The sequence below is a fragment of the Typopeltis vanoorti genome, chromosome 15 (assembly GCF_054136105.1).
Source record: "Typopeltis vanoorti isolate ZY-2024b chromosome 15, IOZ_Tvanoo_1.0, whole genome shotgun sequence".
NCBI lineage: Eukaryota > Metazoa > Arthropoda > Arachnida > Uropygi > Thelyphonidae > Typopeltis > Typopeltis vanoorti.
The window spans coordinates 113,132,174-113,193,121 of record NC_143563.1 but is presented as its reverse complement, the minus strand read 5'-3'; the positions used below and the strand labels follow the sequence as shown (position 1 = coordinate 113,193,121).

The window sequence follows — 60,948 nt, the reverse complement described above, 5'->3', positions numbered from 1 at the left end:
GTTGATTTTGTTATTTCTTATTAATTAATCAGATTTTTTAAATGTTATCTATACACCAGAGACCACAAAAACTATAGCATAAACTGTCGTGCTTTAAAAAGCGGTTAAAGAGAAAGAAGAACCTATTGATGTGTTTCTTGATTATCTAGAGCAGTGGTCGCCAAAGTGGTCGATATCGACCCCCAGGGGTCGATATAACATTGTTAGGGGTCGATTCGGGCACAGGGATCGATTGGGGGGTCGATAGAAATATATAAGACATCATTGTACGGGAAATATTTAATTCGGTTAACTTGAATTATCTCCATCCTGAATGACAACGCAATTAAGAGTGAATCGTGGGAACAGCGACATGAATAGGACGTGTAAGATGGAGTAAGGTCATGAAAATAGTTACGGAGGCCAATCAAATAGGCCAAAATGACGTATTTACCAACAATCGTCTTTTTTGCTTATCCTATTATAATTATGTAATAGTAAAATAGAGGGGGTCGATAAAAAGTCAAGAAACTCTTGAAGGGGTCGACGGTCAAAGAAGTTTGGCGACCCCTGATCTAGAGTAGCATTATATCCCTTTAGAAAAAACAACCGCGAAGACGCTTGCAAAGAATACAAAGCACATGAAGTAAAGAGGAGGATGGGTAGTTGGTTCGGTAAGTCTCATTCTGAAAGATAAACGGAAGTTGGCTAGCAGCCGCTCTGTTTCATCAGATCACTAATACCTACAGAAAATACACATGAAAATATTTTTAGAAGTATAGTGGCAGAAATTATTGCCTGTGTCTAGGTGAGTGAGTTTGTGAGTGAAAGATTATTTTTTAGGGTGGTGGATTTTGGCGAATCATCACGGATGCGAGAACAGTATTCTAAGATGCGGATTTGTTCATGTTAGAAGTAATGTCTTGAACAAAACCGGATACCAGGTTTAAAAAAAAAAAAACTGCGGGAGCTGCTGTGTATGATGTGTTTGGCTAGCGGTATAACTGAGCCGGAGAAAATGTTTTGCTTAGAGATATGATATCAAAAATAAGAGAGAGTGGAATGCAGGCTTTCTTGCGAGAAATAAGACAGGACTGTGTTTTGCTGGCACTGAAGTTTTGAAGTTTAGAAGATGAAGTTTTTTGATCACACTTTGATTAAAACTTCATCGTCGGATCATGAAATTAGAGAATATATGAATAAAAAGTTCATCTTGATTGAAATGCATAATTATATTATTTACTGTAATTAATCGAATATTTCTATTATGAGAGTTGGGTTGACTGTCTAAACATATTCGCATCTTATAGTCAGTCGGGTAGACCTGTTTAGAAGTATCAGCATAATAACAGTTGATCATATGGAAGAGATTATGAATGAAAGTCATTTCCCTTGTGGTTTTAAAGCTTGTACAACCAGCTGGATGATTTCATCAGCGGCTCCCTTTTAAATTCCCTTGCAGCGAAAAGCGTAGGTTACCATTTAGGCTAAGGAACGTATTAAGGATCGCTATTGTGTGCCAATCACTTGTGAAGAAGGAATGTAATTAATGAAGCAAACATTATTCATGTCGTCAGTTATAAAGTATACTTCGTGTTTGTTACCCTCTGTGTCATTCGGTGTCTGAAATATTTGTAAGAGTTAATGAAATTTGTGAGTATTTATGATTCGTAATATTATAACGTGCTAGCCTTTGAAAGATTTCTCCCATTAAAGTAAAGGATATCGAGTATGTTAATACTATCCTACTTTTAGTTTAGAAGTGACGTAACATTCTTGCAGGACTGGACTCGTGTATCTACCTATCTCACTATTATATATTTAATGACTCAAAAGTACATGGGAGACAAAAAAAAAAGTACATGAGAGTAAAAGCATGGGAGTGTGTGTGGGGAGAAGAGAAATAGATGGTACAATCGTCCTCAGTTTTAAAAAAAATTTTAAAGCTATAGTACGTAATTGCAGTGGGTGGGCTAAGAAGTTTTCTTCTATTTTCATTACGTTTTTAAAAATATTTTTATCTGGCACAGATACCCTTCTCTAGAGATCAAACATTCGACTTTTTCAAGCCCCTTCATCCGTCTGATGTCCGGTATGACCGTTGTGTCATACCGGACATTCAGCTCCGTATAAAGTCACAAACATCTGTGCCTACCAAAGGGGAAGCTTGTTGGTTTGAGAGCGGATACGCTAACGACTTGGTCAACCAGGCCGGCATTCATTTGTTAGAAATGTCAAGTTTAAGATTTATTCCCCACAGTTATAAATTAATAAAAATGTATATAGCAGTAAAACAGGAAAATAGCTTTCCTTTTAATATCTCACTTGTGTCTTTCACTTCATTACTGAGATAAATGTTAATCTATCCCATTAATGTATGTACTAACATATTGAAATGATTGAAATAATAATAAAACATGGTTATGTGGCTAGAATATTAAAAGGAATGTAAAATATCGCTGTCTTCACTTCTGATCGAACCCTGTTGTCATTTGCTACTTTGCCAGCACTTAATAAAACTCCATAAGGCGTGTCTTGTCTCAAACTTATTTTGAAAAAAAATAATAATAAATAAATAAATAAAAAATAAGCGATTAGCAGAAAAGAAACATGCGATTTTTATCACAAAAATAACTATTAAGATACATTAAAAATGGTCTTCTGAAATAAGATACACCAGTTTTCATGTGCAAGTGGAATACCTTATCCGCGTTATTTTAGATTCAGATCTTCGGGATATTAATTTCCTCACCAACCAGTTGAAAACTTACCATCATGCTTATTCTGAAGATGCTTTGCTTTAGGAGAGATGAAGTACATACCATTTCATTCTATGTACTTCATCTAGTTAGTGATGAATAATTAGTGATATCATCAGCGTCTTAGCAAGATAATACCTGGTCATTTCGCTTTATTTTGTTGTTCTTTTAACTGCGATCAACAATATCTTGAAAATACGTTTGAAAATACAATTTCTGCGGTTGTCCAGCTTACCAATTTCCGAGAATATGCTATAGAGAACACAGATGGAGCCAGTAACATTATTTCATCTCTGCCTTTCTATTAGTACCATTAACATAAGAATGACTTATCCAATTTTGCAAATTAATTTTTTAATATTGTAAATTCTCTGAGAAAACAAGATGCAAGAGTGTGCAATAAAGTACTCTCTTGCTTCGTCTTTTCTTGCATATGAAACGTTTACAAACTAATGTGACTTTAGTCACCCACAGAAGTCAGCCAACGATGAGAAGCACACTGTTTCCAAAAGTACTAAGACAAATTAAGAAAAAAAGTAAATGATGACATACATAATTAGTTCTGGGGATTCTGAGTATAAAGGCATTATAATGACGGGCTTCTAGGTTTTCTATAATAAGTATAACGATTAATTTAATAACTATGACCTTATGTAGAATGTAACCTATGTCTTTTTAGGTTAAATTTAATGGATTAAAAACAAGAACTCCAGGAAAAAATTAAAACCAAGTTTTATGAAAAGTTACGTTACGAGGACTTTATTTTGCGATTAGCCCAAAATGACATAAACTCAAGACGTAAATGCAGAATATAGAATTTCAGTCCGGCCCACCAAAATAAATAAATAAAAATCTGCATAGATACAGGGACAGTTTTCTGATAGAATGAATATCTCAAAAGCAGTATTCAAAAGAAGAAAAGCGGGCACTCAAGTATAACTGTAACATATTAAAATAAGAGCAAAACACTATCGGGGTTCGAATCCCATTTATGACGTGAGGAACCTTTATCATGCCTTTTCATGATAAAGTGGTAAGTTATCCGGTCTCAAACGGAGTTGAAAGGATTTTTCGTCCTTCACACCGCGCAAACCGGCCACAACATTGCCATTACGGGATGCAGCAGAGAATTGACGTGCTGGCTGCATTAATCTGTGGTGAAGTTTGATCAGGGGACTCCACCCATCGTGACGTTGGATGGATTGAAGAAGAATCCTATACGCGTAAGACTGCAACAGAATAATCGAGAAACTACTAGGGCCCTATAAAATGCTTTCGGAAATCGATTCGAATAATCTTACCATAAATAAATAAATTCACAAGACGAATGAAGACGGCCGAAACACAAATTAGTGTTTCTCATCTGGGGATTCGCGACATTCCACCACCATCCACCAATCCAGGATCTGCGAGTTGATCTGTGTTAAAAGGTGGTTAGGTTAAGAGTTGTATGATGAACTTATATCTTTGGTAACCGGTAAATGATGAACATGTACCTCTGGTAAATGGTGGCGTTCCATTGAATGTTTACGACTAAGATGAATTGCAGATGATCAGGATTAGTTTGTATCAAATGAAAACTGACTTCTGAAAATGTTGAACTCTGCATATTGCTAGTTCACCCATTCAGAAACTCTTTGGTCCTCACTGTGACCTTTCTTTGAACTCTGCATATTGCTGAGTTCATCTTATTCAGAAACCTCTTCGGACCTCAATGTGAGGCCCAAAGAGGTTTCTTTCTTCTTTTCTGTCTACTTCATCTAAGTCATCTTTAATCTGCTATTCCAGAGTGATTAGTAATGTAATTTTTGTCAAAGAATTGCTTATGACATTTCAATTTAATTGTTGCTTCTGTAACTTTCTGGACTATATCCAACAGTTTGAAAAGTATAAATAAGAAATAAATTAGCATGTTTAGAAGACTTGGCGACTTGTGTGAAAAGGTTGAGAACTCTAACGGTAGGCATCATACAGAGAGTAAATGTAACATTTACTATCTATTTCGTATGAAAAATAATCAGTTTTTTCTTAAAAATGGAATAAGTGTAATTACTGATTATCCTTACCCTACAGACGAGTAAGCTATGGGAATTTCTTATCTTAATCGGCTTATATGTCGTTTCTTATTCTAGCAGAAGCGTAAAATCTGTAAAATGCAACTTTTCACCGCTTGATTCGACACTGTTGGCGTCGAATCGTGCGTTCTTTAATCACGTTGTCTTCGTTGCATTTGCAACATAACTGGAAGCTCCTTTCTTCTCTATCACAGATAAAGTGGAAGAACTATAACAAGCTCATTCGTGTAAAGAAGTCATTTATTGCTAGCAATTGTCTTTGTTAGTAGACGCATGAAAACCCTACTTCCATTAATGCGACGAATTTATTTGCGTTTTATCACGTTCTAAATGCCAGCTGAGCCCAAAGCCATCATTTGTATTTTCTTATAGAGACGCCCTTGGAGTTGTAAAATATTAGGGAAATTTTTCTCCTTTTTGGCGTTATTTTTTGGTCGTTTACTTGTTTTCGATTCGCCAAATCAGTGTAGGCTGAGGCGAGCGTATTATGTCTGTAAATTGTTCACTGATTGGTTTGTATGTTTTGGAATGAAAAACACGAAGTCACGCAAAAGGAAAAATCTTCTATGAGTGTACGAGAGTGGTTGATTCACCTCATTTGAAATGCCATTATGCCATATTTTTCTCCTACTGTAGTAATAGTAGCAGTAGGGTTTTTCCCTTCCGGAAACTAGGGTACTTTATTTCGCAGAACAGGCAAACTAACTGTAAATCCAAAACGATGTCGACCTACTACAATGGGATTCGGATCCAGATCTCTCATCCAAAGGGCGTTGTCTGCCAACCACTGTACTGAAGGGCTGATTTTTTTTGTGGCTTAACTGAATTGGTGTACGCCGATATGCTAATATAACATGCGCAAATCGGCCAGAAATAATTGTGGTGGGCTTTTTTGATATGGGCTAATGTAACTAGTCTCACACAAGCCTGACAGTTTTCCTTGTTAGCGTTAATAGGTGAAGAACATATCCGACTTAAATACCCAATTTTTACCTTATAGGACTTTCGTACTGGGGAATCAAAAAGTAGTGATAGATATATTGAATTTTAGCAAAACAACTGTCCACTAAGGTTTCGAATATATTGGGACCCTTGAATATCGGAATGGATTTATTGTTTCATGAATGTTAACTATGTTAACAATACCCACCGAAGCTCAAAGAAGTCTTAAAAAAAAAATTCTCTCTCCCACATCACTGTCACAATCATTCTCAAACGTCCGAAACTCTTCCTAATTAAGAACAAAGACTTTTGTTGAAATTTGATGTTCACTTCTGCTTATTTGGCTAAGCAATAGAAACAGACTTTTTTTTTTTTAATAATTCAAATGTAATAATTGTAGTTATTGAAAATTGTGAAATATAAGCAAATTCCAGTTATTTCACGCCACTTTACTCCTATGAAATACTCGTATTTTAAGCCTTCTTAAATGCTTTTTTCTCTCTTTTCTTGTGTGTAGGAAATCGGCTCTTTATTAAAACTAATTTGGTTCGTGTGTGTGTGTGTGTGTATGTGTGTGTGTGTGTGTGTGTGTGCGTGTGCGTGTGTGCGTGCGTGCGTGCTGCTGAATTCAAGTAGCACTTTTGGCATTCGTCTTGATGTATAGGGAGTTCTCGAAGTAAATAATTACGGGATAAACATTGAAAATGTTATGAATTTGATTTAATCAATGCTTAATGAATGAATCCTGATGAATTGGAATACAACATTACTTTAAGCTGTTGTCTGGAAGTTCGAGTGAAGCCCAGTTGTGTTTTTTATTTTATTTTAATGAATGATTTATTATTATTATTATTATTATTATTATTATTATTATTATTATTATTATTATTATTCTGACACCTCCAGGGAGTCCAAGGACTCATCGAGGGAGGTTACCTGCTCTACAACTCCGTCTCCACCATTCAATCACCAACTGACCGTAACTACACCAACGGCATCTACCGTCGACCACCACTGATATTTCCACAGACAATCACAAAAATCCATGCCCATGGCGGGATGATTTAATTTTTTAATTTTTATTTTATTTTATTGAGAATCTGAAACCATACATTTTAAAGTTTAATTTCCTGAAAGTCTACTATTAGTACAAAAACACTCAAATTCAGTGTTATAAAAATACAAAGATAACATAAAAGTTAAAACTAAAAGTCACATGTGTATATACAGTCAGTGTATTTTATTTTTACCATAAACGGTTGGTCATGTTTGCTATTATACCCTTAAAACCTTCAGACTAGAAACGGGGAGAACATTTTATTATACAGGATAATATCGACAACAGGCACATAAAAAGGTATTTACGTTATAGGGGAACTTTAGATAATAAGGAATTCCGTATATTACCCAAAAGTCTTCTAAATAGTAGTTTCAAGCAACTAAGCATGAGTCATCCGCTAATACTAAATCTTAGTACTGTCAACACTAAAAACTAAAATAAAGTTTTAGTGATTGATTTTAGTTTAATAAATAAAAGAAAGGAATTATAAAATGCAATTATATTGTTTGTACGCACTTCCTTACCAAGATGTTCATTCTTGTTATTATAATAGCAACTCTAACTGGAGCCATATATATATATATATATTTTTTTTTTTTTTTTTTTTTTTTTGAACGTAAGTCTGGCACGAGAGGTTCTTAAAATGTCCAACTTTTTCGAATACGGTAAACTTTTGTTTGTCCTACGAGACTTGAATTGCCTGATAATAATAAAAAAAAAATTGATATTTGAGGGTTATACATGTGCTCAATTTGTCTTCATCCAAGCATAGCATAAGTATTTATTATAAACATAGATCTGCTTCTCTCTAAGTAGGAAGTAGTATTTATACTAAAAACAACCGAAGTTTCTTAACGTGGGTACAGTATAATAACATCTTATAGCTCTTGGTCCACCCTTTGCCATATCTTGAAGCCGCACTGCTTAAATGAAGCTATCCCGAAGAACCATTTTTGCTTTTTTATATGTTTAATAATAATAATACTAATAAACATATTAAACGTTTAATGACCCCAAATTACAGTAACTTGAAAAATAAAAGAAGGATTACCAATAAAAATGCTAAACAAGGCCCAGCCATTGTACGTAAATTTCTTGCATTTCTACTCGCATTATATTTATTCACATTTTATTTTATTATGATTTTTATGTTGCCTCCAGTAACACTCCATAAAACATCGCAAAAACAATTTTTTTTTTTGTAATTTTTGAACTTGCTTGAATTAAGAATTCTTGAGTACAGAGATATAATGATATCACAAGTATCACAGGACGGTGTGTTTACAGTTATTTATGAAGTTTCTAATTTCTATTTGGTGGACATTTTCTTAAAATTCAGTTTTAAGTTCAGGTAGTATAACAAAACAAGGCAGTGCAGTAGTTACGGATTCTGTGAGCAGCGCACATATACATTTCAAGAATGTGTTTTATTTATCTGTGATAAAGTTATTATCTTAAAAAAAGTAGAGAGAGAGAGAGGTATTGAAATCACCGAAGGATACTCATGCAGTTTCTATACCGACGATCAGGCGAGAAAGAAAGTTTTTAGTTCTTTGACACCGGAGGTCACTGTGCAAAAGTTCAGTTTTCTCACAGTGTAAAACGCATTGTGTACACACCACTTCGCAGATATCTAAGTCGGCATTAAAAGGTTATTCACCAGAGGCCTTGCGCGCACGCACGCACGCACGCACGCACACACACACACACACACACACACACACACACACACACACACACACACACACACACACACACACACACACACACACACACACACACACACACACACACACACACACACACACACACAATAAAGTATCTATCGGTTTTCATGCTTCGAAAGTGTGTCGCCGAGGACATTTCTTCTTTGTCTGTGAAGCGGAACACCTGCATCTACACTGACCTACATGTGTTCCACCAGCGTTAGCAGACTCGAACCTCTCACGCTCGCTACGTACTGCCTTGAAGCAGCTCGTTGCTCCTCACGCTTTCGCCGGTCTTCTTTAGCCATGTACACTCCAACGGAACTGATGCCCATGAAGAAGAGGAACCCTCCGAATAGCAGGAGGACGATTCCGGTTATCCATAGGGCTTCTGGCTCGTGGGGCGACGACCCCAAGACAACTAGTATAATTCCGGCGGTGAACACGACACCTCCGATCGTACAAGAGAGAACTCCCAGGCTGAAGTAACGCTTGGGCGTCCGTGGATACCCTGAGTAGAAGCTAGACATCATCACTGCACGAGATAATGGTTTCTTTGAACTCTGCTTATGTGCAGTTGACTCCGACCTTCCTTGTCGAATATCTAGAAAGGGGAAAAAAAAAGTGCATTAGACTTAATGTCACATTAGAGGGGGAGAGTGTCAGGTGTCTTGACTATCTCCCAGTTTATTTGATGCACTGTCTATTCCAAGATATCAGAATTTAAGACTTCCAGAAATAGCATTGTAGGACTACTCGACCCAACTCATGAGGGGAAAAAAAGAAAAAAAAAAACCACATAGTTAAAAGTGTTTTCTGGTGTTCATGAGCCATTTATTATTGGCTAAAGGAATAACAGTTGAGGAATAATGCTTACACAATTAATATATATATCATTAACTATTAAAACGAATTCCGTGATTTTTTTTACCAGTTATTGTCTTGGTTGATAACATCTGGACACTTTTCGAAATCATGTTTCTTTTCCTTCCTTTTGTCGAGAATGGAGGAACCGGATGTTTACGTTTATTGAAGTTATGTTTAAAAGTCAACGTCATGCAATTTTAGTACAAAAAAAATTCAATTCATTACAGTAATGAAATTATTCATTTTTAATTCAGTTCTTTCTTTCTTTCTGTTGATCTTCATTTGGAGCAAATCCTTCCAGCCACTGTCTAACATGTTCACTTTATAGGTAACGACAGCTAAAGAACCTTTAAGAAATAATTTCAGTTTTTATTCTAGTGGGAGATAAAGAAAATGCGGAAATATCCCTTATTAGGCTTTTCCGAAGACATTTCATTATGAAATTAAATCGGTGACTTTGTTTCGCTGTCTTATATGCCGCCAGACCCTAAGTCATCAACTTTTGACTCCTTCCAACTGTTGAATTCCCATGACCGGGAAATTCTTGGGCGTCTCTGTCCTTGGGCAGCACAGGAAGTGTTATTTGGCAATCTCAAGTTGCGACATTTAAGTTTATCTGGAGGCTATGTATCCGTACACTTTCTACTCTTAAATAACACTTTTTTTTTTAAACCTTGATACTCATGTACTCTTGCATCTCGTAGTTTAAACATTATTCCCACAGAAATAATGAGGCAGGTGAGAAAACGAGATAGAGATATTTTTTTTAATTTTTTAATTTTTTAATTTTTTTTATTTAACTTGTTAAAATATACATTAGACGATAGGTAACAAGGACTATTTACATATTATAAGTATATAAGTATATATATTACAGAGAAAGAAACATTTTCCTTTCGGGTATATAATAGAGAATGCAATAAATGAATTCAAAATTTACAGTTCAGTTTCAGTCTGAGTTATCTTTCAGATGAAGCGCATTGTCGTCGTCAATCCAGAAGAGGGTGCCAGTTGGATTCCACTCCTCTATGAATTTCGCGACAGTTCTTGTTTCCTTGAAGTACTCAAGTTCCAGTGAAAGACTGCTTTTTAGTTTCCGACGGAGGATATACATGAGGGTTTTTGCAGTTTCAGTGATGGATGGGTGCTGGTTATTTCTTGTCTGTTTTCGGTAGAAGCTGTAGATGACGCGCTGTAACGAATTGTCTTAACGCAGATGAAGAGGAAATTGATTGCATGTTCTGTGTCTGTTTTCTTCTGTGTGGACTAAAGTAGTATTCTTGGCTGTGTGCGTAGTTACAGGTGCTAGAGGCAGTATTTAGGGCATAGGTGATGATCATTTTATTTGCGAGACAGGTTAGATACGTGTGTTCCAAGGTACCTGCAACGTCATAGAAGAATAGACACAGATCCGTTTCTCTTAGCTGAAATTTGTAGAGCTTAGAAGGAGTTGGTAAGATGTTATGCCATAGTCTCCATTGTATGTCGGAATCTGGTTTGGCACACTTCGATTTATATGGCAGATCCCACTGAAAACTGAGTGGTATATGCAGCCTTGTAGATGAGAGGGTTAAGGATGAATATAAGGGCGAGGTTGGAGACACTGACATGAGGAAGTGGTATATTTTCTCGTAGTTGGGAGGAAGAATTGGAAGTGAGGCTTCAGATTGTACATGATGAAATATCGGCCCCGAGCAGTTTCTAGAAGGAATACGGATTTCCTGAGGTGTAGCGATGTCTGGAAAGGTTTTATAATGGAGGCTTGCAACTGTTGATATTGCTTTTCAGTTTTTGGGTACTTCATTGGTAGGCTTGTGAATGCTTTTCACTTTAGGGTCTGGGTTAGGAGGTCCCCTATGACTCTTATTCCTGCCCAGTTCCATGTAGGGAAAAGAAAGGGCTGGCCAGTTGTGAGACTTGTTATGTTTCTGTTCGAAAATAGTGGTTCTGTAAGTACAGTTGACTCTGTTGATCCTGTAAGTGTGTGATGAAGTCCTGTGTTTTTCCACCGCTGTAGAGCATCTTTGTAAAGAGAGAGAGAGAGAGAGAGAGAGAGAGAGAGAGGAGCTTCTACATTTAAAAAAATACAAGAAAATGTTTTATGCATAATGAATTACTAATCATGATTCACAACATTTTTTTAAAGTGCTCCGCCATTCTCCCATTTTATAAAACTGATTTCAACTACTTTCACATAAAGAAAGTGTGCACTTAAGAAAAAAAAATGTAGACTTTATTTAAAATGTTAACTGTGTTTTCATTTGATTCACAAAGCTAAGTAGCATAACATCACAGATGTTATGCTGCTTAAAGAGGTAGATGTACAATTATCAAAGATAACATCCGCAAAGAGGCAAACCAGCCAGAAGAACACACGTAATTTACAGAGATAGTAGACAATGCAGATAGGTTTAACCTCCCTGTTATAAGCAGGTTTTTAAGATAAGTTACTTGGTATGACTGGACATTGAACTTAATACGAAAAATGATGGGATGAGATTTTCTTAATATATATATCCAGAAATTACGGCTAATGAATTTTAAACAGAATCCCTAGGAATGGCAATTCCTAAATGAAACAAAGAAGTTCATTTTTATGAAAGGAGAAGACTGTTTTTTTCCCGGATGATTCTCTCTCTCTCTCTCTCTCTCTCTCTCTCTCTCTCTCTCTCTCTCTCTCTCTCACACACACACACACACACACAAAATTTCTTTCGCTAATATTGAGTTCTTTATAAAATATCAAAAAAAATCTTTCTTATTAAATTCATCACGCCTTTATACCTGAAGAAATAAATATATTTGCATAAAAAAACTAAACTGATTTTAGCAGAGTTTTGGATATCTGCCTGAACATTATTTTGCATGCCAGATCCATTACCCATTGAACTATGGTACCATACAAGAAAAAGGCCATCATCGTTTAAAAAGGATTTGGTTCACTAAGCAATCTCGTTGCCGAGATGTGGAAAGAGGGATAGTAATAGTATCGGAGTGGAAAATTATGTGCTCAGTAACCTGAACAGATCACTATCCTGAGTACTCTACTGACATTATCACAAATTTTTCTCATAATGTGCATCCAGCCGATTCAATAGGGATGGCCACATCCACATTGCACTCTTTCATCCAGGGCACCGTGTGACTTGAGTGGTTATCAATATCCTCTCTGGAAAATGTACAGGAAAGAATATATTCCATTTTAGACTGTAGAAGATAATATAGTGGCATTCCTCCTCCTTTTCTCATTAAGATTAGGTATTTACGTTCCGACTTCACTAGTCTTTCCGTATTGTAGCTGGTCTCCCTCTCTCTTTCCTTTTGGTCTATATTTATCCACTTCTTTTGAGAGTCGACATCTTCCCATTCTATATAAATCGTCTTTCATTTCTCTCTGTATTCCTTGATCTTTTCATTTAAGTTATACATACCTAACTCTCCTTCGTCTTCATTTTTATATGGTCTAGTTTTGTGCATCCTTTAATTGTTCTTAAAAATGTCATTTCTGCTACCTGTATTTTAATTTGATCTCGCTTTTTCACAGTCCATATTTGTGAATCATATAATAGAATGGAGTAGCATTATTTTGTACAATTTTAGTGGGATTTCTTTTTTCTTGTTTTTAATTTTCAGCGTCCTTGTAACTGTTCAACATATTTTTTGAAATTGGTTTTTTTCCCATCTATACCTTTATCGTTTGGATATATTAATGTGGAAACCAGATAATTAAACTGCGTCATATCATGCCATGTCACCCATCCTGTATTTTATCTTCTGTGACTATTTTTGATCTAATATGATCTCGACCTTTAAATATGATAACCATGATATTGATTTCTTTTGTGCAATCCTTAAATTGTATTGTGGATTACTTTATTTAATTCATAAACTGGTTATTGAAGGTTGTCTTCATTGTTTTGTAATACTATAATTTGATCATCTGCAATGCATCATCGTATTGATAGCAGTTCTGGTTAATTGGATGCCTTATTTTGGTTGTTGTTTTCCATATTTTAAGTTTATATATATATATATATATATATATTGAATATATATTGAATAGAATTGAACACAGGCTATCTCCTTGTTTTATACCCTGATTAATTTCAATCTCTTCTGTTGATTTATTACCTAATTGTACACTCAATATATAACGGATATCCATTTATATCAATATTATATACATTGGACATCTTTGTTTCTTCATTATACTTCATAATTTTTCTCTGTATATTTTATCAAAAGCTTTATCATAATCTATATAAGTTCTGCAAATTGATTCGGAAGAAATAGTAGCTCAATATTATTATTTTTAAAATAGATTAGCTTAAAATGTAAGTTTCAATTTCAAATAAAAACATATCAGTTTTTTGCATAAATGAAAACCTAAATCTCTGAATAAAGTATAACTATTATGCCGCCGACTAGTAAAAAAATCAAGAAAAAAAAACGAAACCTATTTAAGATACTGGTCAAAAGCTCTCTTGGAAAGATCCCTTATAATTATACAATCTAGGAATCTTTCTTACTCTATATAGGTGATTCAAGAATATCTTCTTTAGCATACAGGTAGAGCCAATGGTAGTATATTCAACAGCACCTCCTTATGTTAATCAAGCGCATGCTATCCGATACTCCTCTAATTCCTGTGCGCTGACTCCTCCAACTGCACTGTGAGTCTGCAGCAGGGGTTAAAGAGGACACCGTAGAAAGGAGGTCATTCCAATTTAGTCCAGGTATTTCAAAACCGTTGTTTTGTTGCACGTAGGAGATAATGAACTGGGTTACGATGTGGAGTCTCGTGAGCTTGCAGCGTTGCAGAAGGTCACGAGTGCGTGATGGTTAAAATAATTGAGTCGTTTCGAGCATTAACCCTGACAAGTATTAATTGTGGAGCGTGACTTCAAGTGCCAATTAGTTGTTGGAATGGGCCACGTGGCTGGTATGCCGCTATTTTTGGAAAGCACATCTGCTATGGCTTGAATGGAGACAGGAATTGTGTTATGTTTGTTAACGTCATGTGAAAGGATTTGTTTAGGTCTTCGTGGCGTTGAGTCTTCATATGTCCTTTACAGCCCTAAGATGAGCTAAATAGAAGTGCAGAAGTGTAAACTTCTAAGAGTAAACTAGTGTTTCATGCATGATCTTTTAGGATTAGTGAGTTAATCTTCGAATCTGCGCGTTTAATATAAATGATAATACTTGTAGGCTTATCTAGCTCTCAATCATATAAATGCCTTACCATTTTCCTGAAATTTTTCCATTACTGACAACAAGGAAAAATCAGATTCCAATGATCCATGCTTGATGGTTTAAAAACAGCGAAGACCTTCAGTTAATTTAGATAATAAATTTACTTTGAAGGTTGTTTGAAAAATGGCTTTATAAAAGTAAGGTGATGAAATGTTTTGTTCTTGTTATGCCACAGGAATGAAGGCTCCCGTGGAATCTACGCAGAAATTTATCTGCAGCGAAATCCATGCTAATCAATTTGGTCTTTAGTAACGCTGATTCACCATCAGCACAAGTTCTATTGAAGCGTGAGCTGATGCGGAGTTTTCTTTCAGAGAAGGAGAGTAAAGATATCGTTCAGTATTTGCTGTTGTCATTTTCGTGGAATACATTATTTAATAATTGAGTGAAGCAACTTGCATCTAAAGGGTGTCCCAAAATTCACGCAAGATTTAAATTTAGCGCCATTTGTGCTGTAAAGTGTTGCCAACGAGAAAAAAAAAAAACAGCGTGACAGCTGACAGTTCAGGGTTATTAAAAATGGAGCGCTACACGAAAGAACAACGCATTTTCATTGTTGAGCAATATTTTAAAAATAATGAAGGTTTGGCAGCTACAGTTCGCAATTTTCGTACAAAATATGGTCGGAATAGTGATTTAACTTCATCAACTGTGGAAAGATTAATTAAAAAATTCAAGGAAACTGGATCAATTAGTGATCTTATACACTCTGGCCGTCCTTCAACAAGTCGTACAACAGAAAACATCGAAGCAGTTCGTGAGAGTGTTGCTGAGAGTCCAGGAACATCAATTCGGCACCGTGGTCTTAAATTGGGCATTTCGAGAAGCTCTCTACAGCGTATTCTCACGAAAGATTTGCATCTTTATGCTTACAAAGTTCAATTGACTCAAGAACTGAAGCCTACTGACCACACACAGCGAAGAGAGTTCGTTGAATGGATTATGGAACAACAACAAGTGGATGCTTATTTTTCGAACAAAATCATCTTCAGCGATGAGGCTCATTTTCATCTTGATGGCTTCATTAATCGACGAAATTGCCACATTTGGGGCTCAAAAAATCCACGAGTGATTGTTGAGAAACAAATGCATCCACAACGTGTCACTGTTTGGTGCGGATTTTGGGCTGGAGGTATCATCGGTCCATTCTTCTTCGAAAATGCGGCTGGTAAGGCAATAACAGTTAATGGTGCTCGCTATCGCGACATGATAATCCAGTTTTTTGTGCCTAAATTGCAAGATATGGATGTGGACGACATGTGGTTTCAACAAGACGGTGCCACATGCCATACAGCCCGAGAAACAATTCAATTATTGCATGAGTCATTTCCTCGTCGTGTAATTTCCCGTTTTGGTGATCAGAATTGGCCGCCCAGATCATGTGATTTAACGCCGTCGGACTTTTTTTTTTTTTTTTCTTGGGGGTTTTTTGAAGTCTGAGATTTATGCCAACAAGCCCACGACCACCCACGCCTTGAAGGAGGAAATTGAGCGCTGTATCAACGAAATTCAGCCACATTTATGCAAAACGGTCATGGAAAATTTCGACAAAAGAGTGCATATGTGCCAGCAAAGCCGTGGAGGCCATTTACCCGATATGCTATTCCATGCATAACACTATACTGTATACTTTATGAATCAATAAGAAATTACAATTTTTAATTAAAAACCTGTGTCTTCTATCAAAATTACTTCTTGCGTGAATTTTGGGACACCCTGTATTTGTTGAATTGCTATAAAATAAGCTAATCGATGATCATTCCCAGATTCGGGACCTCTTCCCTCCGGCCTCTCCATTATCTTCTTTTCTACTTTACAGACAAATTGACCGTGCTATTTTTTCTGTGTCTATATTAGGTGCTTTAGAATTAAGGTCGTTTGACTATGTTTCCTTCCAATCAGAGATCGGAACTAAATCTGAATGCATTAGAACATTTTTTTGCATTTGTGATATTACCAGGACATCATTAATAAACAGAAAGACAATTTTCAAATAATGCATTTCAAAATGTCTATCTAGAATTCAAAAATCCAGGGTGTTTTTCCCTCAGTTTTCTTAGAATAATGGCCAGAAGTTTGTTATTATGAACTTTGATTTTAAAAATCGCTTTAATGATTTAATAAAACAGCTTCATACGTTTACAACAGGAGTTAGCACTACCAAACTTATATTAACGATTGGTTAAATCTTAAAAAATCAAATAGATTTTTATCAGAATTCTGTATTTTGAAAAAAAATATTTTTGAATGTATTGGAAGTAATCTTTCAAATCGTAATACTGTATGAAGTTAAATGTGGGTCACCAAGGGACCGATTAAGCACAATATAAGGCTCCACGGTCACTGGTCAACCTGTTCCGCTTATTTCCATCAAAAGGACTCTGACATATCCAGGAAATATTCCCGCTGTAAAGGGTTACTTTCCTAGTTGGAGGAAATGCCAGGTAGACCCACTGGGTGGTAGACGACTTTCATGTCCGGTGAAACACCATTTTACTTGAAGCTTGAAGTGGCTGATGTATTTTTTTGGTCTCTAGAGCAGAGATTTCCGCTTCTGTTTAGCACGTGTGAAGGGAGGTGGAGAAGAAGTTGGAATCCAGACCAGAGATTACAGCTTCAATCCCACCTCCCTTCAAACATGTAGTGTAACAGATGCCCCTCAAGGGCTCAAGTAAAGGGGTTTTGGTAGGCCACCTGTAAGATAATTCACGTGATCGAACCTGAGGTTAACCCACCAGGAAGCTTCGCGATCAGTTAGTGTCTAATCTTATCTCGTATATATTGCTAGATTTTTCTCCGATAATGCTAGTTTTTTCCCGATGGAAATTTAATAATATGGTAATGCTTGTGACTTTGACAGGGTTATAATATGAAAGGAAGAACGGATGCCCTCGGAATGAGCGACATGTACTATGTTTCCTTTTTATTTGACCTCTAAAACATCGCCATGATAGTAAAATCAAATTAGTGTGGTTGCACTGCTGCTAAACGTCTTCCTCAAAAAATCATATTAAAACTCACAGAAAATTAAAAAAAAACAATTTCTTTCACAGCTACTTCATCAGTCTTCGCGGCAGAAATCTAAATGGTATACATCTCCAACTTAGAGACATATATGCCTGACATCTGTGTTTGACCGAATCCCAAATTACAGCTACAAAACCACAGTCCACCTTAACTGTCCACTGTCCAAATTACACCAAATGCTTCCTTCTGCCACTAGGTTGGCACATGTGCTTTTGTCGAGAATCTTGAATCCCCCCCCCCTTCTTCTTCTCAACATTCGCTTAATGCTTCATTTTCCCATTTCATCAGCTGCCTCTCCCATAATTCTGTATCATATGGCCAACTTTTTTTTTTTCGTTATCTCTGACCGTTTAACTTCTTATCTTTGACGCTTAATTTCTTGGTCTATCTACCCAAGCAGTGATAATCTTCCTCAGTGACCTGATTTAATGCCCCAAAAAGTGATATTTAATACTATCAAAAGACAAAAGCGCTGGTATTTTTCTGTTTCGCGAAAATACACTGCAGTAAAGGTTTAATAGCATTACAAGTTAAAAAAAATAATAATTCTCCAAGACGATAAATGGCTGAGTCTTTTTCCTGTTCAAGATTAGCTAAATTGCAAATACCAATGTTCTTTAGCTTATTCAATTCAGTTGCTTTAAGAATATGACTCCCACTGGGTGAAGAGTTACCCTTGACATTTTCTTAACTTTGTTTTTATTGAATTAGCAAGATAAAGATATTATAGCTTCTGTAGACGAGACGTTAAATATTTCTGAAGTTTCAGATAAAGTATTTCATTAAACTTCTACACTTGAAAACTTTTTTTCGTCCACAGTAAAAAATAATCAGCACTTTTGGTCTTTTTTTTCACTTTTCAAGTTGGTGTACTTATGGAGAAATCCCATCTATTCAAGAATAAAGCGTTTTAATGATATTCAATAATTACAAGAGCTAGTCTTGTGATATGCTACTCAACAAAACTTCAAACTGAAGAAACTCAAATTATAAATATTTCTACGGAACTCATGAAATCTTCAGCTGGTATTAAGTTTTCTTTTTTTCTTTTTTTCTTTCTTCTCAAAAACAAATATGAAATATACGGCGGCGTTAGAAAATTCCATTATCACCTGGAAGAAGATGTAATATATGTTTATTGCAAATGATCTTTACACGTTGAAATGTATTGCTTAAAAATACCTGGGAAACTTACCGAAGTGAAATTTCCCGCATTAAGAACACATTTCACAGTTTCTAGTACATTCAGATGATGCTGACTACTGGTTGGAAGCCATTAGTCTAGACTTTCCATTTACTTTTGATATTTGCAATTAATGGAGAATTATGTCCATTGCGTTCAGTAGCCGAACAGACCGTGGACGTTCGTCAGGCATTTCTCAGAAGCCCTAGAAAGTTAATAGTTTCCCGAATTAGAGAATTGATTATTTCTCAGGCGATTGGAAAATCGTACGAAAGAGAATGAAAATGAACAACCACCGATCCAAAAAATCAAATCTAACAATAAGACGATCCGATTCATCTACTGTTGTGAAGTGAAAAAATAATTTGATATTTTAAATATCATTTGATTACCTTTTTTCTAATGAAGTTTCCTTTCATTTGTCGAGAATAATTATTGAGTATAATCCGGAGTTTTTGAGAACAGCATGGAGTATACCAGGAACAACAGAAAAAGTAACAGGAATCTAGGTGACCAAATCTGCACGCAGTAATCCATATGTGGCCTGATCAAAGCCTTATAGAAGGGAATCATAACGTGATATGACCGATATTCCTAGTTACTGCTATGTGGCTAATTTCCTATCAATGGACTGAAAGAAAGATGGAAGGGCCTAGCTATTGATTGACTGATGTGTAAATATTGCATAAGTTGTGGTAAAAATCACCATTGCTTTAGGTGATCAACAGTGCTTGCAAATAAAATATGAGAGTCATTCTGCGCCTGTAAACTTCCAGTTTTTTTTAACTGTTGTAAGTGCAGTGTTTGTTATATACTGTAATCTGTCAAAATTATCAAGGGATAATGAATAATTTCCACTTGACTTATTTACAGATTTCAGTTTAAGTTTTGTATTTAGTACTAACAAATACAAGTGAAGAAACTAATTATGTACTGCTCTGTGCTAGAATTACCCGCCATGTTGTTGCTGTGAAGTGACAATGCTGTCCCACAGAAAGAGTGATCTTATACATAAATCGCACTAAGATCAAAACTTTAAAAAAGACAATTTTTTTCAGATGTTTATTAAACAAAAAGGATGTAGTTATATCTATACAAAAGAAACACGTCTGTCTCTCATGTGCATTGGTTTCTAATCCACATGCTGTAAGGATATTAACTAGTGCTTAATATATTTAGTCATGCTATTAAGATTTTGATACAGCACGACGTATGGCTGTGTTTCAGCACTCCGTTATTAACCAAAACCTGGTTGTTTGCGCAGTTCCATAATTCATTATGTATAGAGTGTGAATAATAAAGCGACTGATTGGAATGCGTTTGCAAAATATCTGGCTTTCGTATCTAGATAAACAAGTTGAAACATTGTCTGCCAAACAATGAATAAATTGTAGTAGGATTCTCTTATGTTGATGTTAGCTTACCGTCACAAAAATAGGAGACTCTCATTATTCAGTTTTATCATGATCGAACTGACATGTCGATCTATTGAGAGAGAGAGAGAGAGAGAGAGAGAGAAAGATGCTCTCTTTATTCTAGATACGCCATCATAGTCGAAGGGAATGCAGTTGATCTTAACGGGAAACATGCGATGTTTACAGAATATAAGGATATTTAAGTTAAGCTGCCTCTTCCTCGAATTCTGAACCTTCTCTTACGAGTTCTCCAATTGGATTCCCTTTTTTTTGTAGTTTTCAGAAAATATTATATCAGTGTGTGTGTGTGTGTGTGTGTGTGTGTGTGTGTGTGTGTGTGTGTGTGTGGTTAGAAAGGGGAGGGAAAGATTCGAAGGCTGATATTTTTCCATTCAGTCATTTTCTATGTAACACATCTGTGACCCTGTAACGGAATGCGATGCTAAAGAAAACTGGTTACTCAACCTTGATAGTGTAGAACATATCTGGTGATTTCGTTTTCCCGTTCTTTACCTTTAATGTTACGAGTGTGTGCGTGTGTGTGTGTGTCGTGTGTGTGTGTGTGTGTGTGTGTGTGTGTGTGTGGCCTTGAATTTTTCTTTGCCTTAGCAGGGGTAAGGCAAAGAAAACGTGTGTGTGTGTTAGGAGAGCAAACTTTTGCTCTCCTAACACACACACACATATACATAAGCCATTTTATTATTCATAAATTCCTTACACTCTTGTTGATATCCCGATACTGCTGTAAGGAATTTTGAGCAAGAACCCCCCTCCTTTACCATTTGGTACTTTTAAGTCAAAAGATGATTTAAGTAGTGCAATCTGTACACCAAAGCGCTTACTGCTTTATGTTATCTTTCATTGTATGTTCTTTACTTCCCTAGAGCTGTCAGTCAGTGACGTCTTCTTCCGACTGAGAAATTGTGAAATTTCAAGTAGCATTTCATGGCACTTTCAGAGCAGATAACAATTCAGTTTCGAGCCCATTCGAATAACTTTATTGTAGTTTCGTATCAATATCCACAAAATATGCAAACTCTGAATTATTCGAGAAGAAGAATGAAGGGAGATTAAAATATGCGAAAGATTATGTATGTGTTTAACAGCATATAATAACGAACGAATTGGAAATTTATCTCGGTGGATGCACCTCATTTCGATCATGATTTTGATGTCAATTAGTTTACATGACTGACAAAAACTAGACAGGTGGCACAACTGATGTTTTTCTTGCTTTATTTCAGGAAAACCATTAACGTGAGGAAACAGTTTATTCAGGTTAAGCAAATACGAGGTCATATATACAGCAGAGTGTGATTAATTGCATGAACCAAATTCAGAATTGCTTCCACTAATAACAAGATCTTTTATCTTTTTCGAAACTGTGTATTATGCAAAATGCTGCGGGTTTAAATAGGCTGAATGATCTTTTACGTAACACGCAGTCCTCCATCGTAATGTTCGTTAAGTTATCAAGAGAAGTTTCTCCTCAGCACATTTACAGCAGTAGCTTTTGTAGTTCTCTTAGTGAAGCATATAAAGCTTAAGTTTTAGCTTAAGGAAGAACGTATTAAACATTCAGGTATCGAGAAAGAATGTGCAAGAACTTTACTTTTAGGAGGAAATCATTTATTCATAGAAGGAGGTGAAATAAGCTCTTCTTGTGTTCATTATACTGGTGGATTCGATTTGTCAGGTAGCAGTGTTATGCCATGAGGGCTCTGGACTCGCTACTGTCTCTCGCTCTGTTTTTAATTGCGCATATTCTTACTAACCAAATTCAGGTTTACAAATACATCAGCACACGATACTTCCGGTTTTTTTTTTTTTTTTGTATAATTATATGTATCTATAGTAGGCAATAGATCTTCAACGATCCCAGATTTTTACCAGATCCTAAGCGAACTGGTAAAATTTTTATATTATGGTATATGAAATGTCTGACCGCCAAAATGAGTCGATCGGGATGCGATCACAGCGCAGAACTGTGATAAAATATTTTATATTTCATTTTTTATATTATTATTAGTATGAATGATTTCTAATCACTGACGACTAATAGTCTGATAGCTGACGTTTAAGTTAGTGCATAAAAATAAACATCGTTTATTTTTATGCGATTATTGCATTTTATGTCACACATTATTTCATGTCTATTTGCGTTATAAAAACCATGACTGTGATTTGCTGTGCCTAAATCACTTCACAGGTGCAGTGTGCATGCCTGTGGTTAAAGCGAACTGTGGTAATTTGTTTCTTTTTTCATTTATTGTCAATTTACTTTTAAATTATTTGCATTACAGTACATATTTATGTCCCCAAACTATACGGACAGCGTAAACGTGAATTTCAGGATACGGAATCTTTAAAGACAGAAGCAGAAAGCATTAACTTTAGAAGAGAAGAGAAGCAAGAAACTTAGAAAATTGAATATGTAGACTTTGGGCCAATGAGTATAAATTATAAAAGAAAATACACTGGGTTTATTCGGTCATAAACACTATTAATACGTGTAGGTTTCTTCTGCATTAGAATGATATAAAAATAAAAGAAAGGCTAAACTACTTGTGGCCATAAACTACAGCATTATTAAATTATATATAAAGCATGTAGGAAACGTTACAATATAAGTTAAAAACGAAATCACGTGGGAGCCAGCACCAGTTAGCTATTATTCAGCATTGTGTGCAGATAGATGGCTGAAAAGTTGAAGTCCGCAGTGCCGAAATATGTGACGAGTGATTTCCAAATATCACACAAGATCAGTCCTTGTTTCTTATTGAATGTGCCTTGTAAACGGATAATCATGGTGAATTCTTTTATGCTATGAGTGGGATTGCGGTATATATCAGTTTAGATGTAGGCCTGTGGAAGGATGACAGGGACTTTCCTCCCGGAAATTTCTGGTCTCTCAGAGCAGGCTTACTGATTAAAATAACACATGCGATTAACAAACATGATACACTGGTCTGATAACCCTGGATGCTTAAGCTGTGATTCAAAAACAACTTAACCCAATCCTTCCCGTTCGCCACTAGCTAATAGGATGGTAGGTTAATGGAATTGTAGGCTACGATGAAGACGGGAATTTCCAAGTTCTTTTACTGAGCTATGCAGGCTTTGAATACGTCTGTAGATGAATATTTCCATCATGCACTATAAGTATCCTATAAAGAAACCTATGCTGCTGTACCGAGGATGTCTTCACATTTTGTTCTTTGATTTGGAAAACTGGATTCGAGTCCAGCTTATGAATCTTTATACGTTTCAATTGAAAGGGAGTTAGTCAGAACACATGCAAATAACAGACATAATATACTGCTTATTTATCCCGAGTAAGATGGAAAAATTCTACTCTTACATGACAAATGAAAAAAGAAGAAAAAAAGAAACAGTGCAAATAATGACTTACGCTCAAAGTTTGAGTTGTCTTGATAAGGGCCAGATAGTTTGAATCATGATTCATCATGAAAACTTGTTCTTCTTTTGTTAAATGCAGCAATCATTTAACTCTGACATTCGGTACGAATTTCATTAAACTATTTTCCTTTTTTCAGTATTTCAATTAAGCGAATTTAGTAGGTTAATGTTATAAACTAACCTATTAAATTTCCTTTGAACCAATTAAGCTCAACCTGTTAAACTTTCTGGTAGTCATTTACTATACTTGAATTGCTCTGTAATTTTTTTTATGTGTGTGTGTTTACAAGAAGAAATTCAACTGACAATGATTAGGGAAGTAGGAATAATATAATTTTACATCTGTGCATGTTTTTTAATGACCGTAATAACATTTAAAACAGCACTTTTTTTAAGAATCGAAATACGTGCAGAAAAGTGGACTCAAATACACTTTATTTAAGAATAAGGAATATTCTCCAAATACGCATTTAACGAATTCGCATAACAAGTGCACCAAACCAAGTCATCCTTTTAGATTGCAATGATATGACCTAAAATTCTTCGTTTCCAAAAATAAGCAACACCAACAAAACTCAGCAAATGTAGGATATAGCAAAACCCATAAAAATGTAACTGCTATACCCTGTAGAAAAAGTAAAACAGTCCTTACCTATAGACATTTGAAAATTGGGGACAAGTCTTGCAATAATCTCTAGTGAAGCAAGGAGTTTTATAATAAAAGACAGACAGCATATCAGGTTTGCTCAACCGGACTTTTTATTTATTTATTATTTTAAGCGGGTCACTTGATACGACAGCAAAATCATACATTAAATTCTATCTTCTGGTTGCACTTCAGAATAATAACAAACTACTAAGTGATTGTTCTAGGAACATATTAATTCTGTCTCAAGTAGAGCAGATCCTTGTTTAGAAGACGAACCTTGAATTCTGCATTACTTTTCCCATCGTATACAAGTACTGCTAGCTTTTGCGAATGCGATTAATGTGGTGCAGAAATCAAACAGGATGAGAAGATTGATTTCATTAAGTTTAATAAGGAACACAATTAAAAACTATAAGCTTAATACAATACTAATAACTTCTATGGAAGAAACTCAAGATGAGCCATTTGTCGCATGTAATGTCTTATTAAAACCTACACGTTCTCTACCAACAACAAACATCTATTAATTAATTACGATTTGGAGATTTTAATATCTTACACTTCAAAAATACTCATACGTCTCTGTTGAGACATTCCAACTATACTTTTTCTCACATAAATAGAAGGATTATCAGTGAAATTTATCATGATAAATTAGACAAGAGGTTCCAACTTTCAAAGTTGCACCTACATTGCAAATTTGTCATCACCATCTGAAAATTTGCTGATACCCCTTTAAATGCACATACTATCTGTTCTTTATATACTGATTTATGTATATCTTTTCGTTCATTCTAGGTATAATGTATACTTTTTATATTGTTAATTATTTTTATTCTAAATTGGATGCCCAAAGATTCCAACCTTCTGATATAATGAATCGCCTGATGAAGCATTGAAAAAACATGCGAATGGACTACAATCAAGAATCAACTCGAACATGCCATTTCTGATTCATTTCGAGACAAAACTAAATATAACGGATTTTATATATGTTGGGAATTTGTGATCCCCAGAAAGAATCTATTCAATGCGTTTGCTATGAGTTTATATTTAAACATAAGTTATGATCTTATGTTTGAATATAAATAAATGAATAGTTTAAATGCAGACTTGAAAATGCACCATTATTTGGTCTATATAAAAGAGTTCCATTAGCTTACGTTAGTTTCTTATCCCATCCTCAAAATGTTTACGGCTTCTTGTGAATAGCACTCTCATAAAAACATGAACAAAGGAACGAACAAATCACATATTATCAGCGTTATGTATGATGAAGGTAAAATAACAACGCATGAAAAACACTTTTAGAAGAGTCTGTTTTGCATATTTAAAATGCAACCTTTTCTTATTTTGATAAAGTTAAGTAATGTATATCATTATCAGTTCCTGTTATGCAATATACAAGGTTCTGTAATAGGCTGGTTGAAATTATGGTCTGTTAACTGAAAAAAAAAAAACAGAAGAAAGGTTAGTTTTCTTCTACTTTCGTGGAAGAAAACTAACCTTAAGACGAAAGCATTCTTATAAATAGTTCTTCGCGTCCTATACCGAAATTCGAACCCACGTCTTTTTAAACATCGCCAATATCTACTGAGCTGCTGAAGCTCGGATCCTATGATAGTATAAATAGATATTTTAGTTTTATGCTTATTTATGTACCGTTTGCATTTACTTAAATAGCATTTAACATCCGTGGGGACGAATGAGTTTTTTTTTTTTTCAAATAATTAGTGCAACTCACTGCTGTTTTTCCTTTCAGATAAAACGCACCTAAGTATAGAATACAGCTGTGGAATTAATGACATAACACAATAAAGTTCACTTATTTATAGCTATCTCTGCAAATGGGACTATGTCTACGTAAATGTAAATGCTGTTTTGTCCTCAGGAAAAAAGCGATTCGAATATTTTGAGGATAGATCCCTTTCCTATTTCGTCGATAAAAATTCCAGAGCAAACTTAAAGTGCAGGAATGATGGTGGCCAGTTCGGCAGAGCAGTAGCTATGCAAATAGCTATAGAAAAACACAAGGCCAAAACGTTTATGAGAAAGAGATTGGAGGGAAAATGTGTAAGAGAGAAATGGGATAGTTTCAAGCATTTTTACGGAGGTTTCTAGTTAGTGGACCATCTCAAATGAAAGAACAGTCTGTGCGGCCGAATGAAAATTTGAAATTTAGTCTTAGGAGTTACACAAGTGGGAAGTATTGTTTTTGATCAATACTTCTCACTTGTTGGCAAAAGTTCGATGTTTAAGATATTGCTCATAGAAAATCTTGAAACTTGAAATTCAGGATTGTGGAGTTCCTTGAAGGAAGAAGAAGAATAAGACGAAGAATGGGGTCTACTGTTATCAGCATAATTATGGATAGGATTTGAATTTCGTGATGTAAGGCCATCGATGTACCCTACCATTGATAGGGAAATCTGAACAGAGGAACCACCTTTGCATGTCATGAACGACAAGAGAAGCGGGTGGCGCCCAGTTTACAGCGAGGACAAGGCAGAGCATAAGGAGTTAGCTTGGTAAGGGATCTGTATGTCAGATCAAATACCCCAGTATGTTCTGTTTTTGCCTTATACTCGATCAAATACCCTAAAAATGTCACCAGAGATCTCCCGAGATTCTGCAACCCTTCCCACAGCTGACATCCAAAGGTTAGACAGGCGATCTGCTGTGGAACGAGACTGGCGAAATCCATATTGGTAATCGCTAATTAATTAGTGGGCATCAGGTAGTTAGGAAGTTGGCTGCAGATGAGCTTTTCCATTGTTCAAGAGAGATTTGAGGTCAAGGAATGGGAGAATAAATTGATGGCTGAATTTTATCTCTCTTTCTAGGGACTGGCTGGCTATAGTCTTTATTTTTATGCCGTAAGCTTGTTTAATTTTTAGGCATTGTTCTGACAGGTTAATACTAGATGTCTTTAAATTAACTTTAAGCCCAATGTTTCTCATTTGTTTTCGTTTTGATTAAATGTATTTTTTTCTGATTTTTTCCGCTCTGAATTTTGTAAGTTCTTCTAAATAAGGTATGCACGATACAGGAGGGTGCATGGTACAGTCAAAAATTCCATAGCTCTGTAATGGTGATCTGTTCTTAACACGTTGACAACGTTAAGATAATGAATTGGGAGTAAAGATTTAAGGTAATGAATTAGAGTAAACCAAAGCAGATGACAGTGCACCCACGTTGAGTTTCCCAGAGCTAATTTCGCTTTTCCTCTTCCAAAATTAGATAGCTTATATTTATCTAATTTTCTTCGCATCCATTGGAGTCTGCAGGTTTAGCTTCTTTTTATGGAATCTCATAATGATATATATACAGTATATATATATATATATATATATATATACAGGGTGTTCGGGATAAATTTGACAGTTTCGTAAGGAAAAAGAAAATCTTCTTTGTATCTATTAAATTTAATGAATTGACAAAAAAACATTACAGGCAGAGTTAATTACAATACTATCAACAAGATTTACTCAAAATAACCACCATTAGCATCGATCACAGCTTCAATTCTGCTTCGGAACCTCGAACAAGCTGATGCTACAGTCTCCCTGGGAAGGGCCGCAAAAACTGTTTTAATTTTATCCATTAACTGGGCTTTTGTATTACTGGAAGTGCGATTGGTGTCTTTTTCAACTGCGCCCCATACAAAATAATCCATGGGGTTAAGGTCTGGGGAGTTTGGAGGCCAAACATTTGGACTGGTGAAGTCGTAGAAATTTTCAGACAACCATTTTTGACTTTTCCCAGAGGTGTGGCAAGGGGCCGAATCCTGCTGCCATACATACGGCCTACCATTGGCTACCCTTGTTATCCAGGGCTTGACTACAGTTAGCAACTCCACGAACAAAGCCCGAATTCCAATGCCAGGGTTCTTCAACACCTGTTCCTGCAGATTTGCGAGGAATTCTGCTGTACGAACGCAATCAGATCGTCTGCTAGGGATCTTTCTTCTTGCTACATCCTCGTAGTCACCATTGCGAGTCTCTAGTTCATGCCTGATTGTTTTTACTGTATTCAGGGAGCATTGGGCAGCAGTCGTAATATCCTTATTTTGATGGCGGGCACGAATCATCATGATACAAGTTATTCTCTTCCATGATTCAGGTGGGTTCCAGCTATCCATCCTTTCTGACATCTTGTATATGAATGAAGAAGGGTCCAAACTTTTAAATGAAGAGAAGTGTGTGTTAATACATGTAACTTACGGAAAAATATAATTAATTATAAATATGTCAAATTTATCCCGAACACCCTGTATATATATTTTAACATCAGCAGATTTTTTTATTAGTTATAAAACTCCACATCACGTAAATGCCTTCCATTTTCTGCTTCACAAAGACGCGCCCTTTGTACGCATGTTCCAGGACTTACGGGTCGCCCTGTATTTCTGACGTCGGTGACTGTTCCCATATCACTTTTCAGGGAACCAGCGTCATCTGTCCTTCAGCTGGAAATACCTGGATTCGAAAATTCTTCGAAGACTTAAGAAATCTTTATAAGGACTTTTCAGATTAATGACTTTTGCATGTAATGAGCTTAACTTACTGCTGTTTTTCTTAAATAACAGTATAGAAAGTAGTAGTGGAGTTCAGTAAACTTCTTCATCTCTCTCTCTCTCTCTCTCTCTCTCTCTCTTATGGGGGGGGGGCTGCGCACAAACTGGTCAGAGAATACACACACTTAACAGACATAATACACTGGCCTCGTGGCATTAGTTGCTTCTGCCAGAATCTTAATCAGACCAAATATAAGTTTCGTTGTTCTTTCGACAGAAGATCGATTCATTCTATGACACTCACGCAATTATCACACCGAATGTGTTTGCTCTGTAATAATAGGGTGAGCTCTTGCCCATTCCCCATGCGCTGTTAAAAGCTCATCTTATCTTCTCAAATAAATGATCTTCTTTTCGCTGCGTTCTTCAAGAAACCGGCTTCAGCCAGCCAGCGTGATTACCTCATTGTTCTATCTGTTCGGCTTCCGGATTGCTAACTGGTAGTCCTAAAAGTTACAGTTCAGATGATGGCCTATCGTTGGGGGAGGAAGGTCATGCGAGCGAATTTACTTCCCTGCTGGCACTTAAAGATAGTGGGTACGTAATGCGTTGAACCGGAAGTATTATACACTCATGATCCAAATTGTTCACATCCTTCCTTCATATGTAATGACTGTTTCTCATGAACAACTTATACAAAGAAAACTTGGCAACTTAATCTGGCCCACAAAATCACTCCTCCTTCCTCTCTTTATACAATAGACACTTTCTTAGACTCTTCTAAAAAAAAGAAAAAGGACTTCGGAAAAATATATTCATTATAGAAATGTACAAATTCAGTAATTTCTCTTCACCAACTTTAATGAAAGTTTTAAACAAATCCCTTGTTTTGTTCATTAATAATCAATGATTTTATAATGCATTGCTATTCATAAAAAAGCTTCAACTGGATTAATATAAGAAGCGTTTCAACATTTTAAATAATAAAAAATAACATCTCAGCGCAATTCTTTCTTCTCTGTAACAGAAAATTATGGTTTAAAATATTCGCTGAAGTATATTCCTAAACGAAAAAGACTCATCTCTTGATTTCCAGTGCATTTCAACATTAATCGGCATTCTGTCTAAGTTCATTAAAATTCATCCAGCAAAGTCATACGCTTAAAGACCGACACACAAAACTCCATTAATTTTTTTTTTAATATTTGTGCAAAAAAGGTTGTTGATATATTTTCTTACTTGTGATCCCACAGGCTGTGCTTTCCTTCATCGCTTCTGATATGGTTAGCATCAAAGATTCTCATCTACCTTTCATATATTAGTCGCTTCTCTGAAAAATTGATGTCTTCCCATTCTAGTTATAGTCAAATATATGGCTAAGAAAGTAGGTGATTTGCATTGTCATTAACTTTTTTAAAAAAAATATTCAGAATATCAGTACATAATACCTATAGATATTTGCATGACTTTGAAAGGTTAAATTTAATCTTTTCGTATAATTTTTATTGAATATGTACTTTATTCATCGTTTATAGCTAGTAATGTATAAAGTACGACATATGTAATCCTGTAAAGGACTGTTGACTCTTCAGAGGATTATAAAACTGGTTTATTCAAGACTTTAGAAACTAGTGAGCGTGTAGTTTCTCAACCCGGTGTCTATGCACATCGCGTGCTCTGAAGTTTCTTTGCCCATTCTTGTAAGGTGAGGGAAAAAAGCAAACTCACTTTATCTGACATTAGTTCGGTTGTTTATACCTTCAGTGTATTATGTGCCGCCTAACAAGCGAAATATTCCGATCATAAACCGGAATGTTATTGTCATCCTTAATTAGAAGCCATTCTCCTCTAGTTATCCTGTGACACGCAGTTTCTTATCAAGATCATTTTTGTAGGTAATCGTGATTAATACAAATTTCTTACATCGACTGAATTGCCTATAAATTTGGGAAAATAAAATAATATAGTGATTAATTGCTTTCTTGAGAAATTCATTTTTATAATTAAATGTTTCATTAATAAGTCCAAATCGGTTTCATTCTGCGCCAGTGGAACGTTATTAACCAGTAGATATGAATAGTTAATAGTTATGGATTCCGGGTTTATTGTATGGTTATTAAATTTGAAGAGAGATAGTTCTTTGATTAATATTGTTCTGTTATGCTTTTCCCCTCTATTTTTTGCTTACTCTGCTTTACAGAAATTTATAATTTTTTACAAACGACTCGCGTTAGCTTCAGGGGAACGCTGCTAATTAGAATATGTAAATTGTCATGTGGCTTAAGAATCAGTTATTAACGCATGAAAATGAAAAGACACGGAAGTTGTCCGCATACTTATAATTACAAGATGCGACATTACAGTATAATCGCTCCTTAGTGTTTTTTTCATAAGCTACTACGGAGTGAAAATAGAAAGTCTGAATGCCTTTATCTCTCGTCTTTTTCTTATTTCTCTTCCTCTTTATAATAGAAAGGCTGCGTCTTGAAAGTGGGGACAATTTAATGTGGCAAAACACATACATAGTAACTGATGAATACAATTTCAGAATTATCTCCATATCCATCTAATGATAAATATCCGTGAAGGAAGAAGGTGTTTTTTATGTGTTTATCAGCTTCAGAAGCAGCTGGTTACACGATCGCTCTTTCTTCCTCATTCATATTACACCTTTTTGTTGATAACTTATGCCGAGGGACAAATATATTTCTTTTATGAGTGAAACAGATATCTCCCCTCATCTCATCTTCCTTTTCCCCTCTTTTACCTTGCGGTGTCGAGGGTTTATTAATCATCGGCCATCAAACCGTTCACAGGATAAGGTGGTCAGCCTTACGCCCCGGTGTATCCTATGTCTATAGTGTTGAGTTCTCAAGGCCGGTTTGCCTGCTTTGCGGGATGAAAACCCCCCAGATAAACTGGGGAGAAAACCCTACTGTCCACGTCCAAGACCGGCTAACTTGGCTATGGCTGAGGAAGATCCTTCAGCTCCTCACGTCACCGACGGGAAGTGAACCTAGGACACTCCTTCCCCAGGCATATGGTTGCGAGGCGCACAGCCACTAGGAACCGCGCGGACCCGAAACAGATCTACTTCTCGTAAATCAATACGCAAGCTGTATTGTGTTCTAGAGATTTACTTAGAAGGCTTCTTAGAAAAATATTAGTAGTAGATGTGTTTTCTCGATAATAGTAATTTTTACGGAACATGTTTAATCACGATTGAAATATATTAAAATGTTCTGATACGTATTTATATTAAACACATTAAATATTGATACTAAGATGGATCAAATTTACGAAAACTTTATTATGATCAAGTCTCAGAACATCCTTACTGCCATTTACAAGGGTAACGAGGGATAGAATAACAGGCTGAGTAGAATAGAATCTTTAAAGTTAATATTTGTACAACCGCGATGCAATATAAGGGATTTTTCACCTTCACATGAAAAAACTTGCAAAGAGCTTCTTATGAGTTAGCCACTCTCAGACGGACGAGTTTTTCATTCTCATCTTCTATAAACGGAAGACTTTGTTTAGTTTCATTTAACTTTATGGTCGAAAATATCGCTGTACCTCAAGCATCTTTTTTATTCAGATTATTAAATTAAATACGTTGGCCCCGACAAAGTGAATTCTCGAATTAAAAAACAAATTTTTTTAGAATTTTTTTTTCTCGGAGTTTAATGGTAAAATTAATCTCCGCTTTGTCATATAAACACATATTTTGCTTAAATGTTTTATAGCACCTTGTTGTCTTCGGCTTCGCAGTCAATTCTTCCACCAGTAACCAGCAATTTTCAAAATTTAAAAACAAGCTAGCTGATCCTTTTATTTTTTTTTCACAGTATTCAAGTTAAATGAGACAGTTTCTCTTTTTTATCCTGGCATCACCCTACTCAAAAGTCAATTGCTATCAAATCATAATCGACCGTGTTCACACCCTATGTTTCACAGTTGACCGCTTTCAACAGGAATTAAACGTAACGAAATTCGCGTGTCTTTCTAATATGGAGTCATATTATAGAAAAAATAATGAGAAATTATGCATTTCGTTCTTTATTTCATTCAGACAATGTTCATTGGTTTCTTTAACGCATACCGTAATGTGCTTCCGAAAAGATAGCTATATTTGTGCGGTGCGTAAATATATCAGCCACCTTTCGCAAGTGGATTTCTTTCTTACGTTTACAGAAGACAATCTAGATCTGTCTGTCCATGTGTCCGGCGTATTTTCCCGCGGGCCTGGTTAAGTGGCTTATCGCACTTTGATCAGACAGGAAAGATAAGCACTCGTCTGTTTGGAAGACGAGCAGAACTATATTAGATTACAGATTACATAGATTATATTATTAAAGTGTATTAGTCAGCCTTATTGGCCAGGTTGTTAGTTTATCCACTACCCACCCAATAAGATGCGGGTTAGATGTATGTGATTGTCAATGGTGGGAGATAAGTTTCATCGCACGGTGTGAGACCACGCCATGCTAAATGAAGCCTGAGGTGGCTTGAAAAAGTTTCCTGTTTGGTCTCTAGAGAAGGTTTTACGAACAGGTAAAAATGAATAAAATATACAAGAAAAAATATAAAAATCAATAAAAATCTTTATGCCACTCACGGTACTAATCTACTAGCTAGATAGGTTAAGAATCTTTCGTGGATGGGAGACGCATAAAAAAAATTATGTATATTATTTCTGGGAAAACTCCCATGTTACTCCTCATTATAAACTATTATAATACAGCTATATCGCCTGCTTCAGTTTAGGAGTACCCCTGTTTAAATGTCATTGGCTATTTACTCATGGGTTCTTAGGGCATTATGAGTGTAGATGTACTAAAAAGTATATGTAGCTTAAGGAAATCGCAGACAGAGGAAAAGCCACAACACCCAGAAAAAGGTATGTGCAATTTCTATTTCCTTAAGCTACATATACTTTTTAGTACATCTACACTCATAATGCCCTAAGAACCCATGAGTAAATAGCCAATGACATTTAAACAGGGGTACTCCTAAACTGAAGCAGGCGATATAGCTGTATTATAATAGCATAAAAAAAAGATAGCGAGAATCCGGTACTTGTCCAAATCTGTCCAGCATATTATCTCTTCCTGTCCCTGAGTTCAGCGCAACAAAACAGTTTTTCAAAAGAGCCATTTCTTCATAGAACGACTCAGCCATATTCTCAGATGAAGTTCTTCACAGAACAAATTTAAATAGAAATGTCTATCTTAAATATTCCTATTTGCACGTCTCTTATCTATCCCATGTTATTGCTATCATTGTTGAACAATATTTGCTTTCAGTAACCAGAAAGTATGCCATTGAAAACGTGGCCATGACACGTAGTCAAAAAGTTTGCAGTTTTCGCAAAATAAAATAATGATTGTAATAAAGAAATTTAAAGAATAGAAGCCCAGAGATACCACTATATATATATATATATATATATATATATATATATATATATATATATATATATATATATGTGGATGGTGGGAGATAATATATATATATATATATATATAATGTATTATTTGATCGCACAACTAGTCATTTCTTCATAGAAAGACTGTATTCTCAGCCATGAAGTTCTTCACGGAACAAAAATTTAAGAAATGTCTATCGTAAACATTCCTATTTGCACGTTTTTTTTTTTTTATCTAACTCATGTTATTGCTATCATTGTTGTACAATATTTGCTTTCAGTCTTCTTAAACATACTTCATCGGTGCATAAAATGAAAAGAGAAATGCCAAAATATACATTACAAAAACGCCCAGAACGCCTTCAGATGTCAGCAATACGTGTGGAAGTTCATTTATAGATGTTGTTATCTTGTAATGTATATTTTTGTATTATTTTCATGTTATACATCCGATCCGATGAAGTCTTTTTAAGAAGACGACACTAGTAATAAATGTTTTTTTTTTTTTTCCTATTTTGTTATCTCTAGGCTTCTAGTCTTTAAATTTCTTCACTTATACCATATAGTTGATTAAACCGTTTCATATCGAATACAGTGTGTGTGTGTGTGTGTGTGTGTGTGTGTGTGTGTGTGTGGGTGGGTGGATGGGTGGGTGGGTGGGTGTGTATAAAGTGCGTATTTTAAAACACAATTACATAACAATGTGTAAAGCGTAATAAATAAAAATTAATTATTATATTCCTTACATGTATAAGTCATGCAAAATAATCCGTCTGAACTAGTTTTCTTTGTTTATTTCAAAGTAAGAATGGGTTCACTTTGTAACTAGGTAAGGGCGTTAGCTGTAAGTATTGTTTTTGAACCTTTTATGCATCAGCGTAGCAATCTAAATGGTTGTTTAGACATGATAGTATGATAACACTGAACACACTTAGAAAATGAAAGGATGGTGATAATAAGTTAAATCAGTATACTGAAGAGGCCTGCGGAGGTGATTCAGCTTTTAACCTGTCCATAAAACATTTTCTAAATTATAATAATCGCATAAAATGAATAAACGCACCTGTTACAAGATCTCTCAAAGATAAGCTCTTGATGGAAAACTTTTCCGATTTTAAATATGTAGGGTAATAAATATGAAAGAGAGGGAGATAAAAAAAAAAAAAAAAACCTGACATACCAGAAACAACTTATGGCCCTGGGCAATCTTATACTATTTACAGAAAGTAGTGAGCAACTTCCAACACCAAGTAGAGACCTTGAAGAACAGAATTAAAGGAACCACTACTATTGCATTATAATAAAATCAGATTCCTTATATACTCTGCCCTCCAGGAGTGTGCAAGATACGGAGATATCAGTACATGATTAAGGCTCATTATTATTAACTTCCTATCAACAGTTCTCTTCTAGCTGTGCACGGTTTGTTTACAGTCATTCTACCTTCCTGGATGGGGAGGAGAGAGAGAGAGAGAGAGAGAGAGAGAGAGAGAGAGAGAGAGAGAGAGAGAGAGTGTGTGTCACCTTGTTATATACATTTACCGTACTCTGCATCCATCGCAGCATGTTCTTACCGAATCTCTTCTGGACATTAAATTAAAAAAAAAACGTCTAAAGAATCGAAAAATAGAAGAATAGAAGCCCAGAGATACCACTAAAGAAAAAAATCGAAAAATAAATATCGCACGTATTAATGGAATTATTCTGAATCCTCTTTTGCATTCGCTTCCGTAATGCGATCAGCAGCATGTTGAGATATTTGCTGTTCTGTCGAATGACTCGGATTTGAATCACGTCCGGCGGATTCAAAGGAGGATGAAAACGAGGAACCCTTATAAAGGATTTTCAGCTGAAGGGTGAGTTAGCAGGTCTCATGCGAGGGGAGCCAGGTTCATTTACTAATTCATATGTATTTTTAAATTTATAAGTAATTTTCATGATATTTTTGAAAAATTCAATTATTCAGACTATGATTTTTATCTTAGTCAACTTTACGTCTTTTAAATTAATTTAACGTGAACACATTAATTAATTAATTTATTGTTTTTTAACTTCAGGACCTACATTGCAATACGATTATTCGCTGTTGTTCACTCCATGGAGTTGTATGACCTCTACCTTATACTGTAACGCATCATTACTGCGTAATATCCGGATGATTCTTTTCACTGAACGTGATGTGCTCTTTCAGAAAAATAGAGAAACGATCTCTTTCTTTCTTTCTTTTTGCCTCTCAGACATACACAACAGTTGGATATTACCTAACTTTTCTTGATTTAGTTTGTACACACGGGATGTTTTAAAGTTTTAGCTTTCACATTTTTTATTTACGTAAATAAATTAGTCCATAAATGGACATTATGTTCAAGTAATCATTCAGCATTTTTGTCATATAACCAATATTTAGGCCATTGGATAGCGAAAACTGTGACATAAAACAGCTTTTATGTCTAATTCTGTAAGGATTATTAACAAGAAGAGATGATATGAGTAACGACTGTCTTATCGCCTTTGAAGAGTAGTTTTTGTCGTATTTATCGCTCAAACTACACAAGCAACTGTCTAAGGCTCCAAATGAAGAAAAGTGTAAATATCTAAGTTTAAAATAAAAATCTTAATGTGGCTATTTTAATATGTTTTTCAATAGTTTAAAATTTTATAAAAATTTAAAAGGATAAAGATATAACAAATTCTAAAACAATACATTTTACTGAACATTATCACAATTGTATTTATAAATAAGAAAATATTCGAAAAACAGTGCCAAGAAACTCCATAAACATTAAATTAGGTATTGAATAAACCGGTTAATTTTTCTCTAATATGCACATTAGAGAAGGGCTTTCTATCGAGTATTATACCGAATACAAATTGTATTCGAATTTAAAAACTGAATCAGAACTCTTTTTCTGTATCCTTATGTAGTTTTTGCCGTCAAGTAAATAAAAGAACTTGAGTGAATTAGATATTTAATTGCATCAAGTGCTTTCCTGATGACTGCCATCTAACATTTTTAATTCGTGGATTAATGCGCCATATAGGACGAATTTCAATTTAACATCCGCTATTCTCGCTGCGCTACTGTTAGCGGGTCAATTATAGAAAAATAATGAATTTGTACCAGTTTCTTTTGAATATGAAACATTCCAAATAGTAGGCGCCGGACTTTTCACGTTTTCGACTCTGATCTGATGCACGCACGCATGTGGCTTCTGTTACTAGTTGTATCACCACTAATATAATCTGAAAGAATATTTCTAAGTTATTCCAAACGCCTACTGCAATTTGCCTAATTAGTTGATCGTTTAATTAAATATTAAACAACCATCTGAAGATCGTTTAATTTCATTAACCATCATTTATTAAAGGAACTTCAGCTTTAGTATTCTCAACAGTTTATTTTATAGCAGTTTCTTTTTTCTTAAAAAAATTGCCACTTTTGCTACAACTTTGTGCTCAATTAGCAGTTAAGATAATGTAGTACTTAAGCGGTGCAGAAGAGACACGATTAGGGTGAAGGAAATAATTCCTCATAGCGCAAATCATCGATGATATTGTTCTGCTCTGCAGTGTAATCAGTATCCGTAGCAATCAAATGAGATCCGTTTGAAAGCTGAAATGTTAAAGCAAAGAGCTGCTGCTTATTTCTTAACTGATTATGTTAGGCATATCTTTACTGTATAGAAAGGAACAAGGACAACCGAATTTATTTTCCATTTGTTTAATTTTACGATAACTTAATTTGATTTTAATTAGTTCTTTTCGTTTAATCTGTTTTGCTGTATAAGAGACACACACTGAAGCTTTCCACTGTTAAAACAAAATTTCACAAGCTTATAGAGCACAGCCACGGAACTTATGATATTTTGAACAAAAAAATCTTTATTCTGCATTGACCCATTAAATTATTTTACTGGAAATCGGTATCTTTCTGTATGCCAGAATAGCAGTACCATTCGCATCCGAAAACTACGCATCTTTCACTGGGCAGCATCTCCAAGATCGCACCATGAATATGAAAATCACAAAATGAATAAAATACTGAAGTGATTCTTTCTTGTGTAATATCAGTTGATTTACTCTATCTTCCAGTTCTGTAGAATACGACTAGGCTACAATTCAAATACTTCTTCATTAAATAATATCTCTTATCTCCGTGAAACTAAATTCGAGTGAAAGTTAAAAGTAGACAAACATCAAAGTTCAATATTAGTTTGCTGCATTCATCATCAAGCAGCTATAATATCTATCTGTCGCTCACTCACCTTACTTTATTAAGAATAAGGAGTTTTGAGAAAGAAAAATAAAACGCAAAGGAAAGTCACCTACCTTTTGACTACATATCCGAAGTTGTCCAACTTTTCCGTCGTCGTTATGCTGGGACAACCTCGTAAGGAGACCACAACACGCTGCTCTCCTCTAGTAACAGACGTTTCGTTCACCTCGTATTGCCTAAGGGCATCCGTACGAGAAACGAGTAGGGAAATGAAAATTGCATTTCGTAAACCTCTAGCGTCTAGTTTACCTGTGCAGAGGGCGCGTTATCAGTAGGACCTGGTTGGCTGCTTACATTCCACACTAGATTGAAGGAGTGCGTGCATTTCCATATGGATGGATGGAGTGGCCCTGGGTCTCCACATGTTACGCTTTCAGGAAAGAACTACTCGCCAGAGTGTGTATCAGGTGGTGGACGTGTGTTGCATTTTTAGATGGTGCAAGATGAGATTATAAACAGTCTCTCACTAAGTCGTTTCCGGTTTTTTTGTCTGCCGAATTTTCTTTTATAGACAACTTCTTTTATAGTCTGGGTATACAAAGAAAAGGAAATACGTCTCTTAAAACATCTTCAGAAAAGATGTTTAAATTATTGTCCAACATACTCTTTCGATATGTAGGAAAAATATCTTATTTATTTCTTTTTTCCGCAAAAGTGAAAGACAACGGCGTTTAGTTTGAGAAATAAATGGAAATATTTGTAGTTCAATTTAACAGAAATTCTTGAAATTAAATGACTTCGTTGCGTGTGCGTGTGTGTGTGTGTGTGTGCGTGTGGAGGGGGAGAAAGTAAACGTATTATGAATTTGATAGAAAACGCCTTATAACAATCCGCATCCCAGCATTATCGCAGCATTTTAAATGCTGCGTGGAATTTGTCTTCAGACTTTCCCGTGCAATCCACTAGCTTGATCGAAGTAAACATTTAGATGTCTTCATTAAAAAGTCATTAAATGATGTTATTTTCATGGTAAGAAATTCATGAAATAAAGTCAGGCTCAATGGCCTGTTAGAGCCAAGGCATGTGGCTTCTTAACTTTAACTCTGATATTGATAGACACGTTAATCCTACCTCTAAAGACTGTTGACTTTTCATGCCTGTTTTCTGTCTCTCTCTCTGTGTGTGTGTGTGTGTGTGTGTGTGTGTGTGTGTGTGTGTGTGTGTGTGTGTGTGTGTGTGTGTGTGTGTGTCTATTTTTCAGGATGATAAACTCTCCGTTCCAGGATGAAAAACTCCGCCACCTCCTCGAGACACCTACTAACTCGTCTTCCGTTCCAGCCAAAGAGCATCATCGTTGCTGACGTTGTTAAGGAAGCACTTAGTGGAACTTTTAAGCGTGTATCGGGGTTAACATATGTTAATGATTCACGTGTTATTTGAATTTTTCTCCACAAGCCTTAGAAACATCTATGACGGAAACATAGGAGAGCAGTCCATCAGATCAGAATAAGTAAATTTCCAAAATTCTAGCTGAATATTTTCAGACACTAAAAAAGAATTCGTATGCGAAAGTCAACGCGCAAAATAGTCTCAATATGTCAGAAATCATTTTCGAAGACTGATGGAGCACAAATAGTGTGCTGCAATAGTGTGAAAATAATCCGTAGAAGAATCTGAGGAATTATTTTTATGTTTGTTGAAAGCTATATCTATAGCGCTACTGTAGCGTAGTCAGGGAAAACGAAAAACAATGGTTGAACTTCATTTGGAAAGATTCAGGTTCGAATCCCGTTCAGGAAGCGAGGAACCTTTAGAAGCGGTTTCCAGCTGAAGATGAATTATTAGGTCTCATCGTAGGCTGTTAACGCGCAGTTAACAGACATAATACACTGGCTTCATAGCCTTTAGTTCTTCGACAGTTCGAAAAAGATAAAAAAAATACAAAAAGAAGAGCTCGAAGGTTGTTCCATTTAGTGCTCAATAAATATTTCCCCTCAATCATTCTTGAATTCAAAGTCATATCGTTTCTGTCATTGACTGTTTGTGTGTTGTGTATTTTTTTCTGTTTCTTCATGTTTTCCGCATTAATCTTTATTCTAATTGTTTTCTTTCAGAAATGCGACACACAAATTACAGCATTCTTTGGAGCACACGTGACAAAACACTTTTGTCCGCTCTCAGGTAATGAACTCATTTCATGCTTTATTTTTCGTTCAGGAAAAATTCTAATAACTGTATTGTAATACCACATTAAGGCATCTGTAACATTTCTTCAATTGTTTTTAAAAGGTTTACATAAAAATCTACCTGCACAAGAAACACCCTCCAAGAAGGCTTTACACTTTTTTTTCTCATTTTAATTTTTTGTGATATATTTTTCCTTGGCTGGTGATTATATTTCTAACCCTAGACTAATATCTTTAGTATGTTGATTTTCCTTGGGTATCGATTTTTTTTTTATCTGTGTTGTAGCACCTGATTGCAAAGTAATAAATGAATGTCTGAGGCCAATGGAGCAAGATAATGTTAACAAAATAAATTCAAATATATATATATATATATATATATATATATATATATATATATAACTATTATAACTTTAGTATATTTTCCCTTTGTATAGCGGGTTCTTAGTATTTTAAACATATTTTAATTTTGGGAAAAACGTTTCACTTTAGTTTTATATAACTTTGTTTATAAATATATAAACCAGAAATAAGTTTGCAATTTTATTACTGATTAAAAGAAAATTTCACTTATTTTGCCCATGCAAAGGCAAAGAAAAATTTGCTTCTTGAAACCTAAGTTTCTCTAATATGAAGAGCTGTCTAGTCTTAATTTTTTTTAACCAATGCTTTCTGTCACATCATGATATACTTGAAGGATATGATACTTTTAGAGACGCCTTCTTAGTGCACTTGCAAGAATGGTGAAATAACTAAGCAATTTATCCACCTGTCTACAAAGATCAAATAGTTGTGGGAGGCCGGTTGTCCTATTATTTGCCTGTTATTAATATCTGTTTACGCGGATTCGAATATCGTTCAAATATCAGGAACTTTTATACGACTTTTTCAACTAACAGAATATGCATAGTGATTGTTTTATGATATCTAATTACTGTGAAGCTCATTGGTACTGTTGATGATTATTCCTTTGTTGATTTTAGAAGACTTATCATTTCTTATGAAGACTTATTATTTCCTAATGATTTCAGGATCGAAACGGTTATTTCGTACACGCATTCATGTGTACGAAATAACATCAAAATTGATAACTGAGTTTATGCAGTGTCAGTTTCTTTAGTTAATCAGTTGAGACGTGATCTAGACAGCAGAAGAATAATTTGTGTGAGCTATTTGTTGCGAACTAGTTGTTGTTCGTAGCACTGCATTTATCAGATGCAGTGTTACAAACTTCAAAATTAGCTTTGAACATATCGTGACCTTATACGAGTTCTTTCTTTTCGAAGAAGACCCTTCGCTTTTGCCTGTCAGGTTATTTCTTGCAGGCATCACTTCATACTCTGTATGCAGTATCACGAAAGATATCTGGTAGTCTTATTGTTAGCTGACGCTCTGCCTACGAATCTAAATGCTTAGCTCGGAGTTTGAATTATAGAATTATACTGATGTTCCTTTGTTAAGCGACTCAGTAAGCCGAGTTTCGATATTATCCACTAGTCATCGTATTTTAAATCGCTCGATAGAGTTTGCAATGAACTGGCGTGATGAGTCGGGTATCGCATCTCAGTTCTCCTTTTCTTGGCGGAAATCGAATTCTTTTGAGGAAAATGACCGAGGCTCCTCTTCTTCCTCGATCGTTCGTGATTTTCTCCCATATAGACACACACAGCCTATAGAATGTGAAAAGACAAAAATAGAAGAAGATCTCATGCTGCTTTCCAGCATTTCTTTCTATGTCAGTATTAACATAAAACTGTGTTCGATTTTTAGTTTTTGTATAATCATATCTTTAGCTGTTCTTGAATATAGTTTTCAACGGATTTGATTATTTTGTGCCATTTAATGACCAAATGGGTTAATCAAAATTCCTGTTAATCAAAACTACTACACTTTCTTGAGTTTTAGTCGAGTTTCAAAGCCGTCTTTGTGGGGTGTTACGTAAATATTGCGAATAAGGACATGAAGTGGAACACCACGTGTGGGATATTTGCAGTTTTTAAATAATGGGACAACGCCGGCCTCCTACAACTATTTGACCTTCGCAGTGGATAAATTGCTTAGTTATTAGAAATTATTGGTTGGTTCAAAGGAATGTATATAAATTCCGCGAGTACTGTGGTACTGCAATATGTAATCAGGTACACGGCTACTGAAAGTAAAAGGACAGGACATTTGGAAAATGGTTACTCAGTTGCTATAAGTTCATAATATCAGGCCTAAAATCTACTTAATACAAAAGGAATTCGTGATTTCTTGAACTTAAAACTAAACTGTTATATACCTTCGTTCAGTGATAATTATTGTTGGAAAATGCTTGATCATAAGTATAACGTCGTTATCAGAGTAAAGTATATATTTAAAGAGGAATTTGGCATATTTTGGGAAATATGTCAAATATGTAGGGTCTTGACTTGGGAGGTGGCTAAAGGTGTGGAATTTACAATTAAGACAGGGTACATGTGGAATTATCGGGTTGGTAAGTATGACAAGTTTAGGAGTTTGATTGGTTCAATGCCATGGCATGTACAACTGCAAGGGCTAGACGTGGAGTGCATGGGAGGCAGTTAAGATGTGTTTGCATGAAGCAATGGCTGACTGTATACCTAGAGTCCGAATAATAAATCAAGTAGGGATTAAATGGATGAATAACACCATTAAGCTTGAGCTGCAAAAAAAGAAACAACTATGGAGAGAATTTAAGGAGAAAGGTGACCGGCAGGCACATGAACGGTATAAAGCGCAGGCCAGAAGGGTAACGAGTGTGGTAAGAAAACCAAAAAAGGATTACGAAAGAACATTGGCCATGCAGGCTAAAGAGAATCCTAAACAGTTTTTTCGATATGTTACAAGTAAAAGAAAAAAATGTATATGGCAGAATGATTTTAAAGAATGCCGATGGTAGGGAGGTAACTGAATCAGTTGATATAGTGGAATTACTGAGTGAGCACTTTGCAAGAATATATCATCCAGGTGGTGACATTGCAGAAATGAATGAACCAATAGATTATAGGGGAATTGTGGTGAATGAAGTGGAGGTGAGTAGTCTATTGCATAACCTCAATGCCAATACATCTGTGGGATTGGATGGTATACCAGCTCGTGTCGTACGTGAAGCGGCTAAAAAATTGTCGGTACACTTGACCACTTTGTTTAATTTGATTCTGGGGTCTGGGTTAGTCCTGAAGGGGTGGAAAGAGGGGAAAATAGTTCCACTGCATAAAGGAGGTTCCAAAACTGCTGTTGTAAATTACCCACCGATTAGCATATCAGGAATCGTTGTCAAGGTTTTGGAGAAATTAGTCAAGAAAAGAATACAGGATTGGATAGATGAAAATGGGATATTGTATGTGGGACAACATGGTTTTGTGAAGGGTAGATCATGCCTCAGTAACTTGCTCACGTTTTATATCAAGGTGACGGCTGAAATGGATAAGGGTAATAATGGGTTTACAGTGATTCTACAGGACCTTGGCAAGGCCTTTGACAGGATACCACATGGAACTCTAATCAGTAAACTGGAGCAGATGGGGATGGATATAGGGTTGGTGAGATGGATAGGAGGGTGATTGATGGAGAGATACCAGAGAGAGGTTTATTCAGGAGTTGAATCCAAAAGACGGCTTGTGACTAGTGGGGTGCCGCAGGGCTCTGTTCTTGGACCACTGCTTTTCAATTTGTTCATCAATGATATAGGAAAGGATCTGAGAGGAAGTGTTCACTTGTTTGCTGATGATGATGCAAAGTTGGGTAGAGCAATTGTGAGTGCACAGGATGTCAAAATTTTACAGGATGCTTTGAATAGTTTGGAGGACTGGGCTAAGGAAAATGGATATCAATTTAATGTGGCAAAATGTAAGGTTATGCATTTTGGGGTGAAAAGAATAGCAACAGTATATCACATTGGTGGAACCGTACTCCAGTAAATTGATGAGGCCAAGGATTTGGGAGCGTTGATGGATAGGGAATTGAAGTCTAGGGGGCACATTGCAAAAGTGACTAAATCAGCTCATCAAATCACTTGGCTTCTGAAAAATATTTTAACAAGCAGAGACAAACAAGTTATTGTTCCTCTGTATCGAGCCTTGATAAGACCCCATCTAGACTACTGTGCCCAGATATGGGCGCCAGGGTTTCTTTTTGATGGGGAGGAGGTGGAGAGGATCTGAAGACGAGTGACCAAGATGATAGCAGGTTTGTGGAATGAACCTTATGAGAACAGGTTGAAGATTTGTGGGTTGCAAAAATTGGTCGATAGGCGGAAAAGGGCGTGATATGATTGAGACATTCAAATTACTGAAGCGTTGCTATAAGATTAATCCAGAAGATATTTTTGAGAATAGGACTGGTGGTGGGAGGACTAGGGGGGGCCACACATGGAAGCTGGGCAAGAATGTGGTTCGCAGGGGTGTTAGAGCTAGGTTTTTTACTTTTAGAGTGGTGAATGAGTGGAATAAGCTCCCAGAGTGTGTTGTGGGTGCTATGACCGTGAATGAGTTCAAGGCGAGGTATGATAGATACTGTGTAAATGTCGAATAGTTGTTCTTGATATGATGTTAAGGCTTCCCTCGATGAGTCTGTCGACTCCTTGGAGTTTCCCGGAATAATAATAATAATAATAACAACAACAATAATAATAATAATAATAATAATAACAATAATAATAATGTATTTTCTATGTCGACAACTGTCAACATAGAAGAGTTTCAGCTGAACAGTGTCAATGGAAGGAAATGCCTAAAGATAAACATCTTTAAGAATAAACATCTAATGATTGAAAAGTAAACTTTTCGGCTGTAAATATATAAGTGATGTATTGATCCCAGAGAATGTTGGAGGTAATATCTCTATTCAAGAAGAGATGCCAGTGTTTTCGTTTTCAGAACTAAGTATTATCGTTCGTAAGGATAAGCTTGTTAGATAAATGTGGAATGGAATGGCGTGTGCTATTAACTTAGGTTAACTGCTATGATGAAGATGGAGAAATAAAAGAAATAGATTCGCATCAGTTTTACAAAATAATAAATTTAATATGCAGTAAGTTTAATGTGGAACTGAAAGTGTGATAGAGTGAAGAAAGAATAATGAATGTGTTCTCTATCTTTCGATGACTGTCCAAATAAGGAAGTTAGTTTTAGTTTTACATATTCGACGTCCCTTATCGGCGCTGTATGGTAACCCCCCCCCTGTACTTTACAGGGGCTTCCTCTACCAGAAGAAGAAGGAGAATAGGAATAGACATAATAATACACAAGCTTTTTTTAGGTGTAAATAAGTACAATCAACAGACAGACAAAGAGTAAAAGATTAGCATGGCTACAACAAATAAATTCGAATTATTTAAATTATGCGTGAGCATGCGCTCATTGTTGTGCACGCAAACGAGTTCTCGTTTGCGTGCTTGGATGACTATAGCTAGGAAGTATTCAGACAAATTAATTATAGATTTACATTCGAGTGTATAGGACTAATAACATTAAAAATATTCTCAGATTTTTCTCTGTTTTATCATAACATCAGTGTAAGATTTCGGATTTATTTCACATAACGTAGTGTCTATCTGTTGAAGCATTATATGGCTCAACTGAAGACATCACACGTGATAATAGAGTGCTTCACTTTTGTGGTATTCTGTATCCCTAACATGCACCTCGATGCGTTGTTCAATAGATTTTCGGTCTTCCCATAGTATGGCGACCTACAATCACACCATACTCTCTGAACTTGATGTTTCAGGATGCTGTGTATGGGATTAACGAATCGAAGTAGTGATATTTACCTGATGAAAGTGTAAGATACTGTTCTCATTTTGTATTCTTTGAGAAGATCGAGTCATTTTATGAAAATAGCACTAATATAGGGAAGAGTCGTAAAACATTTGAGTTCTACATCATTGGAATGCTGAGTGCGTAAGGAGTCTAGAGACGGTGCCTAGTTACATAGGTACCGAATGATGAGATGGGACATGTAGATATCCGTCCGTCTTTGTTGGTTTTCTAAATGCAGAGAATTTTAATTTACCGGACTCTTAAAAAGAACGGAAGTGAACCATTGTACTCTAATTTATGGATGAATCTTATATTGGTAATAGAGACAGTAAAGAAAATCAAATCCAAAAGTGATGGTTGTCCTTGGCTCCAAATGAAAAAGAAATCATTTGCATTCATCTCCTCCATATTTTTGGTTTGAGATAGTATTCTTCCGGCGCCTTCTTCTCAAACGTTTCTATGTAAAACTTTGCTAATACAGGAGAAAGAGCTTGCTCCACCTTTGCAACGAGTTGCCGTGGTGTGGCACTACCAAGTGGTCACTTACGCTTGGATACGCTGACAGTTCGTCGGCATGAAACGTTACAGATCGTAGTTTTCGATCTTAGTTTCGCTTACTGGTGAAAAACAATAAGGGATTTTTATCCCCTTAACTTATATATATATCAACCTCGCCAGAAAAAAATAGCCGTTTGGCTTTTCATCTTAGTTATACAATAACCTGATTTATCACTTTAACCGTAACATATATGTACAATGAAAATGTAAATCATAATAACAAACTGCACAACAGTACAAAGACTCAGTTCAGTGATTCCAAAAATGAATGTGTTCAACAAAATGTTGAACACATTCATTTTTTGAAATATACAATAAAATCATAAAAAGAGCAGAATTATCATAGAATTATTCTTTAATTATTTATTAATATTTTTATTCACATATTATTAAAGTTGTGAATGAAAGCCAAATAGCTTCATATAAGCCAAATAGTGTTTGGCTTATGTGATAGTTTAGTCTTTAAAGTATATAAAGACCTAAGTATATCACGTGTGATGTCTTCAGTTGAGCCATATAATGCTTCAACAGATAGACACTACGTTATGTGAAATAAATCCGAAATCTTACACTGATGTTATGATAAAACAGAGAAAAATCTGAGAATATTTTTAATGTTATTAGTCCTATACACTCGAATGTAAATCTATAATTAATTTGTCTGAATACTTCCTAGCTATAGTCATCCAAGCACGCAAACGAGAACTGTTCTTGATATTTTCTCATAATGTAAAACACAGCTCTTAAGAGATGTAGTACTGTTTTACATTATGAGGAAAGGTCACTACCCAGACCGGTTTCAACCTTTTTTGAGGTCTCATCACCACCTTTGCAACGAGTTGCCGTGGTGTGGCACTACCAAGTGGTCACTTACGCTTGGATACGCTGACAGTTCGTCGGCATGAAACGTTACAGATCGTAGTTTTCGATCTTAGTTTCGCTTACTGGCTGAAAAACAATAAGGGATTTTTATCCCCTTAACTTATATATAAATCAGGTTATTATTAATAATAACCGGTAATTATTAATAATAACCGGATTTATCACTTTAACCGTAACATATATATCTACAATGAAAATGTAGGTTAAGGATCCAGGCTAAGAAATACTAAATTTTAAGTAATACAGAGCTTATAAATATTTTACCAAAACAAGTTACCATAAGGTGCTTTGACCTTATTAAATAAAAATCTCAGGATGAGAGATAGATGTAGAGAGTTTTTACTGATGAGACCTCAATGAAATTCGAAACCGGTCTGGGTAGTGGCCCCTTGCCTTTAATACATGGCATCATACATCTCCTCCAGGAGATGTGCTTTGCATTAAGGGTAAATATTAAGAATAGTGATCAGAGCTTATACTCCCTTTACCACGAGTTGCCTTGACTTGCACTACCTGCAGGGTCAGCTAGACTTGCAATACTTGCAGGCGCAAACTTGACTGACTTGTCTGTTTGCTTACTTGGGAAATGGAGGAAAAAACCAGGTTTATATTTAAAATAACTTGGTATCTTTAACATATATTATACCCAAGGTAAAAAAAAAACTCTTTACACACACACACACACACACACACACACACACACACACACACACACACACACACACACACACACACACACACATATATATCACACTTTAACTTATGCTAATACTATTTATGTGTATTGCTCCCTATATTCAAGAAACTGTAAGTGGAACTTAATAATGCAAGAAATCTATGAAAAAATGAGAGTTAGAAAGGGACAGTTAATGTAGGCAGAAGATCGAATAACAAAGCGAAGGCAATGGCCTGCAAAGACAGGCGAGAATAAAGCACCACTTGAAGTAACTCATGTACGAAGCGATGACTTCGACATTCCCCGTTTTTCCACCACGAGATGAACTGAAATTTAATGATTGATTCATCCGGAATATTTTAGAGTATTTATTCTATCACTTGATGTCAACGCCAAATTTTAACCTGTAAAACATTTCTCATTACACATGTTTCCTTCCTATGAATTCTTTCAAACTTCGCACACCCCTGGGAACCTGCCCTCTTTATGCTGGTAAACACTAATCTAGAGGGACAGCATGCCAAGATTACTGCGTTTTTGCCACCTACTCACTGTTTGTTTATTAGTACTGCTGACGAAGGTCAAACTCTCAAGGTAAACTGGAAATAGTTCGTCGCTTGAATATGTAATTAAACATGTTACGTGGAATCTCTCTCAATACAATCAAGTGAGATGATCACTAATCTCTGTTTATGATTATAGCAACATATTTTTCATTTCTTGACTCAGTATAAAGAAGAGCGGTTTGCTGTTGTGATTACAGATACATTAAAAGCGTTAAGCTGAAGAATTCGAGAAGCTATTGAATGATGAGCAGCGTTACTAGTTTTAGTCAGCATTCCTAAAACTTCCAAACCGGTCAGCAATCAAGTTACTCAAAAAAAAAAAAAAGGAATAAAAAAGGATGTATGGAATATGCTAATAAGGATTACCTTTTCATATTCAGCTGTCATTATTCTCGATGATGATCTGGGTGTGAAATGTTTATGACAACACTTAAACAAACAACATTTTCTGAAGTAACTTTCTGAAGAAATCGGAAACTTATTCATAGCATTATTTGTGATAATTGTAACATCAGATTAAACTGAATTTTCTATTGAAATTTAAATCACGACATGATTTTGTTTTGATTTTCTGTAACTGAAAATTTAAATAATCTTCATGAAAAATCATGGTTTCATAGTGAGCGCATTTTTTTCAGTGAAGCAATGGGTTACGAAACCATCAACTGCAGGGAGGCGATTGACTTAAAGTAGCTTTGAGTGTCTCGAACTTTTTTTCAACAAAGTTCAAGGTACTTTTGAAGAATACATTTCAGACTGATGTGTAAGTTAGAAATTCAGCGCTTATTTTTGATTTTCTAATTTAAATATGCGTGGTTCCTAATTTAATTTATTTCAATATTTAAACGTACAAAAGACTGAAATTCTGCGATACACCAGCATTTCTGATATTTGTTTTGAAATATAAAAAAATATTAATTTTTACAAATGGAGTGGAGAAAGTTTGTTCCAGGTGACAGAAGTAGCAGGAATGAATGAATGAGAATATTACTTAATGTGATTAGTCTGAAGATTGGATGAGAAGATATGGTTAACTGACCTCTGAATATCCAACAAGTTTTTCAAGAGTTTGGCAATCTTTCTCTGAAGAAAGATTACGAAAATTCATTTGAAAATACTGCCGCTATTTTCAGATGAACTAACATGCATCAGACTGTGAAGTAACACTGAAATCTGATGTGATATCAGTGTTCTGATTTCTGAATAGATGTCATTTTTCTGCATAAAAGGACTAGGCTATTCAGATGCAGATTATTATGTTTTTACTTTAAAAAAATATATTTAAATGAAATACGAAAGAATGGAGCTTCGAGTGGAGAAACGAGAGTGCTTATTTATATATACGAGTTTTTTTATATATACAGTTCTGGTTTCGATGGTCTTATTTTCAACATTTCTTAACGTGCTTAATTGGCAGTTATAGGTCACTGAACAGTGACCTATAACTGCCAGTTAACCTGATTTCAGGTAAACTTTATTCATTTGTGATAGGGTGGTTAAATCACCATATCGAGCTGTCTCTCAGTTGTGTTTTCCAACTCGCTGGCCTGCTTTTTGGATTAAAAAACCTACTGCCCCAAGAAACCAACTAACTCATCTTCAGTTGAACAGTTCCTATAAATGTTCGTCGCATTCAAAAGGGGAATACAAACTGAAGTCTTTTAAACACAATAATAAAAATAATGCCACCACAAAAAGCGCCACAGTATTTTTCTTCATGATCGTAAGATTAAATGTACAGGTTACTTATTATGATATTTTCGATGGAAGGAGAATTTAGAAATGAATCATAATTTCTTATAAAAGAATGACATTGGACGATTTGCTGAGTATGGAATCAAAATAAACTAAAAGATAAAATTAAACGACCGAAAATATTATGAATGAGGTATGAAAGAAGGGAAAGGAAACAGAATCAGTGTGTATTGAAAAATTTGGAAACTGAAAATCTATCAAGATTGTGATGTTTCGTAAGTTATTTCTTCATTGTTTACGGAATCATTTGCCCTCATTAACTGGGGAGGAAAGGTTAGGTGATCAGATTACTGTATAAAGTAATTCGGATCAATACGATGTGTTTCTAATCTTCAAAAATAAACATGCTACTCAGTAAATATATAATGGACCGAAACACCATAATATTAGAGGCATCCCCTATACTAAATGCAGGTCACCAGCCAACAGCCGGATAAGGAAATCTCAGAAGGAAATCATTGTCCTGCTATGATATTTAACTTAGTAGCATGAAAAACAAAACATATCAGCGTTGGGGAAATGTGACTTGAAATACTGGATGAATGTGTGCGAGTGGCAGACTTAAATCCATTAGACTTTGCTGATTTAATCTAGTCACTGTGTAGTACAAGCAAGAATTGCAGGAATCTATCTAAATCGGAACGCTGCCCCTGGTTGAGGATATAACAGAAGACGATCACCGAAGATAAGGTGCCACGCTTAGTTTCAAAAATCTTGCTATTTCTTGTGGGGAAAAAGCAACGTCAGCGACGCACACAGCAGGGGTAGAGAAAGATCACATGGAATGGAGAACTCTGGCATTTTACGTGGACGGATGGAAAAGGGCATAGAAATCATTACAAGACGTAGTGATGATCTGGAGCATATCTTGTTCTTTTTAAACACCACTTAATTCCAGTAGAGAGCGCAGAATGATGCGGCCTATCGGAACATCATTGTTACCAAGTACAGTCATTCATGTTAATTGTTTACTTTGCATGTTATGGCCACTTTGACATACCAGTTCAGCAGTATGTTGTCCAGGATTTATTATTAATGATCGTGATAGTTTACTTTAATGGATTGTTTTTTTTTCATTCGCCTATAATCGGATCTCTTTGAGCATTTTGGGATGTTATGGAATGAGCTGTTTGTGATAGGGACCTACCTCCAGAATAGCTGATGGATTATGTTTGCGGTAGAATACTAGTAAGAGTGTTTTACGAACCACGTGGAGTCATTACTCAATATATGGATATTGGTTATTCATGGATTACTAGTGATAGTTATCCTACCTATGAGGTGGAATCTCTAATTAACTGCCCATTGTATAGTGAGAAATTTTATTTTTTTTTTTACAAAACAAATAAATATAATATCTATATAAAAATTTTTAGAAAAAAATTTTAATTAATATTCTTATGAATATTAATTAGAATGCCAAATAAAATGAGATAAAGAGTTCATTTCACCAAAGTTACTTAGTTCCACATGCACAAAATCTTTTCTAATATGTTTGGTTTCAAAAGCTGAAACCAATCAGTTACACATCGGATCCTAATGGAGGGGAGGGGGACAGTGAATGTACTATTAGAATTATAATCGGACCGAGTTTTATCATTTGCTAAAAAAGGATATTTTTGCTCAGCCGAGTCTTATTTGTAACAGCGGTGCCTGATAGATTTGTTATCCTAAACTTCTAACAAATAAAAATTCGGAATCATACGTAGTTCTGTGAGTTAATTCTACACATCATAAAGGTCTTAGCTCCTAACATTTTATACTGGGTTTTCGTGCTCGAGTCATCAGCAGTCATTTCCTTTGCTGTCCTCTACATTTTATTTTCCTGATTTCACACTTTCTTTTGATCTTTAAGCATATTAACGCTGGATTACTTGAAGTCAGTGCACATACGTTTACCATCGACCATTTTGAGCTTAGATTAGTGGACTTGGTGCAGTAACTATGCCATGACAGGTTTGTCACGGAACAGTTACCGTTCAGAAGTTGTTCATCACACGTTTCGACGCAAGGGTTGGGGAACTGGTATGAATAACTACTGTGAGTCTAAGTGTCATGTTTACGCTTCGGATGAGTTGTTTGGTGATATACACGTCTGGTGGCATCTCTTATATGAAGTGCCGCACGGCTACTATTTTTTCACCTGCGAGTGAGTTAGCTACACAAAATTCTTTTCCGTTGCTAACTTCTCCGAGCATTTGAATATTGTAGATAAATTCCTTTGCGATCCGTAGTGAACTCTCTTACAAATATAATTTTGTCCACTGTGCTGATTCTCGTTTTAAGATTTTAGAATTTTACAATTAAATACCAAGAATTCTATGTGAGTTTTCCATCTTTATTATTATTAGTTTCTTCTTTTCTATTCTTCGGGCTAATCTGTTTAAGAAATATGAACCCACAGTATGGGCGGTATCCGATACAAAATACTTTTCCTTCTGTCATAACCAGTGGTGCGCCTCAAGTATCAGTCCTTGGTCCATTGTTATTTAATCTGTACATTAATCGCATTGGAAAGATTTGACAGGTGATGATGCAAAGACAGGTAGATAATCAGGAGTGCTGCTGCTGATATGCAGTACTTGTAGAACGATTTGAATTGGCTGGAATTGTGGAATTGTGGGCATGTGAAAATGACTGTCATTTCAATGTGAATAAATGTAAAGTGGTGTACTTTGGTGGAATTAGATATCCAATGTTATATTATATTGGTGGGATTAGGAAATTGATGTGGGATTAGGTGGGCTAGAAGAAACTGATGAGGATAGGGATCTTGGAGTTTTAGTAAACAGAAAGTTAAAGGGTAATATAGCAAAAATTGTAAATGCAATTCAGAGAATAATTGTAATGCTGAAACGAACCTTGACGTGTAAAGATAAGGAAGTAATTTTGCCTCTTTATAAGGCAAGACCTCACTTGCACTATTGCGCGCAGGTCTGGTCTCCTGGTTTCCGTGGTGATTCTGATACAGTGAAGAGAGTGCAAACCAGAGCGTCAATAATGATATCAGGATTGTAGAATACTGATTACGAAGACAGATTGAGAATTTGTAGGTTGCAGGCAGTAGCCAACAGGAGAAAGAGGGATGATTTGTTTGAGGCTTTCAAACTTATGAAAGGATTAGACAGAATTTCAGTAGATGCAATTTTTCATTTTATTGAGGATTGGGAAAGGATGCATGAGCATCCATGGAAGTCGAGAAGGATGTCAAGAAGGGGGGGGGGGTAGGGCTCGAATTTTCTCATAGAGTAGTGATTGGAATAGATTGCTGTTGACTGTTATGTTTGCCACTATTGTGCATGAATTCAAGAAGACACTTGGTGCGAATAGTATGGCTTCCCTCAATGAGTTCCTGACTCCCTGGTGTGGTCTCTCTTATGATAATAATAATAATAATAATTTTTTTTTTTAAACATTTTATTGACTCAGATAAATTACTTACATAGATACAACAATAGTCTTATATACATGTATATATATATATATATATATATATATATATATATATATACATAATATTTATAATACATTACAATTGTGAATAACAAATACTGGCGAGTTATTAATATTTTTAATTTATAATAATTTTTTTTTTTTAAATAAATAATATTTTTGTTCACTGCTAAAATATTTACACATACATATATACAATAGTTATCTTGAGTATAATAGTAATAATTTTTTTTTTTTTTTTTTTAAAAAAAACAATTTATTATGTTTCAGTATAAGTTACATACAATAATAATATTTACAGTAATTACTATAAGGATTATACAGAATTTTTGATTTTAGAATATACATAATAATAATAATAATAATTATAATAATTTATTTATTTTATTCATTTATTTATTATTATCATTTTTTTTTTTTTTTTTGTATCTCAGATGAATTGCATACATAGTTGCTGTAGTAATTATATATATATAATATTTATAACGCATTACAAGTGTGTATAACAGATTCTTGCAAGTTAGTAATTTTCTTCCTCGAAGCTTAGCAGAGCTTATCTGAAAATTAATAATAATAATAATAATAATAATAATAATAATAATAATAATAATAAAAATAGAAAATAATAATAATTATAATAATAATAATAATTCATAACATATGAGACGTTAAGCTTGTTAGTTCCTTTTTATACCCATAACTATTAATAAATCTTTTAACTTTTTTTCATAGTTGCAAAATTACGAGTATCTCAAAACTGGGTAATAAAATAAACTTTTCGTAGTAAATTACTTTGCTTTTAAGTCTTGACAGAACTATGATGCAAATGGTTTGATATCCATCAGTAACGTCAAATATTTAATTTGAAATCCTATGGATAGGTTACAGGGTGAACTCCTCGTCCATAAAACTTCGCTGTTTGCCCTTTCATTAGCAGTTCTTTTTAGGACAACTTCTTTCCTATTCATGTAATCAACCTCTCGAGTCTGTTTTAGAATACTAATAAATTCTTACATAGGTAATGAGAATCCTTCCTTATTCTTTGATGTAGAAAGTTAATGCAATATTTTGCCATTAGAGTTTTTAACATTCTTGTACTTTTCAAATCACTCGTTGTGAATATTTGAAATGATTTTCAAAGGCGTCAAAATACAACACGAGGATATTGAAATGACAAATGGTATTTTAACCTTGAATCTTTAGCTACAGGAAGTCTCAAGAAGTTTGAAAGGGTGTCAAGGATTCTTTTGCACTAATCATCCAAGCAAAATATGTAGTTTGCAGGTCAAAAGTTATCTTACGAACAGAGACATAGTAATAACCAGTCCTTCTTAAACAATATAATCAATTCACAACGTGTTTTTTTTTCTTGTTTATAATATTTTTGGCAGTTACAAAGGAACTGTTATGCCTGTTTTAAAATTTAGTTTCGTTATACACATAAAGAGATCGGATTCATATTGTTAGGAGTATTTTCAGTGTCCGAACACCCTTTTAGATTTCCTATGTCAGTCCGTTTTCGTTTGTCTGTCTCTCCCTACACATATAAACATTATCTCTGTCTGGGCAGAATTTAATGAATTTTGTTTTTTTATATATTCAGGAACGAAGCTAAAATTATAGAACCCTTTCAATTGTGATTTAAATCGGGCCTTTTAATTGATAGATTAGCAAAACGATGAAATTATCTTGAAAATAATAACAACAAAAATTTTTGCAATATTTAAGCCAAAATGAATCATGGGTCAGCTGATTCGATAACATAGACCTACATTGATTATGGAGTGAAAAGGTATAGTTGGCATTTTATAATTCACCACGCTGAGCATGACATTTAGAACGATTTTATCCAATCAGGTAAAAATCTTGACAAAATATCGTATTTTATGATATACGAATAACATCTCTAAAATAATGTTTCATTCATTTATTAGTTATGTTTGCATCCACAACGCTAATGGCCAACTAGAGGAACGTTTTTTCTAAGTATTTCTCCGACCTGTTCTCGAGTTAGTTGATCTCTGGCATAAACAAATGGAATTCTTTTTTAACTCAAGGAAATCGATTGTATAACTCCTACCACTTCAAAACAATAGTATACAGTATTAGGATTGGGGTCAGTCTTTAATTATGCAGCCAATCAAAGACTGGCTGCCCACCAGTTTTCAAAAGTTAGAGCGAAAATGGCTTCGCCTACTTCCTTTGTGGGAGGTTAAAAGGAACTAGCGGATTTATATGTTATTACTATTTTATTGATTTATTTATTGTAGTAGCAAAGTTCAACTACGTTATTATGGAATTATCTTGCGAGTTCCTGATAGAAGAACATTCTAGACCTAATATGACTATCCCGAATTGATGGGACGTGAGAAATCAAGCAACGGTGGCATTTTCTGCTATACTTATATATAAAGCTAAACGTAAATTCTGTTTTATTTTAATTAGAAGTAGAATTCAGTTCTACCGAGTGCGTGGCCCATCTACCCATATCTTCACCACTGGAATCACTTGATAGAGTTGTTTCATCTAATGCAAAATGTGATGTCAATATAAGCAAGACAAACGTGTCTTACTTCTGACACAACCCGAATTGCATGCCTTAGTGAAGACATGGGTCTACAAGAAACTATGCAGACTCGAAACTCAAAGCTAAGCACTTGTTTCCATGAACTTTACTTTGTTAGGTTAGTACAGAAACCATCAGAATGAATTTAAACTATGGTTTTAACAGGAGGGTTCACAGTGTATCCTCTCGATATTTTGACTTCTAATTAGTGTGAAAGGAAGTGTGAAAAATTCTGTAAATCTGAAGGGAAAGTTGCCCTCTGTTATAGCAAAAACATCGCTATGTCAGAGCTGCTCATTGTGCTCATTTAAGAGAAACATGAAAATCTTAAGCCTTCTTGATCAAGCGAGATCTAAAGAACGCGAAGGATTAATATTTGGACATTTGAAAGTTTTCTTCATGCTTCTTGGATCCGGTAATTACAGAAAATGCAGTGTTTTCTTTGTCAATGGGACAACAAAGCTATCCAGTGCACCAGATAAAAAAAAAGAAAAAAAAAGAAGTCGTCAAGAAAATACTTTATTTCAGGCGCAGAAATTTAATAGATGCAAATAAAGTTCTGCCACCACTTCATATAAAGTTCGAGTTAAGGAAGCAATTTGTTACGCATTAGACTTGTCTTGTTTGATTAGAATTACGACTGAAGTAAAATTTGAGTCCAGTGATTTATATCTGTTGTTGTTTTTTTTTCTTCAGTGCTTATTTTGCAAGATGAAAACCTTAATTTCTGGGAGGAAAACACTGCCCTCGTCGTATGAGACTGGTTAACTTACTTTCAGTTCGACTCTTATAAAGGTTTCTTGGTACACAAAGGGGATTTCAACCCAGACAAATGTCGTTTCTCTCTTCCTTCTATAAGTATTACGCAAGAATATGAATATGTCTGAAATCTTGGATTACAAATATAGAATGCTTTCAAATCTTAATGAAATAAAGCGTTTTTTGTAGAGAACATAAGAAACTTAACTGCCGACGATGTAAATAAGTAAATTGAAAATAGAATGAATGAAAGAATGTTTATATTTAGATATTCAAAGAGAATGGCAAACATTTCCATATTTTATTACATCCTGGTGTGATCTTTAACCGTGCTCTTAGCTCACTGTTTTAAACATTTTCTCATTCATTCTTTTTTCAATTTACTTATTTTTTCATAATTTCATGAAATAATGTTCCTTTTGTCGTAATTAAAATATTAGTTGTAAAAGCACTAAACGCAAGATTCAGTGCTGGGCCATGGCTGTTTAATTTGTACATAAATGATATAGGAAATAACCTGAAAGGAAATATTGAATTACGAAATTATGTAGAGTAATAATTAATCAAAGCGGTGTGGAGAGCTTGCACGACGATTTAAATATGCTGTCAGTGTGGACAAAACATAATGGTTATCAGTTTAATATGGAGAAATGTAAAGTTATGCATTTTGGGATAAATATGTTACGAGCCGTGTATCACATTGATGCACTGTACTCCAGGAAATAGATGAAGCTAGAGATTTAAGGGTGGTAGAGAGAGAGAGAGAGAGAGAGAGTTAAAGTTTAGAGGACATATTGCTACGGTTGCCCATAAGATTACTTGGCTATTGAAGAACACATTAACAAGTTGAGATAAGGAAGTTGCTATTCCTCTTTTTGCTCGAGTCTGGTTCCCCTAGGATTCTTGGTGATTGACCAAGAATCCAGAGGCGGGTGACCAAGATGATGATTGGAATGTTCCCTATGAGGATAGATTGAGAATGTATGTGGATTGTAGAAGTTGGCTGATAGGAGAAAAAGAGATGGATATATGATAACCATTTAAGTTGCTTAAAGGTTCTATAAGATAGATGCAGGAGAATTGTTTCAGCACTCGCTAGAGGAACTAGAACAAGGGTTCAGCCCTGGAAGTTGAATAAAGGTGTGGTGAGTAGGAACGTGAGGACAAGATTTTTTGCTTGGAGAGTTGTGAATGAGTATTCCACTCATTCACAACTTTTCCAGAATCAGTTGAGTGCTTTGTCTGTTAATGAGTTCAAGGAGAGGTATAATAGAATATGGGTCTCCCGCGATGAGTTTTCGGACTCCATGGAGATGCCAGTATAATGATAATAATAATAATAATAATAATAATAATAATAATAATAATAATAATAATAGTGAAGAAACGTATGTTATATACAGCATTTCCTCGGAAAAATATATTTAGGTTTGAAGAGATGGATATAATTTTTGAAATTTTTGTGACCAAACGTAGCCATTTATTCAATGCAAATACCCATCCAATTGCTTTTCTTCTTCCCTACAAAAACTTTCCTTTCTGGAAATTCTTTTCGGTGAAGCACTTTGTATAAAATTTTCTTTATATCTTTGATTTTTCACTTTAATAAGAAGATTGTGTAATAAAGTTGTTTTTAGATCGTTACGGAATTTATTAAACGTGAACAGGCTTTCTTAGTTTATGTAACCAACGCAGTTGTATTACCTGTTCTTCTGGCACCTTTTCCTGAAAGGATGTGTTCATTATTATTCAGAATGGCTGTTTGGAGAAATGAGAAAGGTGGCGTCTGGTGCTGCGAACATTATAGTAATAGAGTCAGCACCAGTGATGTAGCTAGAGCTTTTGCCTCCCGGGGCGGTCCTTGAGTTTGCCGCCCTCTCAATACACATCAAAAATACTACAAAAAGTCAAAACGACGAACAGGGAAATAAATTAAAACACTATGTTTATTTTTGAAGTAAAACTTTAATTCTAAAATGTTATTTTTCTTGCTTTTCTGTTAGCAAAATCGTCGATGACATTGGCGAATTCTATTTCATAGTAATGCAGGTAATTCTTAATCAATTTTATTTAGAAAAACTCCTCTCACAACTAGCAACACTTACAGCAATTGTGAGGAAAATTCGCAGCAGTATTACAATATTTAGAAATGAGTTCTCGAGACTGTATTTTAGAATTAACTACAAAAGTTCAAAAAAGTTCAAAGTGCGGCTCGGGGCGGACCGCCCCCCCTCTCTAGCAACGCCTACGGCACCAGATAACATTTCACTGCTTCAGGCCACTAACAGAATACAGGAGGAACTCCGCCCCCCCTCAAATCAAAACTAGGGAAGACTGGATTAACGGAAATCCCTGTCTTTTTATTTTTTATTAATTTTTTATGCCGCCTCCGCTCATGAAAAGTTGGAAACCTATATCTATCATGCATCATATCGTTAGGTTTAATGCGATAAAATTATTCTTATAAATATCAAGATTAATATAAATTACTCTCATGTATATCGAGATTAATGATAGACATCGGTGTTCTAACATTATGGTTACATCATATTAATACGCAGTTCTCCAGAAAAGTCATTCCAACTTTTTTTTTTTCTTTTCCGGTAGTTATAATAGATATTTCACTTAAATAAAGAAATAATCGAACTTCATTCTGCAATCTGAATACGATTATTTCTCAACATTATTACGTCTATAGTCCTAAGCAGTTCCACCAACATTCAGATGGTTCATTACGACAAAATTTGTTGTTAATAAAGCCATATTTTTCATCGAATATCTTCACTTTGCGGTCTTTATACGAAGTGATATCCTCCAAATGTTCATTCAGTTTAAAAAGATGAAAAAAATCAATTACAGCGAGTCTGAGCTTTATGTCAAAGACATTGAAATCAAATCAGCGAATCCCTGCAGTTATTCGTGTCATTGTATACATTATCACGTGCAAGTGACATCCAAAATCTTTTTGAGCTGCACTTTCAGTTTTTGTAGGAGATTTCAACGTGGAAGTCACTATCAGTTGTGGAACCATAATTCATGAATTCTGAATGGAATATACCATTCATTTACTAAAAAACGAGACGACAAACTGGGATTATTTCTGCGTTCTGGTCTACGTTTTCCGGAATGAAATTGTCCATAAATATATCTTTCACGGAATGTGAAAAATTCTCTGTTAAAAGAACGAGAATTTGCACTAGAATTACATCATGTTTTGTGACTTTACTGATCATCTTTGAGGTAAAAGTGTAGATTATTGCATTGACTGTTTATTAAAGTGACAT

General features: G+C 35.1%; 1 protein-coding gene across 1 annotated transcript; it reads right to left on the bottom strand.

Annotated features, from left to right (window-relative positions):
• Positions 1-7,569: 7,569 nt before the first annotated feature.
• Positions 7,570-38,648, bottom strand: LOC150099083 (uncharacterized). The gene is made up of 2 exons (XM_090405354.1): positions 38,612-38,648; positions 7,570-9,125 (listed from the first exon to the last, which is right to left on the bottom strand). Exon 2 carries the CDS (start codon positions 9,052-9,054, stop codon positions 8,722-8,724), a length of 333 nt encoding a protein of 110 aa, XP_090261480.1. The 5' UTR covers positions 9,055-9,125; positions 38,612-38,648; the 3' UTR covers positions 7,570-8,721.
• Positions 38,649-60,948: the final 22,300 nt, after the last annotated feature.

What these genes read in the sequence shown, in the direction of transcription:
- LOC150099083 (XM_090405354.1), bottom strand. Translation starts at nt 9,054, where the DNA reads ATGATGTCTAGCTTCTACTCAGGGTATCCACGGACGCCCAAGCGTTAC.